This window comes from Daphnia pulicaria, chromosome 1 (assembly GCF_021234035.1).
Source record: "Daphnia pulicaria isolate SC F1-1A chromosome 1, SC_F0-13Bv2, whole genome shotgun sequence".
In the NCBI taxonomy this organism is placed as follows: Eukaryota; Metazoa; Arthropoda; class Branchiopoda; order Diplostraca; family Daphniidae; genus Daphnia; species Daphnia pulicaria.
In genome coordinates this window covers 15,726,430-15,792,642 of record NC_060913.1, presented here as the reverse complement: position 1 = coordinate 15,792,642, position 66,213 = coordinate 15,726,430, and the positions used below count along the sequence as shown (strand labels likewise).

Genomic DNA, 66,213 nt, shown 5'->3' with positions numbered 1-66,213 from the left:
TATTTATTGTAGTAAAATTCGTTGAACATTCGTATTTTTCAACTTGAGATATCTTAATCTAAGAATCCTTTGCAATGCCACAAGTTAAGAAAGTAAAGCCTCTTTTTAAATTGTGTTTACAATTTATTACATTTAACATTAAGTATTGATGCAACTAATTAGAAAAAAAAATAACTTGGTTGATCATCGTGCTGGCACTGCTGATGAGTCCATTGAACGAAAAAAAGAGTGAACCCTTTTGATCAATTGTGTTAGCTATCTTCAATTTTGATTGACATTCTAGAACTAGAAATGTTTTAATTTTTTTCCTCCTATTTTTTTTAGCACAAGCTTCATTTATTTTGGGAATATTAATTTTTTATTAAAGAGAATTTTAATTAGAGGACTAATGAGTTATGACATAACATTAGGCTGACATCTTTTTGATCAGTAATATCAAAATATTTTAGAAATTAATTAAAAAACTTTTATCGCAATTTGATTTTTTTAAATATTTTTGATATTATCGATCAAATAGATGTGTATAGGGTCTATTATAAAATAGTATAATTTGGACCAACTATGTGTGACATTAGATAAGTGTAAGACTGAACGCCATTGATGCTGCTTTTTATAACCATGAAAATAAAAAAAGAGCATGGTGAAGCGTGAAGCCATTGATACGATCCTAACTTTTATAACACATGACTTGATCAATCACTTTAAATTGAAAATTCTATGGTGAAAAAATTGTCTTGAGAAATTTTTTTGAACATTTATTTATTCAAATAAAAGCCCCCTCTGCAAATGCCAATTTTTGGAGGTGGTAAATTTTCGCCTTTTCTTTTAAATTTTACCCTTTCTACGAAAATGAAACAAAGGAGAAATCGCGACAACACTACGGGATGGGATAGAGGGGAGAAAAGGGTCCAAAATGACCAATCTCATTTTCAATTTGAAATTCATTCTATTAAATGAATCTCAAAAAATTTGAAAATGATACACGTCATAGAGCTAACGAAGTTCTTTATTTTGTATTTTTTGGCGTCTTTATTGGGTTATTTTTCCCCAATTTAGAGAGCGGCAAAGTAGCCACTTTTTAATACGCTTCTACAGCGTGTTTCCAAAGTTCTACATCCATTTGTAGCTGCCCTCCCCTTAGATATAAAAATCTGAAAAAAATTCAGGAAGTAGCCAACCATTATGGCTACTTAAAAAAAAATTCAAAATCCTCCGTCAAAAACCCAATTTTTGGAAACGCGGCGAAAATCGGCTTTTTACATAACCTTCTCTCGCGCGTTTCCAAACTTCTGGTAAGTACTGTATATCATGAGTTACAACACCATACAACTGCCGTCGTTGCGACTATTTGTGCTTTTAGTGCATATCCACAGATGACCTCTACAAATAAAAACAGATAAGCAGAAGTTTAATAGGCAGTAACTAGATGAAACCGAGGTATTAATGGGTAACGAAAGAATTTTCGAGATTTGAACCAAAGAACCACCAGATAGTTTCCGAACAATATTTCCACTGCACCACAACTTCTATGTAAACGATACCATTTTTCAAATCATTTTTCGACACCTCTACACATCACGACACGGAGTTTTAACAAAAATACAAACGGTCAGGAAATTATTCCCTTAACGACTCAAATACAAACGTTCAAGTAGGATCTAAAATCACAACTATGTTCTGTAGACTTCTCGCTTTGAAACTTTCAATATTAATATCTTTTTCCAAAAATTCATCCATCTTCTAGAGATAGAATATGATAGAATATGTGAAAAAATAATAAGAGACAAAATAAACCACCATGCAATAGCGAAAGAAAGCAAATTACGGAAATAGCACGACGCAAAGTGTAGTGAAACCAGAGCCATTAACTATGGTCACCCGTCTCTTATGGCGGAATATTCTCTCGGAGACGGCGTCGTCTTGATGAATCCTCTACGGACATGCCTCCTTCAAACTCTATTAACTCTCTATTCCTTCCAAACCTATAAAGACTAAGTAGTAAAGCAATAGTTTCCCAAAACGTATCAGTGTTGTTAGAACTTAGAAATTTCAAATGGTAGTAAGGTGGCGCCTGGCACGTAGTGTTGTTACACACCCACCAGGTGGCAATTGTCGATAGGAATTCAAGATGACACCAGAAGGTAATGGAAGCCTTTAACGTTGAGACGGGTAACCATAATTAATGGCTCTGGTGAAACTAAAACGATAGATAAAGAAGAGTGGTTTCGCATGTGCTATCCTTTTAGCCCTATCCCTACCAACCCCGAGTTCTTGGAGTGCTTGTAGTGCCTCTAGCGGATAAAGTATTGTACTGCACCGAAGCTACGAATGGATTTGCAGACGAAGATTGTTTTCCTTCTGTCTTGGTAAAATTCTTTGCTGGTGTTTATTAGTCTTAGGTAATTTGCCTTAACAATTTTTATTAAGAAGTCATATTATATGTAATTTTGACGTTTGCTAATTGCAAAAGCAGAGAAATCAATTGAATCATTGCAATTGCATAGAATTAAGCAGAGTGTAGAGATGAAACCGTACACTAGAGGACAGGACAAGTAGTCCAAGATTGGAGAAATCAGAAGAATCAAGAATGTTGTCGACAGTTGCCCATGTTAATTCTCTTATGGAGATAATAAACCAGCTAGATGATCTTTATCTGTGCTAAAACAATTATCGATCGGAATCTGTTGTTGACCGTTGTGCCATGGTAGAAGAGGGGATGGTATGTTCACGTACTAGAAATTTCCCAGAAGGCTAGATTCTCGGTTTTTCAGTTTTTTGAAAGTCCTTTGCAACGATGTATGGTTCTGCGACCAAGCGTTGCATTAATGAATCGTGTTTTCTTGAATCGTGCTTCCAAAAACGGCTTATGATTAGCAATTTTTGAAGATCTGCAAGCAATTGATAGACAAGTTTGAAGAGTGAGTATTAAAGATAGCAATAAGCTGATTTTTTTCAGATATTTCTTATCAAGGGGAGGGTAGGTTTAAAATGTATTCCTAAGTTTGGGAACACGCTATAGTGCTCCATGCAAATTAGGGTTCTTTGAAGGGGAATAACTAATGAACGGGTAGAGCTAGGAAGACGCGGAAAACTCTGAAATGAAGAGCTTTGCAAGCTCAAGAGAAGTCTTCATTTTCAGTTGCATCATATTAAATGTAGTCAATTGTGAATTGAAAATGGTTTTTATTTTATTGCCCGTGTGTGTCCCTTTCTTCCCCCCCCCCATTTCCACCCCGCGCGCCGTTTTCTCTGATAAACAGAGAAATCGCGCGCTTATGAGGGGGCGACAACCCGGCTTGCGCGGAATGGGTACGTTCACGTACTTCGAGTAAAAAAATAAGTTTAACGCTTTGGGACCAAAAATTCTTTTACAAAATCTGTACAATAACAAAATGTAAAATTTTTTAAATATTTCTTTGATTATTATGTAAGTATTTTAGTAAAAGAAATGAACGTCCATTAAAAATCCAATAAATATTTAAAATTTTGAACATTTACTTCTTTTACTAAAATACTATCTTCTTGTTATTTAACTTTTCAACAAAATAAATTATTTAAGAATTTCAAAAATATATTAATGAAAATGGGGCCGAAAAGGTAAATAGTGTTGCCGAATCGGTAGGTCGATTTCGGACTGGGACGAAATGGTACGGGGCCGAAATGGTGGGGTCCGCAATGCCATTCATCTCTATTCTTCGCCTGGGCTAGGATTTCGTCCCTGCGCCACGAAAATTAATAGGCATTTTTTCTTTAAAAAATCGGTAAAAATCAGCGTTTCATTCAAATAATTTGAAAATTTGCCCAATTGTAGATCGTCTACCGTTTGTGCAAGTTTCAAATAATAATTCATATATTTGAATTTCTTAGAATTTTTTAAGGAACATACACTTTAGTTTGGAAACATATGGCGAATGCGCCGATGTTTTCAAACTTTATATCTAGAACTTTGGGGCTTAATTAATATTTACAAAAATTAAAAAAAAATCATCGTGAAAGATAATTCTTTCCTCTATAAGAGGATTTTTTAAGATTTGCTTAAAATCACCCTTTTCGTACTGCCTACGGCTGAATACAACCCTCTTTCGCCCATAGGGCCTTAAGGGGGAATACGAAAAGGGTGATTTTGGTGAGCGTCGTCTACAAATTCATCACAAATTAAGCACCGCCCATCAAAAATGGCTGAGACCCCGTTTTGAAATGGGGGGGGGCGCTTATTTGAACTTTGAACTAGAAATACACAAAGTTAGCTTCATTTAAAAAATATTTAAAAAATACCATGAGAATCAACGTAAAAAACTGATTCTAACCAGGTATGTTTAAAACAAATCGAAATTTCATGCAACGACCCTATTCGCCATATATACGAACTTACTCGTAAACAAATTTATAGATTGGCGTTTGGACGTTTGGTTGCCATCGCTACGACTGTCATTATCTTCTGAAGCGGTGGTAAACAGGAACACAGTACACACTTGTAGTGTTATTGTGCCCTTCTTCCCACGACCACTAGATGTCGCGTGGCTCACAAAGCGGTTGGAAGCTGTGGGCCGAAAAGAGAGGGACTGAGACTGACTGACTGCTTGTCTGCTTGAGCAGTCTCCTTTGATCTTAGCTCCGAGTGGTTGCTTTTGTCTTTCAATACAAGTTTAAATATATCGGAGTTTGAATCGTAGACTCGACAATCTAACAACACTTGGCACTTATGATGATGGAAACCAAACGCCAAGATTGTTAAAAAGTCTACCATTTCTCCATCTTTAAAGTTCTCGTTGTATTCCGTAGCGTAACTTACATCAATATTGCTGCTGATGTAAATTGTATTCTGCGATGCAATGCGCAAATCAATCGTGTTCTCGCTTCGATTTGAATTAGAGGTGTTTGTCCATTCCTCCGTGTCGGTACTTGATGGCAAGGAAGTTGATGAGTATATCGACGCCTCTTCCTTCCGTTTCAAAGCCTTTTGCCGGCATCTTGCTTATTTTTTCAAATTTCTTCATTTTTGAAATCTTCGATTTCTTTCAACTTTGCAGCCACTTCTTTACCAGTTTTTTCAGCTCTTTCTGATGTGCCTTCAATTATTTTTCTTCTTCCATTCTTTCTCTTGCTTTTTTCTCTTTATCGCTTTCTGCTGCCTTTTTTTCTGGATTCTTCGCCTATTCCTCGGCTTTTCTTTTACGCCTATGTTCTTCTTCCTCCTTCTCTTCTACGTGGTGGCACACATCCACGTCATTAACTTGAGACATGAGCAAGTCTAACTCTTCTTCTTCTTCAATTACTGTTTCGTTCCCATCAAAATTAGCCATTTTTATTTATTAGATTGGATTTGTGTTCTCGAGTATGTTCTTCAGTTGTACTAATGCAGGTAGACGAATTAAATTAGCCACCGTGGACCCTAAACAGGTGGACAAAGTGATATAAATAGTTTGCGATTACCTGCGTTAGAAGTCCTATTCCGACCAGTCCTATTTCTACTTAGTCCTAAAACGTAGTCCTATTTCTACCAGTCCTATTTCGTTTGGTCCTTATTCACCGCCAATCCAGACAATACGAATCAGTTAAGAAACTTTGTAATACAGAATTTTAGTCATTTCACGTCTGACCATTCAAACGTTCGGTTTTCAAGTTTTAACTTGCTTTATTAGTACTTTTCCAATTGGAATGGATGACGTTGTCGTATCTTTAGTTTTTCAGATATTTTTGTTTCAATTTCTTGAAAATCTATAGCAGCAGCATCGCGGTCCTTTGTCAATGCTTGAAGCAATTTGATTTCGGTTGCTTGAAGTAGTCCCCTTAAGTAAGTGGGGTCCAGGTGGCACTGCCACCATCGACACAGAAATTCCGCATCAACTTCAGCATTTTTGGGGAATACCTCTACGGAGATCATCTCCCAATCGATCAGATCAGATTTATAAACGTCCTTGTTTTTGAAGAACTTTCTTGGGTCCCCACCAACGTTGTTGATTTTCTGTTCAAGTGTTTTAATTTGTTTTGATAACGTTTTGTGGGGCAATCCCACCACGGTTTTCTCAGTCAAAAGCTTCTTGGCATCTCTTAAAATTGTCTCTTAAAATTGTAAAATTTTCCGTGGCGACCCATACCAATTCTCTCAGGGATTAATACAAGGCTATGTGTAAAGATACACAAGATTCCACCTGTCGGGAAAATTGAGGAATATTAAAATTCGTTAATTCTCATGTAATGCTCATTACGGCATAACTCATAATGCAATTTTTATATTACAATAGTTAGAATTTTAAACCCGACTGATCTGGGGTAAAATTTATCTTTTGGGGGGTCGTGGGGGAGAGGGTGGTAGTTCTGGCTGTGTAATCCTCTTTATTTCAGTCCGCAACTGTTGTCGCCGGAAGTGGCCGACAACTTTTCGTTTTTTGAAAAATGAACTAGACGACCCGAAAGTTATCCTAGCGAGTAGTGTCTAAATTTGGCATCAGTAGTGCTACAAAAGAGTGATGGGATGCGGTAGTAATTGAAGTCCATAATCAGACCACTTTATGCTGTGCGATGATATTAATAACCGGTTTGGTTTTTCTAAATTGGATTACATCCAATTGATATCTCATCCACTGATACATTCAGTATTCACTGAGCCAACAACGTATTGGATGTGGTAACACTCCAAACGCTCCTGGTGCTCACATTGAACGAATTAGTCGGACAGTTTATCATCGAGTCGTAGAACGAGCTAAATACTAAATTTACAATCAGAATATAAACTGCTAGGGAGCGGGCTAAATGTGTGGCGTCAGTGCCGTCGCTAAAGGCCTTGGGTAAAGTTACTCAAGATTTTGACTGTCGGGAAAATTGAGAAATCTTCATATTCGTTAACTCGCGGGCAATGCTCATGACTCATAATGAAATGAATAACACGGTAAAGAGACTTTTAAAATCGACGAATCTGGGGCAAAATTGATTTCTGGGGGGGGGGGGGGGGGGGTGCTATAAGAAACAAAGTAAAGGATGATTCAGGCAAAGTATAGATAGCGGTAATTTATGAGGGTAAGAATTCTTACTGTAATCCGCAACTGTTTCTGCCGGAAGTGGCTGAGAATGCCACGTTTTTTCGAAAAAATTAAATTCAAAATTTTAAATAACTAAAAAATTAAATAAATTATTCCATTAATAATTCCATTAATAAGATGTAAAAAATATACAAATTGATTTCCCTGCTTTGGAAGCATTTTCAAGTCGTGGGTAGGTTCAGAATAAATATTGTTGTCAACCAAAAAGTCCTCCGTCTTCCTCTGGTAGTACTGTTCCAATTGAAAAGGATGGCGATGTCGTAGCTTGCGTTTTTTCAATATTTGCGTTGCAATTGCTTTAAAATTTATATTAGCAGGATTGCAGTCATTTGTTAGTGCTTTAAGCAAATTTTGTTCTTTTTTTCTGACAGCGCCCCCCTCAAAAAATTGGGGTTGAGGTGGCACTGCCACCATCGACGAAGAAAATCTCCATCAAAGCCAGCACGGTTGGAGAAAACATCCACAGCGATTTTCTTCCAATTCATCTAACTGATATACATCAGCATTTCTAAACCATTTTTATGGGTTTTCACCAACACTTGCAATTCTTTTTTCGAGAATAGCTACTTTTCCCAATGGAGTCTTGTGTGGTTGACCTAATGCTATCTTCATATTAAAAATCTTCTTAACGATCTCCAATGAATTTCTCAGTTGGTCAGATGCAATTTGTAACAATTCTGCCAAGACTGCTTCTTTTAATTCCTCCTCCTGCTTCGTTGTCTTTTTGATGATGTTTGCCGTTATAGCTTTGGACGAACGACTAACTTTAACATCCTAGACAAAGTAAAAAGAATAATACAAGTGGTACACATTTTTTACATGCTTATTGTCTCTGTATATTCCTCCTCATCTTAACACATTTTGGAGAGTTGAGGCCAGCTCCTTTTTGGCTAATGCCTTATTCCACACAAATCTCTTCAAACTTGCTTGAGCACTGAAAGAAAAACCAATATAGAAAAAATAAACAGTAAATAACTTACTAGCACTTACTATTGTCTGTTGCTCTTCATTTTTTTCATATCAAAGCATATTGGATCGTCTCCTCTCTTCGATCCTCTGACGTTCAGAAATGGTCCAGGAATTTAGAAAGGAAACAGGTAGGGAAGACGGACGAGTAATGAATTCCAAATCCATGGATGCCAAAACCCCGTCAACTTCGTCGTCAGCCAGTGGATTTTCATCAGGGACAACCACTTGAGGAGACAAAGCGACGGAAGGAGAAGCAACAGACAAAGCTGTGCCCATTTCACTTTGTTGTTCAGGCATTTTGTCTCTGGTGACATCATCAAAATACTTCTTTGCGAGACCAAAATCTGTGTGAAATTGATTAAGTTGTGGGTTTGTCAGATCAACTTTATTCGGTTGATTTTTACCGATTATGTGGATCATTTTTTCCTTGTTATTTTCACTCCGGCCGACAAGAAGGTTTCCTGATCTGACATAACAGTGGATGAGATTGTGACTGTGCACCATCTTTACTCTATTGATCTGTTATTTTAAAAAGAGATGACTTTTTCAGTTCGGGACATTGGAACATAAAAGATTTAGATTCTTTTTCAACTGTAAGGCAATCAAAAAGACTGTTTTCAAGGTAAACTTCCGACCACACAAGTCAAAAAGGTCTTCCAAACTGGGGCCCATTAGCTCCTTGGCCATTGCGTTGTTCTTTTTGCCATAAGGCCCAAAATAGTACACTTGAGGTAGGCCAGCTAAGGAAGAAAAGTATAAATTTAAAAATAAAAATTAATTTTTAAGTTAAAAAAGCCGAACTGTTTCAATTTTTGGTTTTACTTGTGTTTTTGTGGAGCCATATCATCCGGTAAAGTTTATGCTCCTTGTTAAGTAGGGGTGCCTCCAGTTCAAGGTTCAGTAGCATCAGAGATGCAGGAAGGCATATTGTATATCTCTTTATTATTTTTAAGTATCTTAGATGTATCTTTTTTTAGTTTGGAAAGGAATTGGTATTAAATTTGTTCTTGATCGTGGAGCTCTTTTGCATCGGGTGTAGTGGCAGAAAGGAGAAACATTTGAACAGATTTTTATTAAGTACTCGTCATATTTATCTATTAACTACCCAGAAGCAACCGTAGTTTTTATGGATATGAAGAACCACAAAAGACGCAACACACACTAGAAGAACACGGATTGAAGGAAAAGAAGTACATTTCACAGAAAAATTGCATTTAACAAGTAAAAAATAAGAATTCTTGTCTAACCAAAAAAACAAACAGAAGTTTATTACTGTTCTGGTTTAATTTTTGGAAAACGGAAATTTCGTTTCCTTAAAGCCAAAAGAGATGCAGATTTACTAATTGTACGAACGGCCATAGACTATTCTACGCATCATGATACCTCTGTTATTGGTGAAGACGCCGATTTATTAATTCTATTACTATTTCATGCACAGTCCCATAAATTTAAATTGCATTTAGTTAACAAAGGAAAAAACAACAAACCGAACAAGTGCTGGAACATTATATCTATCAAAAATTGTTTTGGGGAAAGTGTCTGTGAACGATTGCTGTTTTCCCACGCAATTTCAGGATGCGATACTACTTCTCGTCTACATGTAATCGGTAAAGGTTTTGCACTTAAACAGTTACTCACCAAAAATTCTATGTTCTTGACTGCATCTGATGTGTGTTTTAATCGTGAATCACTGACATCTGAAATAGTTCAAGCTGGTGGACAGGCAATAGTCGTCCAATAATCGGAAAAAATCAGCTTTTCATTAAAAAAATTTAAAACTTTGTCCAAATGTAGACGACTATGTCGTCTACCGTTGGTGCAAGTTTCAAGTAAAAATTGATAAATTTCAATTTTTTATAATTTTTTAACTAGCATACACTTTAGCGTGGAAACATATGGCGAGCGCGCCGATGTTTCCAAACTTTATGTCTAGCACTTTGGGGATAAACTTCAATTTACTAAAATCTGAAAAAAATCATGGTGAAAGGACATTCTTTCCTCACCAAGATGATTTTTTTTTTAAATTTGCTTTGCGATAACTCAAACGTGAGTTATCGCGAAAAAAAGGGAGACACTTTGGCCCGTAAGCCGCCTTGTTAGAAGCGCGGAAACACTCGCCGTGTTTCCAAACTTTGTGAGGGGACTGTAGGTTTCATGAATATTGCAAAACTTCCCCTCTTTTTCTTACGCTAACTAGACTACAGTACCCACCACAAATATTGGCTCACCCCCTGCCAATTGGGGTGTTTTAACCCGCGCGAGATAGGCCCTACGGTGTCTCGCCCGGGAATTTTTTAAAAATACTTATGTTTATCGTAGAGCCATCGGGTTTTTTCATCAGAAAGATAAAGAACTCTTCTTTATTTTTCTGATTTTTATTTGTAATATTATTCACGGGTTTAAGGAGGTATTTGATAGACATCAATTATTGGCTCACCTACGAGAAATGTAGCTCAGCGTGTCCCTACCAGCGGCATACCCCGAGGGTATGGCGGGAAACAAAGAAAGGGGAAATGCTGACAAAAAAAGTTTTTTTTGTCACCATTTACCCTCCGGCTATGCCGCGGGTTTCGGCCGGGGACATTTTTAGTATGTTATTTAGATACATGCCATCTAATTTGGCATGTATCTAAAGCTCATACTAAAAATGTTTTGAATTTTATTAAAATCTTCTATTTTCCCTCCTACTGTCCCTCTTGACCCGGTGTCCCGGCATACTCCAGTCTCCCCTATAGATGTATGGTAGAACCACTACCTGTTAAATTTTCCTCTCGGAAATTTTTCCCAAAGTTGCAGCCAATATCGCGAATCGAAAGTGGAAAAATGAGCTTAAGTATTGATTTATACCTTATTGTCAGCGCCAACAGCGGCCATCTACTGAAACTTTGTTGATTTTGGTACTGGAAAAAAAATTTTGTGTTGAAATTGTGTGTTTCCCAACACACCCGCTGTGGCTCTGCAACTAAGGTATGGCCAAAACACTTCCAGGGGGAAAAGCAATGGAAGGCCTTTCCATATAAGTGGTTCTACCATCATCTATGGCTCTGACATGAAGATATAGATGGCGTTGCTTTTCAGCACCTTTTTCAAAACTTTTTCATAACAAACAAAAATGAGGAAAACTACTCGTTAACTCATGCAAATATTTCCTTTTTATTGTTGTTTTTCTTTATTAAAAAATGAAGGGCACAACGAAACATTTTATTTCTAAGAAAAATAATTCCTTTCGTGGGTTCAAACTTTAACGTTACATTACATTAGACATGTGAAGCCCCCTGAGAGACTGTAACGATCACGTAACCAAATAATAAGCTTCTGCAATCTCTCCATACTGCTCTCCATACCCATGATCAGACATTCAGATGTCCAAAAATGATGTCAGTTTAGCCTGAAATATCAAGAGCCCTAAATTCGACGGTTTTTAACGGCAATGTTGGGCCGCTTATCTGATAGGTAAGTTTGTATTCACGCGGTAATGATATATTTATTGAAACTTGCCATTAATTAAACCGTATCTCCGATCCGTTGAAAGCTCTCAATAACCAGGGTCCAATTTTCTCTTCTTAAAATGAATTCACCGCACATCGTCTATGAACTTCATCGTGAGACAATTTCAAAACCTGATTTGACCAGTAAATTGGGGCAATACCCTTTAATGGGTCACTGCGACATATTAATGACGCAACACGATGACCCAGTAAATACTGATAAGTGCTAGTTCAAAAGATAATATATGCATAAATATGAAATGATAAACGGGAAATATGGTTGCAATATGTCAATATATTGAACATCCAATGAAAATATTGTGTGATACTATTCAAACCTATTGCTAGGGAAAAGTGCAGGTCTGTAACAAAAAGTGGTTTGTAAAAAAAAGTACAGGATCTAGTGGCAGAAAGGGAGAAGGGCAAACAAGTGAGATAGTGTGTCAATAAGGCAACGATACATAAGGTCATGTGATTAATGGCAACACGGGACGTGTGAAAACAGTAAGAAAATCTCGTGGCGGGAAGAAACAAACGCGCCACTTGGGTGGGATGCAAAAACATTTAAAGTAAAGATCGAACTATCTGGTTTGTGTTTAGGGAACAAACAAACGATCACAGTTTGAGAATCACACTAAGACTCAGGATTGCAATTCATCATTCTTTCCAAGAGGATGTGATTAGCATCATCTTGTTGAGGAAACTTGGGGCTCGACCCGTCTTCTTGAATCGGTACAGGCAGCCGCTGCTACCGCGGTTGGCGGTCACTCTTCCGGACTCTTCCGCCACCTTGACCACCAATCGGTTCGTCTGTGAAGGCACGTTCTTAAGCGATAGTTCCAGGACGTTACTCGACAGCTTTTCACGAATCGCTTTGCCCAAATCAAAGGCATCTTCGTTGCTCAATCGCCAGCCATTGAGTGACAACTGAGTCAGGTTGTTCAAAGTCGAAATGAGTACGAGAGCGAATGACATCTCGGCAATTGAAGATGGTTGATCTGATTGGACAGTCAATCCATCTAAACTGATGCAGCTCAATGACATGTTCTTCAAGCTTTTGGCAATACCCTGGAAGGAAAAAAGTGTGCATATTAGACCAGATAACACAAGTGATTTGCTTTAACGATTTTACCTTGAGAACCTTGTCCGGTTTGCTCCATTGGAACCTCCAATTATTCAGCACTAAAGTTCTTAGCTGAGAGCAGGACTGCGATAAAGACTGGAAAAATGCCAGCGAAGCTTTGTCTCTCAAGGGTTCAGTGGCATGGGAGACATCCAGCGCTAGATTGACTTCGCTTAGTCGCTGGAAACCGCTCGTGAAAAAAACTAAGTGGGCGCCACGCAACGTCAATTTGCTATTCAATTCCAGTCGGCAATTATCCAGTTTTAGGAAGGCCAGCCAGTCGGAACGGATTTGATCGAACCCTTCTTGCGACATTAGAGCCACCAATTCGTCAAGCATGACCGGACCAAGTAAAGCAGAAGACAGTCGACTGCGTTTGTCTTGAAACGGGATGCGGATCAGCGATGAGGAAAGAGCCAGTTCTCGCAGGCGACATGTTTGAACGGCATCAGACAGCGTTTTGAAAGTGTCTTCTTCTTCGAGACAGAAAGTCCATCCGCACATTCTCAGCGACTGGAGACTACAATTACGACCCAGGGCGCGGCAAATGAGCTGAAAAGCGGAGTCGTTCACCAGCACATGGTTAGAACTGACGTCGAGAAGCTGGAGAGCCTTGTTTTCGGCCAGCGATAAACAAACGGGAAGAACTTCCTTCAAACTGGAGAGGCCCTCCAGTCGGAGAGAAATCAGGACACGATTTTTCCGCAAACTTTCGCCTATAAAAAAGAGAATAAATTGATAGATTTCTACGATAACTTCAAATCGCCATAAAAATGGAAAATACCTAAACACATGGCGTCGGAAACACTTATGGAAGACTTGCTGAGATTGAGCTGCGTTAGTCGGCACGATGGTTGTCTCAGAGCATCAAACAGCAGGTGGAAACCGCACTGGAGGTGAGACGAACGATCGCAAGCCGGTAATGGAAGCAATACTTTCTGGAAGAGCATTGAATCGGATCGTCGCTTTTCGTCCGTTCGTGACAGATAATTGGACGAGGAAGACAATCCTTGTTGAGTATTTTGCTGGCCTGCTCGAGTGAGACTGCTGTAACTGCGCGATCCACGCGTAGGCCTTCTAGGTAGCGAAAGGAATTGCTGCTGTTGTTGCTGCTGCTTGGTCGGACGGGGCGAGTGGTGATTTAACGGGTCCGGTGTTGGAGTTGCTGCCGGAGACCCGGTCGAGCAGGTGCTGCTACCGGACAAAGTCCCGCAGGCTGTCGGCGAATCAACTACCACCTAGAAGAAAATGATGGAGAAATAAGCAAATGAAAATATGCCAACTTCGCTTGGTAATTTCCTCGTTAGTAACCTGAATAGATTGACTGGTTGAAGACGTGGCCGCCCAGCAGCCGCTTAAATCGAGTCCAGTTACGCTACCGCCAGGGTTGTTAATTAAGGAGGTAAGCGCCTGGAGGCCATTCCAGGCGCACGATAAGTGTAAAAGATGTAAAGAGCGAACACTGCTTGAAGGTATAGCTTCGCCCAGCTGCGTCACTTGTCCGGCACTTAATTCCATATCTAGGACAAGTTTAGAGACGGCCGTGTTGCCGATGGAGGAGCAAAGGGCATCGACGAGAGGTTGGAGTGCGTCGGCAATGGGCACGTCCTCATCAACGGACGAAATGGCCAATTCCAAGGTCTGTAACTTTGGTTTGCTCATCATCGGACCCAGTTGGCGGGCCACTTGGGCCAAATCAGTTGCCTCCAGACCTTGACCGATTACAGCTGAAATTTTGAGCGTGTGAAGCGTCGAGTTGCGTCCGACTACGTCAACCAGCGAGGAAAGGGCGGATCCGTCGACGAGTCCATCGTAGCGAATGGCCATCGAGTGCAGCAGACATTCTGGGTGGTCAACCAGAGCAGACCAACTTTGCAGTTGGCTCTCGGCTGATGTTGTAACTGATGCATGACCCTGGACGAGTTTACAGAGGGCGGCCACGTTAACATTGCTCCGACCGGCTGTTTGCAGAAAACTCAATAAAGTCACACAGGGAAATTCTAATGGCGACAGGATGTTGTACAGCAGATAAGCCTTTTTCGACAGGACGCTGCACAGGAAAAACAACACCTATGAGAAAAGGCAAAACAAAATTAATATTTTCGGTTATGGGGGAACAAAAATGATAATAAATAATACATAAAAAGAACCGTCGTGAAAGTTTTACCTGCAGAGAGCTGCGGTAGATCCCGGCACTTGTTGTCAAACAGGGCTCGGCATCCAGGGGCAAGCTGTAGACTTCTCTTTGAATAATATTGGCGTAATGCGAGACTGAGGCCAGATACAATGCGGCAGCGTATTCACTCCAGGCGGAATGGATTGGCTGATAAAAGATCCGCTTTTGCCCCTTGGCGTTGACGTTGATGCCTTTGATCAAGAATCCCCATCTGTTGTGACACACGCAACCAGAAAAAGTTATCACTGCAATTAATTTGGGGCGGGAGGAACAGAACAGGTTTATAATACGCATCAAAATCAAATATTATTACTTGACAATGTCGAGTGTTTGGCAAGCGGTTTTGATCTCTGCATCCGTATAGAGGTAACGGTTCTCCTTGATTCCTTGCAACGCCAACCGACCAAAGTCCAGGAGAATTTTGCGCTGCTGTGTGGTCATGTGACCTTGTTGAGTCTGTTGGCGCAGGGAGCGCAGCATGACAAAGCGCATGAGAATACCAAAGAGCTCAGCGGCCGATTCCGGCAGTCTGCCACCTTCCTCTTGGAAGACAAGGCAAAGCAGGAAGCACATGAGCGGGTTGGATGCCAATTTCATGAGACGAGGACGCGCCTGGAGAAGATCCATCATTGCGGGCGGTTGGTCACGCTCGAGGTCGTGCGGCGTGGCGAAAAACGAGCGGATAAAACTCTCAACATGGACCAATTCAAAGCCGTGAATGATGATGCGCTTGTGAAAGGCCGGATGGGAAACAGCAGAGGGCACCGGACGGGAAGTGGCTAAGACTGTGCTGGCCGGATAAAGGCGCCCTTCAAGCAAGTCTTTCATCTCTTCAGGCCAATTGTTGAGCTCATCTAATCCATCCAAGAGGAAGAGCGTTTGATTCTCCGTATCGGGTGCTAAACCAGCGGCTAATTCGGCCTCCTCTTTAGTTGGCGAACCAAATAGATTGACACGCTGGCTAGACAAGTCACGACAAGAAAGGAAATAGACTAGCTTGAATCGTGCCAAGTAGCCCAAGGCTGGATCTTGCGTGCTCCAATCGTTCAGTAGCCGGAGCAACAAAGTCGTTTTTCCGTACCCCGTCTCACCCATAATTAGGAGCCTCTGCCCACCAGATTTCGGCCTATCAGATCTCTAGAAAGATATCAAATGAAAAAAAAGGGGGGGGACAAAAAAGAGCATTAACCCTTGTTCAAATAACTTTCGAATGAAACAAATAAAAAAAATATGGGTGGAATTCCCTACGCGGTCCTCAGCAAAGATGCCATGAAGGGGAATCCGGCGTAGATTAGGTCTTTGAGGGGTCGCCGTGCCTTTCTCCCATGAGGAATCACGGGCCAGACTGAATATCATTTGTCGGACGGGTGGATGGAAATCCGGACACCACGACACAGCCGGCAAGCTGTCACAGAGCTGTTGATAGCGTTGTTTCAGTATCATTTGTAGCCGATGACAAGGGTCGACTCCGACTCGATCCAAGGTCGACGATGAAGATGACGACGAGGCTGAAGTCACCGCTGCCGCAACTTTGGAGCCCGTCCGCCGTGATAACGATGTTCGTGCTACTCGGTACGATGAAATATAGTGATGGGGTTGCGTTGATGGACTGGAAACGGTCGAATGAATGGATTTCGACGGGCTCAGCTGACCATTGCAGCCGTAACCGACGCTGCTGTTATAGATGGACTCGTAGTTATCGCTCATCTACAAGAATGGAGAGAAAACGAGTTATCATCTCATAAACACGAGGTATTTTCTCCTCTCTTTTTCTACTTATACAACACTGTCCAAATATGGGAGTGCGTATAGGCTTGGCGCAGTGTTTTCTATTATTTAAAGAATGCTGCACGGTCGGTGGGATGAAGCAAAAAAAAATAAAAGTTACAGCAAAAACGATATTCCCCGTTATGGAAATGAATGCGTGATTACGAGAAAAATCGTGAGGTGTTCGTCATTTTTTTCTTTACTCAAATTGGCCTTAAGCCAACTCCGACATTAAATAGAATGCATGTGGGTATTTGATCGTCTGCGAGACGTTTCGTTGATTAGGGCCAAATGAAAATCAACACACCAAGATCGAAAATAAGCACAATCAAGTGCCTCTGGTTAGACCTGTTTAGATTGTGTTTTTTTTTCCTTCTCTTTAATGCAACTGGTTAATCTTAATTGGCCGATTTCTCTCAAGTGTGCCATGAAACGACTGTGTATTATTTTTTGAGGTAGGATCTCGCACTCAATGAAACCAATTGTGTTTTATTTTTCCTGGAACTAAATCTGGAACAAAGTTCAGCCGGATGTTGGAACGATGAATCAGAGCGTGAATTTCTACACACACATACTTGAGCTGCAGTCGAGAGTGTATATAACTCCCTCCCGGTTAAGTTTGTTTATCAGCTGGGAAACAGCCTGGTCTATCGTGTGTTTGTTAGTGAACGCCGGGGAGGAAGGAATGTGTGATGATCTAACTCGAACGTCTAAAAATGGACAATACTGCCCATTTCCTGTCGGCTGACTGGAGGCTGTTTGAGAAAGAGAAGAAGGGCTCATGAACAAACCGGTTTTATTTTGATTTTAACACCACTCGAAAAAGAAAAGAGACAAGGGCGGATGATTGGCTTGACTGCAAAAGGAAGCGTGTCTCCTACGCAAACAAACACGCCACCCACCCCGTTTTTATTTTGGTTGTATACTACTTGAATCTGTATGCTCGACACACACAAACAACGAGGCGCGTGTCTTGACTGGGAAAATTTTCCACGGCAACCCAATACGACGTTTCTCCCCTTCTATTTTTCAAATGCGCCGAACCGTATAAGGCGGAAACTTTTTCCCCTTGTGTTTATCCTCCAGCAGCTTCTGTGTGTGAAAAGCATGAAACCACAACTTCCTGACAAGATAGATTACTTTTGAGGTTGTATACATAGGCAGATTATATTTACCTGTTCACTCAGGGAGGCATATGCAGATGTCAAAGAAACAAATCCCCCTTTAACGTCCTTCTCCAGGATGAGTGTGCTGGGTCTAGCCAGTTTTGTGACATTTTTGGATGGGGTCTTGCATTCGTCTTGCACTGGTTCATCATCAATGACAGTTTTCTCTAGAAGGGAATCGATCTTGATAGATTCATGGGAGTTGTTCAAGTGTGGCCCATCAAGCTGGTCCACTGAAGAATAATCCAGATCTGTCAGCCTGGTTTGGGATGACGAAACAGTGTCTAGAATATTATTCAAACTGTGATGATCGCCCATTGATGAATCTTGATGGCCCTGATGAAACTTCCAAAGTCTCTCTTGACTTTCATTCTTGTCCAGGTATTCTTCACTGGTGGTGGAGTGTCCCAAAATGCTACCTGTGCCCACACTGCTGATACTTCCATCACACGAACCTTCAGCATCCACAAATGGGATTTGATCCTCCAGCTTCAGCTGGATGGCAAGTGGACAGGAAGCCATCAGGTAGTTTTATAATGAAAAAAGCCAACTCAAAACACCTTCAGAATACACATTTCACAGGAACTGGAACAGGCCTAAACTTGACTGGATTGTCTTCAGAGAACAACAGCACTCGAAGAATTGTTTCGCTAGACTGACACACTCTCTTGGCGAGAAGCTGCTGGCGTCGACTCGTGAGGACTAAAGTAAAATAGCCTCCAGCCATGCCGAGGTGAAAAATGAGAGAGAAGAAAGGTGAAAAATGGGAGGGAGAGGGGGCGATCTCTTTCAAGGAGGATTTACTGCCCCAGGCGATCTCGATTCGTCCGATTGTTTAGCAGTTTTTTTTTTTTTTTTTATGTGTAACAACAGTGCTCTCTTATCAAACAATGGTAAAAGTCGTCTCACAATCACAATCTTTTTGTAAGGAAAAAAACAAAAAATGAAGTAATAAATTCCCGGAGTGGGCGGATCACATTTTTTGAATTGACAAATATAGCTACTCCAACGCCATCTAGCAACCTTTTTACTGACTTGGTAAATTTTAAGTTGGGAAATCTTTTCAATTTTGACTGGCGAGAAAAAAATGAAATTTTGTACAAAATTAAAGGAAACTTTTTTGTCGTCTCTCAATGTGCCAGACACAATAGGACAGCAGCAAAACAGCATTTATTGACTTTAAGGAGGATTGAACTGATTTTACATGTGTTTATTTATTATCAAAGAATGCAGAGCAGTTGGAGAAATTTCGGGCTATGTTTTTAAAACTCACAGGAAGTAGGGCGTCGTTGTGTATGGTGGGATAACACGCTCACTGTCGGGAACAGCGTTGAATAGTTTAGGCTTACGAGACTTGTCTTCGTTCAACGCCAAGATACCAGCCACGTTACCACAGCGGTAGCAGTAGTTTGGCGCTGACCAAACTGTCACCAGCTTGTCGTCGAACATGAATTTGTAGCCTTCATGAACCAATTGGTGAGCACGACAAATCAGCTCTAATCCGTTGAGATGCATAAACTCATGGGTGACTCGAGAGCCGAAAAGCCAGCCGGCACCTCGAGGGCTAATTGTCCAAGTTTCCACATCCTCAGGATCAGACCACACTAGGTCACAAAACGCTCCTTTGTGCGGAATCTCCTGATTTCTTTCGATTGTGCGGATCTGATCAAGCGTCCGAATAGAAGGGGAAAGGCCGCCATGCACGCACAACACTTCACCATCAATTAACTATAATGAAGAAGCCAATAGAAAAAAATAATGATAGAAAAATAAGCCAATTAATATTAATAAAAGATTGCACCAAACTGGGCTATTTACCGCAGCAACAGTGAGTAAATCAAATAACTGGCAACAATATCTCCATGCGTTTGCATTTCCATATTTGTTCTGACATTCATCTAGAGTCAAATGTTAGCAATCAAATAAAGGTGAAATGAGTCTCAAAAATAATTTGTGGTACCATAAAAGCCATAGACTTGAGTGATTTGTCTGGATTCATGGTTTCCTCTCAATAGTGTGATCCTATCCGGGTATTTGGCTTTTAATGTAAGCAACCGTGTGAGGGTTTCCAAACTATAGTATCCCCGGTCAACAAAATCCCCAAGGAAAACATAGTTTGTGTCTGGTACTTGTCCACCAGTTCGGAAGAGCTCTTCCAGGTCATAAAACTACAGAAATAATTACTTACAAAGGATTTATCCATATAAATTGAAACATTTAAAAAAATACCTGGCCATGAATATCTCCACAGACAGTAACTGGAGTTGAAACATAGTGTACATTTGATTCTTCCAGCAACAAGTCACAAACCAATTCACAAAGTTTCTGAAGATAAGAAGAAAAGATGATTAAAGAATAGTTTCTTGACATGAGCCATATTGATAATGACAGCTTAAAGTCCTGGCATTGGAACAACCAAATGTAAGTGAAATCACATTTTAAAGTGTTTCACAAGTTTTATTGCATATAAATGGTTTTGAAATACTGACGACAAAACCATGACAAAATTTCTTATGTAAGGTGTCGATTGGTAGGAGAAAAGACGTAATATAGAAGTTGTGTCACGGATTTCACGTCCTTAATTGAAGTGATTGAAGCACTATTAAAAACTGTCAGCATGTTATCTGTCAACTCACCTTCATTTCATTTTCAGGTAGGTATTTACATTCGCGGGCTATATCTATCCATCTGTCTACATCTGCCACCATTTTTCTTCGTGACAGAACCAATTAATTGGAGAGAACTTTTCTTATAATTTCGAGTCGACTTTCTTCTAGGCCAAACATTTGACGTCCACTAAGAACTGTCGAAACTCGTCGTTAGTTGTCGCTCCTATTTTTCAGTTTCATCATGGCGTCTGCTATTCCCACATTTACAAAAATCGGCAAAGTTATTCGCTTAAATAAACATGGATGCACTAATCGACCTTTTTACCACATCGTCGTTCAAAAGGTAAAACGAAAATGTTACATCTCACATATGAAAATATCCATTACGTTGAAAAAGAAACTATAAATACTATGTAAGAAATCATTGGATGGCACGTCTAAACTGTCGCGGTTTGGTTTCTCTTGAATTTATAGACGAGGGACAATTTTGACGGTCCAGTAATTGAACAGGTTGGCAGTTATGATGCCATGCCCAACAGCCAAAATGAAAAACTAGTCGCTGTTAATTTTGAAAGAGTTCAATACTGGCTTGCTCAAGGAGCGGGGATGAGTAATCCTGTTGCACAGGTGCAATTTTTAAACGCTAGATATATTGATCTTCAATTTAAATACTAATTAAACTATTCTATAGCTCCTTGGTCTCTCTGGATTTTTGCCTAACCATCCTCAAACTCTGATTCAGTCTTGGAAGAACAGACGAGAACCACCTAGAGAAAGAAAATTACAGCCTATCAAAGGAATTGCACCTCCTCTTGACAATCCCAAAATTTAGTTTGCTGTATTTTTCATTATATAGTCAGAATAAATCATTTTGTTAAAGTAATTTGTTTACTGGTATGTAGGAAATCATAAATTTTTTTAAAGCCCTTGCCAACTGGCTTATTTTTTTCCTCTCATTTGTAGTAGACAAAGTAATTCAAACAGGATATTTGGAAATCAATTTTTGAAACTTTTATTTCGCATAGTTTGTACTTTGTAAATTGTGGGGATTAGACATTTTTTGCATTAATCATTTTTGCATTAATCAGTTGAACACTCGAATTTTTTAAATTTCATCCATGACGTAATAAGGATCCTTTGGAGTAGCGTTTACAACTTCGACTAAAAAAAGAAAAAGTGACAAAGGTTGAGACTTGTCTACTGCAATAATAATTTCATTCGCCATTTATTACCTCAACATGGATTGCTAGTACTCCATCTTCTTCAGCATTGCCGATACTGATCAAAGCCTTGCCATCAGAGCCCACTGTAACTGATTTGCCTGTGCACTTTCCGTTGACCAAGTTGCCTGAGATGATGTCGCAGTACGTTCCGGCCGAAAGACATGTCTGTTGATTCGTAGTATATGATTATTTGTTTGTTGAAAATGTTTTGAATTGTTACAAAAATACCTGAAGAGTTTGGGACATGTTGGAGCCTTCGTTGTTGATGGCGATGAAACCTTTGCTACCGCGGCAGAAAGCAATTTCTATGGAATTCAGAAATAAGTAATTCATCTTATTTTTTCATTTTTTAAATTAAATTTTCTTACGGTTGTTTCCGTTATCCCACCAGTCGTTCATTGTAGTTCCTAAATGTAATCAACAAATATTAAATTTGATTAGAATTTCGTCGATTGCGTGCACTCAAATACGCGATGGATCCGGGATCCAATACCTGCAACAATGTTCCGGAACTTGGCCATATTGTAGATTTGACGCCAGCGGTGCTCACAGATCCATCCATTTCCGCAAGAATCATCGGCGTTGATGGTTGGTGAGAGAATATTGAAATCTATGTAAATTTAATTTTTAATTATTTTTTAATAATTTTCATTAGTCTAGATTTAAATTGGTTAATTTAATTATTACTGCTATCATGCGGAGGTCCGACCCAATCGTTTTGATCCTATAAGCATAAGTTAAGTGAGATATATTACGTTGAATTATTTGTTTCCTGATTTCTCCGAGTTTACCTGTCCGTTCACGAGATTTTGATCCCAGTAATAGCTAGACATTACTCGTGCATCGCCGTACGGCCAAGCTAACATGTAGGAAACAGCCATCTATTACAAAATGAATTGCGTTATTAAATTTCCCTGTCAATTGAAACTTTTTCTAGACATCAGCACCTTGTAAAGTTTAGATTCTCGGAAGGTCAATAAGTCACCACCTCCTCCGTGACCACGTTGATTGTCATGATTGTCGATAAACACCAAAGCGTTGCCATCAGGCATCAAACCCCATCCAACACCCCAATTGACCAGCCATTTAAGTTGCGTCTTTTTGTGGAAAACGTCGCTGAGTTTTCTTCCGTATTTGAATTCAGTTACGCGACCGATGTAGAAATACTCGTTGGCCGTAATTGGCTCTCCACCTTATTAAAGCGATAAAACATTTTTGATTTTTGATTGGATGTTGTAACTCCAGCCCAGCGGTATACCTTGATCAATGACCTCCATGTAGATATAAGGTCTAGAACCAGCAGGGAATCCCTTGGCAGTAGGCAAGTTATCAAGCCTGTCAGAAAGAACTTTCAAATCTCCAGGCCACATGTGCTTACTGGCGTCCCAACTAAAGAATCAAATGAATAATATTTAGCAATCATCCAATGAAATGGAAAGTGTAATTGTAAGGAATGAAATAATATTACCGGAAACCCGCAACACCATATGAAGTCAGCTTGTTGAGGAACTCAAGGATCTTCCCACGAACGTATTCAGATCCTTGGTAGAGATCGGGCATTCCACTAAGTTTGCAGTTTCGGACCTGTTGGGCGTTTCCGTAGTTTTCAATATCTCCAGAGCTGCTTGGGCAACTTGATCGAGGAGTGAAGTCATTTGGTCCGTAAGGAACAGCTGGCGAATGGTATATGTTACATTTTTAAATATAATTATACATTAAATGGCTCATAATTTCATTTTTACCTGGGTAGCTCATTGAACCTCCGTTGACTGATGATCCTCCGATGCCTGTTCCGCTTCCGGGTGTCATCTGATTGAATACGCAATCGACGTAGATTCTACGTTTAATAATCAATTTTTAATTGCTTTCTGAAGACAGGTAATTGTTGTTATGCGACATTCTTACCTTACACCAACGGCATTGCAACGATCAACCATGGTCTTGAAAGCATTTTCGTCGCCGGAGCGAGTAACCAGTTTATAGGAGACGGGTTGATAACGCTCCCACCAAGGACGCTGTACAGTGGATTGCATGATAACAATATGCTCATTGGGCGGCGAAACCTGTAAGTAAAATTTTTAAATTTTACTTGCTGTGCTATTTAACTTAATTGGAAGGTTAATAACGACATACCTGAACTCCGGCATATCTGTGGAAAGACGAAAATCAAATAAATTTCATTTAGTGTCAAATGAAAGAATATGATAAATGCTGTCGAATACTTTACCCTTTAGGTCCCAGGAATCTTTCGCACTCAGCGGCGATGTCATCCCATTTCCACTCAAACAAGTGAACCATGGTAGTGCGGCCGGACGCGTAATTGGCGTTCCATTGCCCAGTTGCCTGGTCTGCCACAAAAGCGGCCACCAGCAAAAGCACGATGGTTTTCATTGTGTACGAGCTATTGCAGAGTGAAAAACACAATTAAAAAGTAACTGAAAAAGCTACCTAACATATATACCCATTATTATCATCAACGATCAGACAGTTTGCGCCATAAGTTACTACTGCTAATCACGTAATATTCTATATCAAAGTTCGAACTTTTTTTTTTGTTTACTCTGTCTTACACGTTTTAGTCGGTCAATAAGAACAAACATTCTCAGTTGCCCTTGCACTTTACCCAGATTACGCCTTAACAAAATAGTTTAGTTGTGTTTACCTTGCTGTCGTATCGACTTATATAAGACTTCAGTCCAATATTGGAAGAAACTCTTGACGTATAAAGTTATTTCCAAAGATGGCAAACAAGATAAGTGCGTACTTTTCAAATTATGTCAACAACACAATAACAAGTTTCTGATACGGCTGTTTGTTGAGAGTCTAGAACATTCGCCGCATTGAATTCGTACAGCCCAGCAGCAAGTCCGTGCGATTAATGAGGGAAACACAATTGAAAGGAAGTGTCAGGGTGTGGCGAATAGATTAACGCTGGCGAATGACATCCGCTTGAATCTTCAGTAAGCCGTGAAGGAAATAACCGATGCATAGATTTCATTAATTAGTTAATGGATGCTCCGTGTATTTGAGAAGATGGAATAAGTCTTTCGGAAAACCAACGTAAGAAAAGAAACAACATGCTATTGATTGATTTAATCGATTTGTAAAGAGATGTGCGGTATTTCCCTATTCATTAGCGCACTTAAATACCCGAAGAACGAGTCAGATCTTTCTTTCCTACACACACAAACGAACGCACACTACCAATGAGACAAATACTGAACGTCCTCCGCTCATTATATTAGTGAGATTAATTGGCATATTAAATGGGTGACACTCCACCTGCTCCAGCGGCGGATGCGGGATTATCTTGCTGGAACCACGACGTTTCTTTGTAGAGGAACCAAAGATTAACAGTCCAGAGGAAAAAATTCAAAAATCCAAATATCTGTAAATTATAAAGAAGATGGAGATTGTTTTTCTTCACCTTTAGCTTAGAAATATATCATTTTTATCATACGATTGATATGTTGAGACCAGCAAAATTTCCAGCAAACACCGCGGTACAATCCCCATTTTTCATGCAAATTTCCATAGTCTTAATCCAGGAATTTGGATCAGAGACATATTTTACAGCAGAGACTCCAGAAGCCCACGCAGCACTTCCTGACAGCCAGAAAACAGCAATCACCATTGTTATTAGAAAATCCTAGTAAAAACATCCATTATTTCTGATTTAGGTTTCTTTTCAATTTAGCTAAAATAAAAATTTACCACAAGAGGAAAGGTTTTATTAGTTTGATAGTTGCCACCAAAGAAACAATAAAATCCCAGAGATGCAAGAGAGTAAAGCATAGCCAAGACTCCAGCAGCAACAAAAAACTCAGCATCAGATGAGTAATCACCAAAATAGGAGAAAGTATAGCTGTTGCCACAAGCCTTTTCTTCTACTATTATGTGGTCGAACCTGATGAGAAAATACAAGATGCTAATGTTTCTTATCACAACAGGTGAATTTTGTTATTCGATCAACACCTGAATGGATATTCAATGTTTTGAGTGATTTTAGTAGTTCCCATAGTTTCATTCTTGCATTTAACAAGGAAGCTAAATGAGCTTCCAAAATTTGTCGTCGTAGCGAACGCGCATATTGCAAAGACCTACAAGATAACAAATTAAATTATTAGAATGTTGATGATAAAAATTCAAACGTTTGAAAAACATACAAACTGAAGAACCCTGAGAAAACCTCTCGGCTCCTTCAAAATATTGGTGTCCATATGATCCATTTGTAATTCTGAGATAAGCAACAACCCACGAGTCAAAATCTAGCGGTTTTTGTCTTATCGATGACGTCCAGCTTTCCTTTTTTATTCGACGAGTACTTGACAGCTATCGAGCTTCAACTACCAAAAATGTTGTAGAAAATTGGGCGGTCTGCTTGGACAAGGTGTTGCCAATTTATTTAAATTTTAGCTGTCAGCACATTTTAAAAACAATTGCAGCCGATGCACAAAAAAAATTCGGATATTTTTGAAGCAAAATTTGAGCTTAGTGATTTTAGGAAATCTATTTAAAGAAAGTATTTCTTAATTCTTGTCAAAGTCACAAGGTTTGTTAGCTCACTGTTTTCTTCTATTTCGTATCACACGCGTGAGTGACGTACGTCCGTAATAAGTCTGACTTGACTGTATACATCTAAATTTTTGCTGGTTTTTTGTTCAGGCGTGAAAATTTTCATTGGTTTTGCTGTTCTGTTTGTAAGTCCGCCAATTTGTGTTTTCACAATGACGTTCGATTTCTCCATACTGGCCGCCGGACTTCAGGAAACTGGAATATCTATGTTTCTCGGATCGGCCGTAATAGGGGCAGTAATTGGCTGGGGTTTCAAAAAATTCAATTTGATATATTTGGCCATGCACCAGGTTTGTTTATATCCTATCATACATGGGTGTGATTTTTTTCCTTATCCTTATATGCTTTATGCCGTTTAGGTTGATACTACATCAAAACGAAATGGAGGTGAAATTGTTGCCAAAGTCTTGGAAGCTCACAACATCAAACACATGTTTACATTGGCTGGAGGACATATTTCACCTATTCTAGCTGCTGCAGAAAAAATTGGAATAAAAGTGGTTGATACAAGACATGAGGTAAGTAAAACAATTTTAAATGGATGAATTTATTTTCTATTGATAATGCATATTACTTCTAGGTTTCAGCAGTATTTGCTGCTGATGCTGTAGCTAGAATGACAGGGACAGTTGGGGTTGTTGCAGTAACAGCTGGACCTGGATTAACCAACACCGTGACTGCCATAAAAAATGCTCAGATGGCTGAATCACCCATTCTGTTGCTAGGTAAACCTATATCTTTTTTAATCTATTGTTGTTTCTTTGCTATCGTATTAATTGCCTCTAAAACAATTAACATTCAAGGTGGAGCGGCAGCAACAATATTGAAAGGTCGCGGTGCACTTCAAGATATTGATCAGATGTCTTTATTTAGCCCGCTCTGTAAATATTGTGTTAGTGTTACCTCAATCCGAGATATTGCTCCTATTCTGAGGACCGCATTACAAATTGCTCAGTCGGATACACCTGGTAGGAAGATTTCTTGCTTACTAACTTTGGAAAAATTTTGGTAGGATTAATAGAAATAATTTATTTCGCATTCAATAGGTCCCGTATTCGTAGAAATGCCAATTGATGTTCTTTACAGTTACGAACTTGTAAAACGGGAAGTTGGTGCGAAAAGTGAAGGCAAAGGCATAATGAACAAAATTGTTAATTGGTACTATAACATCCATTAACTCTGTTGCACAAATCTGCTAACGAATTGATATTGAAGGTATTTAAATAACTATGTGGACAATATATTCGCTGGAGCTTGGGAACCAGTAGAAATCAATCCGTTAGCCGTCCATATCCCAATGCCAACCAGTCAGCAAGGTTTGATAAAGTTCCCTAAAAACATGTAATACTCGTATTAACAAGCACATTTTATAGTTTTGAAATGCGTCGAGCTCTTGTCGAAAGCCAAACGACCCCTTATTCTAATGGGAAGCCAATCTACCCTCCCGCCAGTCAAAAGCGAGGAACTAGTCAGAGCAATTAACCGGTTAGGAATTCCTTGCTATTTAGGTGGAATGTCCAGAGGACTTCTTGGAGCTAAAAGTGATTTACAGGTTAGTATAATATCTATTTTGTGTGTATGCGTGTTTGAAACAATTTCTTTTTATTACGGTATGATTCAATGTACAGGCGAGGCAACACAGACGAGAAGCTCTTAAGGAAGCTGATTTGATTATCTTGGCCGGTTCTGTTTGCGATTTCCGACTCTCTTATGGCCGTGTTCTTCCCCGCAAGGCGCCAATCATTGCCGTCAATCGCAACAAAGATCAACTGCACAGAGTAATGATCATACGACACTTTGCAGTCTATCTAATGGAATTAATAATAATATGTTTTTTTTTTCTTCTTTAGAACTCTGACATGTTCTGGAAACCAGCCGTTGCAGTACAGGCAGATGTGGGTACATTTCTTGTCGAACTCTCTGAAGCAGCCGACGGCATGAAATGGGATCCCGACTGGGCAGCTACGCTCCAGCAACGGGACAAGGAGAAAGAAATTGCTACCGAAAAGGTAATTTTTAAAGTATTTCTTCTCCATGCCAAACATTTGATGATTTTTATGTAATGCAGATGGCGACCGAAGAAACGGAAACACATTTGAATCCCTTGGCTGTACTACACTCATTGGAAAAAATTTTACCTGAAAACGCCATTCTTGTGGCCGACGGAGGAGATTTCGTTGGATCGGCAGCTTACATCTTGAGACCACGCCGTCCGTTGAGCTGGCTGGACCCTGGAGCATTTGGAACACTTGGAGTTGGCGGTGGATTTGCTCTTGGTGCCAAACTCGCCCGTCCAGACAGTGAGGTAGGTGACCCTTGTTTAGTGGGAAAACTTCTTGAATCACGAGATTGAACCACAGTTCATTCATTGTTAAGGTCTGGATCGTATGGGGTGACGGCTCGTGCGGATACTCTGTTGCTGAATTCGACACTTTCACTCGCTTTAAATTGCCAGTCATGGCACTAGTAGGCAATGACGCTGCGTGGACACAAATTCTAAGAGAGCAAGTCACTATCCTTGGCACTGATGTTGCTTGCAAATTAACGGTAACATTTTTAACAGAAAACCCAAATTAGGTATTTTATTTTAAAAATTTTTTCGCTTTATTATATAGCACACGGATTACCATGTAGTCGCCCAGGGATACGGGGGCTTAGGTTACGTTCTGAAGAGAGAAAACTCCAGTGAGATCGACAGCATGCTGAACAAAGCGCGAGAAGAAAGCCAACAAACGGGAAAAAGTGTTTTGATCAACGCCTTGATTGGAAAAACAGGATTCCGTGATGGCAGCATTTCCGTCTGATTCCGCTCAACCATGAATGTAGAATCAAATTATATATTCGTTATAAATAAATGAGACACTTATGGGGAACAAACCGATCGTAACTTCCACAAAACAGTTTGTATTTCAACAGCTATAGCTGGTTGAAGGTCGACTCTGTCAGCAACAACCGAAAGAACGGAAGTTTTGAAACGGCTAACCACAATTATTCGTCACGTAAAAAAAAACTAGAAATTAATCAATGCATGTCTTCCGTTCCACCAGATAATCGTACAAGCGAACTCTTTCTACATTAAATCAAGTCATTTTCTATCACTTACTCTCCAAAGAAACAACTCCCATAATGGGCTTGTCGCGATTTTCGGCGAATGGATGGTGTTTTCCGTTGATTTTGACGTTCCAGTTATTTGTTTATACGTCCTGCATGGATGGCTCGACTACTATTCAAACGACCACTCCAATTATGTCTGATGTCAGTGAGTTTCCTGAAGCTCGCAGATCTCCAAGATTTTTGTGCGTTCAAGCCGGTTGTACCTGCGAAGGAGTCAACGAAGAGAATGCCATGGCGAACTGCAACTGTCACGGACAGCTTGACGATGCAGATCCGGTAATAATATTTTAATTCTAGTAATATCGTATGAAGTTAAGAACCCGAAATTAAATAACAATTATATTTATTTGCAGATAAAAAGGACTCAGACATTCCTCAAGTTTGCGGGACTAAGGTTTCCGCCGAACCTCAAAAAAATCCAAATTTCCAACTGCCATTTTCTGGACCTCGGTGTGAATGACGAGTTGTTTCAATTAAACTTGGCTGAAATATCAATCGAAAATTCTATCGGCGTGACCTTACGGTCAAAGGCATTCAAGAAAGTTGCTCGTTTCACTGTTAAGAATGTGGAGATGTTTTCGTTCGAAATTGGCGCCTTTGATCATTTAGATGCTGAATCCCTCCGTTTCGTAAACGTCACCTTTAACAAAAACATCATGGACAATTTCAAAGACGTTGGAGCCATTAGCCCCCAAAGAATCCAATCAACTTTGGAATTTCGGGATTCCAAACTGTCGACCGACATGGAAATTCAAATAAAGCAAACTGATGTAACCAATCTCACAGTTAGCTTTCGCGGTTGTACACTCGAAGGTTTGAAATCGACCATCAGAGCTGATCGCTTTGAATTGATTGGAAACAACTTCCCAAGTCTCTGTACTATTCCTACGGACGTCCCGCTAGTTCCAGAAGGTAGAATACGTGAAAAGCCAGAATGTGAGTTGGAAAATGAAGCACCCAGCACCAGGGTGGAGTTTTACAAATCACTAGAGCTCAGCAACAACACTTTCGATAATGAGTCGATGCCTAACATTCGCTTTAATGTTCAAGATAGGGGCGTCATGGACGTTATCTTCCCTGATGACAAAAAGGCCAACCAAACTATGGCAGAATCAGCTGAAAAGTGGCTAAAGTCTTTCACTTTCGATTTTAAAGGTATCATGGCCCCGAATAAAACAAACAGGGGTGTCAATGAATGCAAAGAGAAATGGGTTTGGGGGACTAGCCCGCAAAAGTATCAAATCTATTGTCCCGACCCGCAGTCAATGAAAGATTTCGTTCGTTCCGGCAAGTTTAAACCTTTATTTCAGCGCCCACCCAGTTCTTCTAGTTCTGCAACTTCGTCTTTGTTTTCCCTTATTTTTGCAACATTTATTTTGGTGGGAATGTGAATAATGTCCATGCATTGTTTTAAAAATTATCCTACAAAATGTAATAGTCCTTCGCCCATAGTTTTCTTTTAATTCAAAAAACGCAATACAATTCATCATGCCTACTTATATTTCAATTGTTGACCGTTGGTTTTCGTAGAATCAGTTTGTGAAACTTGGAGAGTAATAAACATTTATAGTGGCCAACAAATGTCCACTTATAGTAAGTTGGTGAACCAATTCTTAGTTGCGACATTATTATTAAAAATATTATTGTTCATCAGGTTGTATACAGTGAGCTGTAGTTCTAATAGAACACCAGTTATGAAATATGAGTGCTACACTGCCGACCGCATCTTATGTCAATTTAATTGCGCAGCAGCTCGAGATGACGAATTAGTATCCATTACTAACAAGGCCCTTGCCAGGAAGCTGCGTGTAACCAAATTGTTCGGCAATTTCTAGATGAAATCCAACCAGTCGGTGCATCCGATTTTTCAAAATTCCAGATAATCCTGCGGTAACTTGGGTAAGAGAAATAAACAAAACAACGGATGACAGGTTTGTCAACGGTTCCACTGGTTTGATTTTGTTGACATCCGCTCAAATTCATCTAACATAAATCGAAACTGATCGGTTAATTCAGTCATTCACGCGTCCGAATTTACAGCAGCAATGTCAGCCGTAAATCATCGTTCGTTTTGTTTCTTTTGGTTAACATCCCTTCTCGTTAGCGTTTGCTTAGCTGATATCAGCAAAGACATTTCGGTAAACGCTACTGACGAGTTGGTAGATGACGATGAGGATCCCGCCCGCAAAGCTTTTCGTCTAAAAGACACGTTTATTGACCTCTGTCAAAATCTGCCTGGCTGTACTTGCGACGGGAAACACGAGCGAGCCAATTGCAGTTGCATCATTAACGATCAAGTCAAACTCAAAAAGGTATTTATCTTTACCTTTTTTAAAGATTTTTATTTAAAAAAAAATATTTAAAAACATATTCATTCATTTTTCTGTAGATCAATTTGAATCAAGTGAAAATACCGACGACCATTGTGAAATTGAACATCGTTGATTGTCCGTTTGTCGATATCGCCCAAACAAAATTGGCAGATTTACCCATCAAGTCGTTGAATGTTTTTCGCGTCAAACATTTGCACATAGGATCTGGTTCGCTAAAGCAAGTGGATTGTCTAAATTTGGAAAATATCGGCAAACTCGACTACGACAAAGACGCTCTGTCTGAATTAGTAGCCGATACGGCGACATTCGTCAACGTCACATTCCCCGTCGAAGAAGAACTTGTTCCCCTTTCTATCAAATCCGAACTGAAAATCGTTCAGTGTAACTTGACAGATTTTACGATAATAGTAGACTCGCCCCAAACAGACCGGTCCGTCTCCATAAATCATAGCTATTTGAACCGTCTCAGTTTGAAGATTAATGCTGGCTCGTTCACAATGGATAGCAACCAGTTTGTCCAGCTCTCGTCAAAATCAGCCGGACTCATGGATATCATGTATTCCCATTCGATCGATTTGAAAAACAATCAATTTGGAATGAACAGCAACATTTCAATTCTGCCTGACGTGATGTCTTCGAATCAGTCCTTGGTATTTCATGCCACTAACTTTACTGCTGTAAGTCAAGAATGGCTCGGACATTTCGGACTGAAATTCAGCGGAGCAACGCAGAGTGGCGTGACCGGAAAGTCTCTGGGTTCGAGCCGAGGAGGTTGTGACGTACAGAATGCGCCTGACCCTACAAGTAACCGAATCATTACGTGTTCAAACGTTAAGAGCCTTGGCGAATTTCTGAAGACGGAGACAAAAGATGTGACAGCACAGCCCAGAGTTGACCATCAACCGGAAAAGCAAAAACAGATTCAAACACACGATGACGTCAAAGCATTGGGCGTGGCAGTGACACACCATTATCCAGCCCTGGCGCTAGTCATTGCAGGTGGGGTTTTGTTACATTCATTTGTATGAAATCCGAAATGTTATGTAATTTTTCCTAGCATATTTAGAAATACACCAAAATACGGCCAAATTCTATGAACTTCAAATTCAATAATTTTTTTTTTATTGCTTAATTAAGAATTTTGGGTGAACTTCATATGTGTGACAATAGGACATTAGTGTAATTCATTTCAGAACAAGAAAGGATATTGGTAGATGAGGCAAAGCAAAAACAAGAAGGATAAAACAGAAACACATTTCATTCTAATAAGTAGGCACATCATTCACACACAACTACCCAAATGAATTATTATTTTTTTTTTAACTCTAACTTGCAAATAGCAATATGTGCAACGGCTGTCACAGTTGGGTTGCGGTTATTTAAAAGATTCTTTGTGCGGCTTAAACATGTAAATGGATAGCTTGTACCACTGGAAGATTTAGGCAGAAGCAATATTGCAAATAATTAAATTCCAGTGAAAGATAAAAGACTAATAAGTCTCTTTAAAATAATACTACGTCAAACTCGAGGACTGCTTTTGATATAGGGAACGATTTTCACAAAAATTTTATTAATCGTCCCAATCGTCATCTTCATCTGGGTCCTGGCCGCTTTCATCACTGTCGGAATGGATGACACGACATCTTTCCTCCAAGGCCCTGGCCAAGGCACCGGCCATACCTTCCATGACATCGTCGCTGACGGCAACAACAGAAGCCTTTTTCTCCACGGGTTTCAGTTCCTTTCCTGCTCTTATTTGACCCAACAAATCGTTGCGTGAATCGAAGGCTGGCACTTTAGCGCCACTCTTCATCGATTGATCGGCATCACTCGGCACCGATTTGAGTTTGTGTCCCTCTTTAATGGCGTCCATCAGGGCGCCACGGACATCGGGTTGAGCTGGAGTGGGTGGGAGTGACGGAGACGAAACAACAAATGAAGGAACAGGAGGAGCAGGGGGTCCACCAAACGAAGGAGGCGGTGGAGGTGGTGGAGGAGGAGGAGGTGCACCGACAGGAGGTGGTGGGGGTGCAACGTTGTTAATTGGTGCCATTTTCGGTGGTGGGGCCCGTTGAGGAGGTGCTGGAGGAGCAACAGATGGAGGGGAGGCAATCACTCTTGAAGGTGGCGGCGGTGGAGCTGAAACGGGTGGTGCCGGAGGAGCGATCCTTGCCGTCTGAGGTGTAGACGGAGGATTCCTTGCTGGCACCGGAGGTGCTGAAAACAAACTGCCGCCGGATGACTGTAAACTAGAAATCTCACGAATAGCCGCTTCTTTCCCTCCATGTTTGTCGATAAAATCGTAGATGAATTCACGTGTTGCTTTGTCTTTCAAGTGATTCTCCGATATGCCGGCCTTTCATTACAAAAGAAAAAGTTAAACCATAAACACAGAAATGTTGAGCGAAATAGTAGTCTTACTCTGGCGAAGAACTTCAACAGATTTGGATCGACGTTGTCAAGTGCAAATCCTTGATTAGGGTCCCATCCGACGTGACTGATGTGTTTGAAATCTGATGGCCCTCCAATATCCGCCTTGGTAATTTTCTTGTTCTTGTCTTTCTTCCCTTTTTTTGTCACTGTTATACTGTTTGTGATTGTCGCTGATCGTACTGCTGTAGATTTTGGTACCGATCCGTTCGTGGCGACTGGCGTGGGTTTTCCTGGTTGCGGTTGCTGCACTTGCTGCTGTGATAAACGACGGCGTTCTAAAACACAACAACTGAGTTATTAATCAACCATTATTTTTCAACATAAAAATGTACACACCTCGTTTCTCCGATTTCATCCTCAAATATTCTTTGATAGCCATCAGAAAGTATTCTGCCTCGCCTTCATTAGCAAAATTAAACCCAATGCGACATTCCTGCATTCGAAAAATATTAACCCGATTGATATTGTAATTTACTAATATGATCAAATGAATGACAGGACTCACATCTCCCTCAAAAGTGTGAAAGTAAGGTCTTGGTGCACAGTAGTCAAAAGAACTGTACAATTCTTGCTCCCAGATGGCAGATTGCCTGTCGAGGCAAAATACTCTAAGGAAATAGGATCTCTTGATATTATCTTTGATGAAGCAGACTACACCACAATGCCGTTTGTTCCATGTGGATCTATTGGGTGGATCAGCAAAACAGACCTGAACCACAGCTGACGCCATACTCTGAAAAAGAAAAATTACAAAACATTAAATGTTGACTTTTATAAGAATCTAGTACTGGGGGGACTTACTTTGCAGCGCAAGCCAATGAGTTTAAATAATTGATCATTTTCTTCTAGTGAAAGAATAGATGATGGTTTGTTTTCAGGTTGGGGACGCTTGGCAGCAGTCATGGCAATGTTATTACTGGTTCTAGATTTTTAAAAATGTGTCAATTCAACTTTCGATCGAGAACTAGTAAACACATCGACAAATTTGTATTAAATTGTAACTGTCACACAACTGTAAATAAGTATAAGATAGTTCTTATTGTTTGAACGAATTTTTCATGATTATCATTCAATTGAATTATTGTTTATACGCTTATTTCATAAACACTTACGGCAGTCACTCCCTTACCAGTCTCATGAAGATCTACACACGGTGTTTCACAATTTTAAGATACGAGAGTTTTATCTTGAGGAAATAGTCCAATACGGTCCAATGGTTTGGTCCACATCAGACAGGACGAAACAATTCCATCTAGCGGTAAATTCATAAACGCTATGAGAATCACGGGTTGGGATCAGTTGTTTACTTCATGTTCGGAATGTTGATCGCCTTTCATTTCTAAGAACTTCATCTTTTTGTGCTTTTATCTCTTCATTCGATTTGCTTCATATATCATTATTTTTTATCTTGTTGATGAATATATATATTTTTTTCAGTGATTCTTTAAACCAAAATGCATGTGAATGGAAAAGAATTAATAACCACCTCCTTCAAACCTGCGACGTGAGACATTAGATTGTGTATTAGAATAAATACGATGACTATTATACAAAAATTCTTTTTGAAATAGGATTGAAGGAAGAATAAATTACAGAGTTCTTCATCCGGGAAAGTCGAAAGGAAATTTCAAGGAATTCTGGTTTAAATTGACAGGCAATCTTCTTTTTTACTTCGGTTTGAACAATTTTGGAGGAATTAAAGGAAATGTAGGTTTAAAGTACAGAAAATAAGAATTTTGGTCTCATTTTTAAGCTATTAACATTTTATTTGCAGGAGCCTATTGGTGTGATAGTTTTAGAAAATTGCTCCGTAGCATTTGATGAAGATGGATCTGGGGTATTTGCTTTTGTTGTTACTTTCTCTGGTGATCAAGACAGACATGTGTTCTCTTGCTTCAGTGTGAATCAAGCACAGAATTGGGTCATAGCCTTGAGGCAAGCCAGGTAAAATTTTTCATAATAATTCATACATGGACAGTGCTGACATCAAATTAATTTTTATTTAGTTATGAACATTTGAGAATCCAAGTCAAAATTTTAGAGAGTAAACTGGAAAGTCTTGGTGGAAAGGTAAGTTTAACAACAATTTTAAGGGAAAATTATTGTTAAAATGATAAAATCTTTGGTATGTTCAGAGCATTTTTAAATGGAGTACCACAGCAGCATCATCAAGTAGTACTACACCAAGTAGTGTATTTAAACAGCCTTCCAATTCTGCAGTTCCCGCTTTACCTACGCCCCCAGCCAGAAAACGTATCGGGCCTAAAGCAAAAACATTTGTGAGTCACATGTCTGACGAAAATCCCCTGCCGATAAATTCTTTCATAAGTGATAACAAACAGCCTGATCAAGACTTGATCAAATGGTGATTAGTGATGAAAAAAACAACCGTCCGACTTAAAAAAAACGTGCCAATCATAAAGAGATTTAGATAGATTTGTGTAATTAATATTAACATTCCTCTATTAAGCAAATTAAGTTATGTTCGGCTGATTTTCGAAATCTAGTCATTAAATAATGGCTCAAAGAAAAACTGCCTCTCGTTCGTCGCATTGGTTTGCACTTGTTACAATTGGCTATTCCGCTGTATCACATTGACATCGACAGGCAAACTAATGTCGTTTTTAGAAATCTTCTTTCTTTTGAAGCTGCGTGGCCGTGAACGTTGATGGTTATTTTCTTTTGGTGTGCAGTTACTGATTCGGTTGCAAAAGCCGGTCAAGAATGTTTGAATCAATTGGTTATCAACATTGTACAGAATAAATCCTTTTCGTTTATCCCATCCAATGTGACTGATTAAGCGAAAATCTTTTGGGGGACTGACGCTGAAGGTGTCGTCCTTCGTGTTTGCTGTGGAATTAAATATCAGATTTGAATGTCATCTCGGGATCATGTGAAATAGTTTTTGATGTTGTCCTTAATACCTTTATTTTTTAGTAGATAAGCTCTGACAGTTCTAAGAAAGATTGAAGCTTCAGCTTCGTCGGCAAAGTTGAGACCAATTTGAGTATTCTAATTTTTAATAATTCAAATATTTAAAAAAATAGTGAATAGGTGAAAGAGTTTGGCGAATTGACTCACGTTGCTGGAGCTCACGGTGTGAAAATATGGAGCTGGTGCGTGATAGACTACGTTTTCGTGAAGCTTTTGCTGCCAAATAACTTGACGTCGGACCAGACAAAATATTTTTAGCCAGAAATTACAGTTGCTGTCTTCTATCAAACACAAAATCCCGCAGTCTTCCTTCGTCCACTGCGTGTATTCAGGTGGCTCGGGCAAAAAGAGCTGGACAACAGTGGTGGCAGCGCTCTACAAAAGAAACATTTACAATCACCAATAGTAATAAATTTTTAAAAGCGGTAATTCTTACTTTGCATTGTGCTCCAATAATCTCATTCAGTTGCGTGTTTTCTTCGTTGGACAACAGTCGGGAAGGACAATTCCGACGTGACTTGAATGTTTTAGAAGCTCCCATATTTTATTGCATAAAGATTTGATCGAGTTTTCCGCCGGTTTCTCAATGCGTGAATAAATTCGATACAGGAGCCTGTTATTATCGCCTGCGTTCTAGTCGGTTGCTAGCGGCTGTTTAAGGCCACATGAACTGGCTGGCTACTTTTCTAACGTGTGGGTTGCATTATTGTCACTATCACGAGAGATAAGTATAGTCTTGCGTGCTCGACAAATTTCGACTACCTGGATTATTTTGTTGACCTGAACGTTGTTTTGACGATGATGTGTTTGATCACAATGTGATAATGACGCGTTTAAACTTGAATTTCTTCGCTAATCATTATTTTTTTTTTGTTATTTATTATTTGTCTCGTTAGGATACGTGCATCTTGAAAATGTCAGGTGATTTACAGATCAGCGGCTAGAATGTGTAACAAAAGTTTTGGCTTCGTTTTAACGCTTTATTTAATTCCCAGAATTAAGGAAAAAATTGCGAAATTCTTCGTCGGTCTTTCTTTGAGACTTTTAAATTCTTTTCCCTTTTTCCCCCCAGTTTTCCTATTCAGCTCCTGATATTAGCCTAGTTCTTTTTGATAAAAATGATTGCAATAGAAGTCTGACATAATGTAGGTATCGTCATCGGATTCCTTTCTACACTTGACGTGTTTTATTGTTTAACGGGAACGTAACAATGTCGCCATCAAATATTTATGCTTCTGTTCCTGTGCTGCTCGTTTGGTCGTCATGGACTCATGTCATATCAAGAGTAATATTCTACTGGGCCAATAAATATAAAAATTAATATTCTCAAGTGCATATATTAGGTGCAATTGCATTCTCATATTGTAAATCAATAAACAATCAAATAACTGTATAATAGCTATTGTTGTCGTAGCTATTGAAATCGATTTTGGGTCCGTTTATTTTTCAAATCCGGACGAAACGGTTTCTTGCATGTCTGCAACAAATAGATGTATGCATAGATATCTGTTTGATACGCCGTGCAGACTATGAAAGATTGCCCACTTCCTTTAGACTTTCTTTATGATCGGCTTCGGGGCACGATAGTTTGGCGGAGGCCTTATTTTGGCAAGCAGTGCAGAAGGCAAGTTCTTCCAAGGGTATTTCCCGTTTGCTAGAATTTTATGTCTCTTACTAGCTGTTGGCACAACAATGCTGTTATGCAAGCAACGCCTTAACGGTAAATTCAGCACACTAGCCAACCGCGTTTTGTGTAGATATATAAGAATGCTAAAGCAGCTTGTCTTCGCTCATAGCTCGCTCTCCGCTGTTCGTTGATGACGTTGCTACCTGCACCTGTGTTGTCCTCGCTTTGGACATTCACACTTTATTTTTAACTCGAAAATAAGATCAGAATCTGCATCATGTTTTTGGCCATATTTTGTGTAGCCTTGGCCGCGATTTTCTTCTTTTACCTGAAATGGGAATACTCGTCTTACGTGAAAACCATCGATCTGATTCCAGGACCTCCGAAAGTTCCTTTTTTTGGAAACGCACTTTCGATTCCTCTCGATCCTTACGGTCAAATAATTACAATTTTAAAATAGTAGTTTCATTTCACTTTATAAATTATTCGTCGGTTACTAGCCGAATACGGACATAAATTTGAACTTTATTATGCTAACGCGAATTTTTTTAACAGGTGCTCTGCAAACTATTTCGGTGGAGTGGCCCAAAAAGTACGGACATTTTAGACGCGGCTGGTTCGGATTGAACGGTTACATTGACATCTCTTGCCCAATAGCAGCAGAGGTAAGGACATTTCACTCTGATATAATGAACCCAAATTGTGGCAAAAATATATCTTGAATGAATTATACTATTTTTAAAAATAATATTAAGGAAATACTGTCGAGTCCAAAATTCATCGATAAGGGCAAAGAATACTCTTTGCTGATGCCATGGCTAGGTGAAGGACTCCTTACTTCAACAGGTAATAATTCTTTATTTCAGTAATATTTTTTTTTTCCAATGTGGCAAAACATGTCATTACAATTATTTGATTATTTCTCAGGTAATAGGTGGCGGATAAGGAGACGTTTGCTGACTCCGGCCTTCCATTTCCAGATACTCGACAATTTCTTTGACACCTTTAATAAAAATGCCGATATTCTGTGCCAACAATTACATGGTTCGTTATCCAAGAAAGCGGAATTGAATCAAACGGAAGAAATTGAAGTCTTCCCTTACCTCAAACGATGCACCCTTGACATTATTTGCGGTAAAGAATCTTGAACTGAATAAATGTAATTGGGCAGTTTCGGTAATTCCATTATTTATTTTCTCATTTGAAAGATTAGAAGCAGCTATGGGCATCCAGATTAATTCGCAACTTGAAAATTCTGAATATCCCAAGGAACATGAATATCCTAATGCGGTGCATAGGTTGGTCCAATAATGTTAACTTTGACGACGGGGTGATTTGATTGGTCATGCAATTCGTTTAAGGTATACCATGGTATTATTTGAGTATTTCAATTCGATATGGAGTTTTTTCCCTCAACGGATTTACTTTATGACGAAGCACGGCAAAGAGTATCAGAAATGCTTGAAAATTATTCACGACTTCACATCCAAAGTATTATTCAAAATTAAATTCAAATCTTATTTACTTTTATTTAAATTGCTCAAAGTGCCCACAAATTTTGTTGGTAGGTGATTCAAGACAGAAAAAAAGAAATCGATCAAGAAATTACGACGACAGAGATGAAACAAGACGAAACTGAGGAATCGCAGTTTGAACCAAGTACGTGTATGAATTTATCTAAAAAATTCTGTAATATTATTTCGGGCGTTGACCCCAATGTCACTTTTTTTTCACGTAAACGTCTAACCATAGAAAAACGAAGGGCTTTTCTTGATTTGATGCTAATCGCTGCGAAAGAAGGAGCGGATCTGACAGACATGGATATCCGCAATGAAGTCGACACTTTTATGTTTGAGGTAGGGCTAAACTGTTTTCTCAATAACCTAAATTTATACCTGGCATTCCTTTGCTAATTAGGGTCATGATACAACCGCCTGTGCTGCAGTTTGGTTCTTATACTGTATGGGAATTCACCCCGATTGTCAGGTACGAATCTTTAATTTTTTATAATTATCATTCACGTTTTTTTAAATTTGTGATATATCCAGGAATTAGCAAGAGAGGAGCTAAACGACGTGTTTGGAGATTCAGATCGCCCTTGCACCATAGAGGATGCGTCCAAACTGAAATATTTAGAATGCTGCATCAAGGAAACGCTCCGTCTTTATCCGAGTGTTCCATTAATCAAACGATCCAACAATGAGGACTTTGTACTCAGTAACGGATACAAAATCCCAGCTGGCGCAACCTACTCTGTTCATATCTTCGCTCTCCACCGCAACGAAGAAATCTTCCCAGATCCTCTTTCGTTCAAACCCGAAAGATTTTATAGCGACCAATGTAGCGGGAGACATCCGTTCGCCTTTGTCCCTTTTAGTGCCGGCCCAAGGAACTGCATTGGTAAATCAAAACGATTCGAACTGGCCTAATTTAAATTGAATTTTTGTTTTATTCTTTTAGGTCAAAAGTTCGCTCTCTACGAAGAAAAAGTTATCTTTTCGACTTTGCTCAGGCGGTTTCGATTTACTTACAACACTTTCAAACACGGACCGGTCAAACCTTTCATGGATATTTTACTCAAACCCCATAGCGGAATGCCACTGATAATCACACCGCTTCCTACAAAACATTAAAAAAATACATTATATATTTAAAGAACTAAGTAAAAATTGGTAACGAACAACTCTGTGACAGACCATAATCAAACTCGAATATCACATAATTTATTTTTTAAACCTAACCATTTAATCTTGATTAAGAACGCCACTAAGTAATAAATACGCGCAAATGAAAGTTATTCACACAAAGATACCATGGTCTTTCTGGTTTCTTGTTGATTCAATTTTGCTTGTCAAAAAATCACTGCAGTTGTTATTTGTTGCGCAACACAGTTGTAAAAAACTTTTAATGCCACTGGTCGTTTTTAGCCAATAGTTTTTGATTGGTGATGCGGTAACAGCAGTATTTTAGTGTAATTCGATCCTTCATCCGATTTACTTTGATACTTGGATGTTGCCATACTACTTGGAATTATAATTGCCAATAGCAAATAAATACGCTCGATAGACTCTGTTAATACAAGGAAAACTCAGTCTCAGCATTAATCTGGTAGGTTCGGAAATCAGCTGTGCAGCGATAAGATAAAAATACAGGAAAATATTTTATTTTGGCTCCCTTTGATCAATAATGCTGTGTATGTCACCCTCGTTACAAGACTTCTGTAGGGTAGCAACCCTGTTATTTCCTACTTTTTTTTATTGATTTTCGGTCGCATTCACCCCACGTCCTACTCCAACATTTCCACACCACCCAAGTTCATGTGTAAATGCACATTACCGTCAGGGAATCGATAGTGCGCCGCCATTAGTTTGTCTTAATGTTTACCAATTGAGAGGCTTTAGCGCTTGTCCTTTTTACTTGTGTAACTTTCTCTAAGTTCTATTTTTGTCCCGTCTTGGGGTTGTTGGAATTGAATGGGTAAAATCTTCTTTGAATAGAACATTCCCCTTGTTGCTGCTTTGATGATTTCCCTCTATGGAATATTCTCGGCACAGTATAGCAACAAAAGTGCACGTCAGTTGGAAACCAGACGACCGCCAGGGCAGACAAGCCGCTGTAAGTTCAGCGCTATTAGGAATGCCTCTATGGGCGTCCTTGTAGCTACATATAGTTCGTAACAGTCTTTCGGTCGCACCAATAACAGTTCGACCTCTTCCACTGGTGCTCCACAGCGAAAGTTTCGGCTTAATAATTCTGTGCTATCTGTGTATTTGCTTTGGTGACATTACAACATTCAGTTATAAACGTCGCGTCATGTTTTTGGCATTATTCTGTCTGGCCGCTGCCGTGATATTTTTCTTTTACCTGAAGTTTGAATACTCTTCATATGTGAGGACCATCGACTTGATTCCAGGACCTCCGAAAGTTCCTTTTTTCGGAAACGCACTTTCGATTCCACTCGATCCTTATGGTAAACAAAATTTCATTTTCTAAATTTAGTTGATCGCAGTTTATTTTTATTACGTCTTGCGATTTAAATTTTACTCAGAGAAAGTTGAATTGAATCTCTCATTAATATTACTTTTTTGACAATAACACGTTTTTCCTGTTTGAATGGAAACGAGACATTCGCAATATTATTATTTGTGCGCCCTGTAGAAACGGAAAGACAACCCAGAAAAGGGTCAATGAATAGCGTGGATTTGTGGGGATGTTATGAAAGTTGCTAATGTTAAGCTCTCCACCCGAGGCTATTTTGTAAAAAAAGCGGTCTAACCGGTAGATATAAACAATTGCGTGATAGGTTTGATTTCAATCACGAATAAAATAACCCGTCAGAATTTTCAAAACGCTTCGGGCAAATCATTCGTAAACATTTGAATCAGTTGAAAATATTATTTGATTTTAAATATTTATTTAAAACCGGATTTTTGTTGAATGTGGCGGGGAAAAAATATTGGAAAAAATCTTACTTAAGTTTGTTGCGTACTACATAGGTGGTCTTCAAAAAATCTCAGTGGAGTGGCCAAAAAAGTACGGACATTTTAGACGTGGCTGGTTTGGCTTCAGGGGTTACATTGACATCTCTTGCCCATTAGTGACAGAGGTAAATATGATGGGGTACAACAACTGCTTACAAAAATTGTACCTCGAATCTTGTTAAAATTCATAATTAAATGTTATCTTCCAAGGAAATATTGTCGAGTCAAAAATTTATTGACAAAAGCAAGGATTATGACATGCTGATGCCATGGCTTGGTGAAGGACTTCTTACTTCAGCAGGTGATATCTTTCCTGTTTTTCAGTTTGGAAAAGTTGATAATTTCGATGATTTCTCAGGTAACAAATGGCGGAAAAGGAGACGTTTGCTGACTCCGGCCTTCCATTTCCAGATTCTTGACAATTTCTTTGACACTTTTAACAAAAGTGCCGATATTCTGTGCCAACAATTACAACGTTCGCTATCCAAGAAAGCGGAATTGAATCAAACAGAAGAAATTGAAGTCTTCCCTTACCTCAAACGATGCACCCTCGACATTATTTGCGGTAAATATAAATTTTGACCTGTGAAGAAAATAATTTTAAATTCCGAACATTTCGACTCCTTATAATAAACAGAGGCAGCGATGGGCGTCAAAATCAATGCGCAAATAGAAGATTCTGAATACATTTATGCCGTACAAAGGTCGATCCAAAATAAACTGTTTCATTTAACTTATGATACAGGGATTTAAAGTACACTTCCATTTTTAACAGGTATTCCATGGTATTATTGGAGTATTTCACTTCGATATGGAGTTTTCTCCCTCAACGGATTTACTTTATGACGAAGCACGGCAAAGAGTATCAAAAATGCTTGAAAATTATTCACGGCTTTACATCCAAAGTATTATTCGAAAATAATTCACCTCTAGTTATCAAAATTGCTGAAAGGTACCACATTTTTTTTTAGGTGATTCAAGAAAGAAGAAAAGAAATCGACCAAGAATTGGAGACAAAGGAGGTGAAAGAAAAGCAAGATGGGCCTGAGGAATCGCAGTTTAAATCAAGTATACAAGAATTTACAATGAATTTAGGGAATATTATTCCAGGACATGTTTTTTCTATCCAATGTCATCTATTTGCACCCTATTTGTCTATAGAAAAACGAAGGGCTTTTCTCGATTTGATGCTTATCGCTGCGAAAGAAGGAGCGGATCTGACAGACATGGATATCCGCAATGAAGTCGACACTTTTATGTTTGAGGTAGGGCTAAACTGTTTTCTCAATAACCTAAATATCTGACATTTATTTGGTAAATTAGGGTCATGATACAACCGCCTGTGCTGCAGTTTGGTTCTTGTACTGCATGGCAATTCACCCAGATTGTCAGGTAGTAATAATTAATGGTTTTTCTAAAATAATTTAATTTGATTTAATTTTGTAAAATTTGTAATATTTTCAGGAATTAGCAAGGGAAGAGCTAAACGCCGTGTTTGGAGATTCAGATCGCCCTTGCACCATAGAGGATGCGTCCAAATTGAAATATTTAGAATGTTGCATCAAGGAAACGCTTCGTCTTTATCCGAGTGTTCCCCACATCAAGCGATACAACACTGAAGACTTCGTACTAAGCAACGGATTTAAAATCCCAGCTGGCGCTTCCTACTCTATTCATATCTACACTCTCCACCGCAACGAAGAATTCTTCCCAGATCCTCTTTCGTTCAAACCCGAGAGATTTTACAGCGACCAATGTAGCGGGAGACACCCGTTCGCCTTTGTCCCGTTTAGTGCCGGGCCAAGGAACTGCATTGGTAAGCACAATATTTTATCAACCGATTGTAACTAGCCTAATTTATACATACTATACATATTTTTTTTTTATTCTTTAAGGTCAGAGATTCGCTCTCTATGAAGAAAAAGTTATCTTTTCGACTTTGCTCAGGCGGTTTCGATTTACTTACAACACTACCAATCACGGACCGGCCAAAGCATGCGCCGATATGTTACTCAAACCCCATCACGATATGCCCTTAGGAATTACACCACTAAAGACTAAAGAAATCGTTAGAGAATTGTAATGAAATTTGAGCGAACTTTGAGGCTTGCGTTCTTCGGTTTGAAATGTAATTACTGCGTAGTGAAACGCGGAAGGATTCTAAATTGACTTATCGTGTTTAATAAAAAAATAGAATGTTAAACAAAAAAAAAAAAATTTAAACCATACTAACGCCATTATTTCTTGCACCGTTGTTTCACTTGACAAGCCGATCGTGCCACCTTTCATGGAAAATGTAAGGTAATACTAAAATACACCAATTAAGATTTCCATTGATTTTCATTTCAAACATGGACTAATCGGGCCTTTTGCTTTAGGCAGGGGTATGGAGAGATACATTTGGTTTTGGGGTGGGGAAACGGCAGCATTGCATTTGCAATAAGTTCGAAAGCACAAAAATGTTATCGAAATAAATTTTAATTTCAGTTCAGAATTGCGCAATAGGGCTACAGCTTTTGCACTTCTGATCCTTTTGACATGACCTTATTTCACTTTCTTTGTTGTCATCAATGTCAGGGGGAAAACTATGACAACAAATATCATTCTATCAACGGCTCTAGCGCTTACAGAGTTGATCATGGTATAATAGGTTGAGAGGTACAGTACCTTTCATAAAAACGACTCGCGCTTTTCGACAAAGAAAGCAGAAAAGTCAATTTCTAGCGTTAGGGGTCTTTACCCATGGCCTACTCTATGGTTAAGGCCTTAAACTTGGATGTTGCCATATGACGGCGAGAGAAGCTGCAAAATTCCCTATCCTTCTCCCGGGCAAGAGCCAATCAGGCGAAAAATTGAGGGTTGAACTTCGCCATCTGCCGTTCAATACTGCTATCTCATTAGAATGGTTAGGACCAGATATTTGAATGTTTTTAAGTATTTTAACTGACTGATTACAGTATTGGTGGCCGAACGGATAGCGATGTCAGCTAACTTTCCATGGTACGGCGTTCAATTCTCAATCGGGAGGAGTCTTTTTAATTTGCAGTTTATAACAAAGGTTGTGTTTCACGGAATAATTGATTAGACACATTTTGTGGGAATTATGCACATGGAATTTTACCCTATTTAGTCGCTTTCCTAAACAACTGCTGTTGAACTTAGTAAAAAAAACGCATTTAGTGGCTTAACTTGTGGCTTAACAACTTGTTATTTACCATAGCCTCCAACGAGATTTACATCTTAAAACACCAGATGGCGAAGTAAAACCCTCATTCTTTCTTGTGATTGGCTATCAAAGGGCTAGGAAATTTGGCCATGCCCCTCGCCTTCAAGGCAGTAGATACAAGTCTACAGGCCTTAACCATACAGTAGGCCATGCTTTACCTAACGAACAAAAAAAATGAGGTCGGCAGATTCCCGGCCTTTTTTACTTCGTTTTTCTTCGGGATGGGGGTTAAAGTTTTGTAAGAAAGGCTGGGTTTTGAAAACGGGTATATTGCTCTAGGGCTTGTCAATTTTTCCCCTCAATATATCTGGAAAAACTCTTCTATGTAAGGCTTAACAAAGAATTTTGATCCCGCTAGTCTTTAGCGTGTTTGTAATCTCGCCGGACACAGGTAGGGTAGAAAAAACTTCCTTGGGCCGGTCGAGGTCAGCTTTAAACCTAGAGGTTTTTCATTCCTACACCCCCTTATGCAGGATTGCAAATTTGAAAAAAAATATTTATTCTGTCACCCCGTCTGGGTCCGTTTACTTAAACCAAGAAGAAAAGAAAAAAACTGAAAAGGCCAGGAATCTACTGACCTCGCTTTTTTTGTACAAATTAGATAGCCATCTTGCGCTCGAGTTCGACTTTTTTATTTATTTTGTCGTGGGCCCGAGTCGTTTTTATGAAGGGTACTGTACCTCCACTGGGCCCTTCCTGGTTGGGCCCGATTTCAGGACGTATGGTGGCGCTAGTTGAAAGAGCAGCGAGACTTAACATGGGAGAGATAGGAAAGATGATCGTATTTTCAATTCTGTTAAGTAGGAAATGGAATTTTTCCAATAATTTTTTTTTATGTTGGTAATATTTGTAGCAACACATTTCAATTTTACATGTAATGATGTGTTAAATACAGTATATTTGAAAAATTGAAATGTTGCGCTTTGCGGTTTTCCAGTAACAGCTGGTTTACAAGAGTTCGGGGGGGGGGGGTATAAAAAGGATAAAGGGGAAAAATTTTTGTGAACGAGCAGTTTAGGGAACGAGCATGTTTTAATGTTATTGATTCTCGATTCTCTCTTATTTTAAAAAATCTTATTTTATTTTTTTAAGGTCTAACCCTTACTACCACTTGCTACTCCATTGGCCAATCGATCCACAGGAATACACGACCCAAATGATGACCATCTAGTGAACCGTGAAATGGGGGTCGCTATAAAGAATGCGGCATTCGAAATCAAAGCAGCAGCAACTTCTTTGGACAGAGCAATTGCTCGGCAGCCGTTGTCTCTGCCTTCACAACAACAGGATCCCGTGGCCCCTCTCGAGGCCTTAACTACGATGGTTGAGGCCATGTAAGAACCATTGGATCGTGAACCGCAAGTTCGAATAAGGCTAATGTTTTTTTCTTTATTGTTTTTGCTTTTTCAAAAACGAATTCTAACATTTTTTTGTTTTTCTAGATTAAGGAGTATCGTTTTCCCATGATCGAGGAATGCTGCTTGTAATTAAAAAAATGAATTTTTTGTCACAATGTTTCATACTGTTTCTCCTGTTTTCCTGTTCCTTCCCCCTATGTATCATTCAAATATAAAAGGAAAATAAACTGTCATTATACCAATGACAAATGCGGTAGTGAAGTTGGCAAATGCGTAAGTAATTGTAGTCGTGGGCGAGAAGAAGTAAACGTATGGATGTAAAACGTATTCTAACGTTTTTTGGGTTTTTCCCCATAAAGGATGATGGTTATCCCGTCATAGAGGAATGCTGCATTTGAAGAAAACAAAATATTTTTTCTTACAATGTTTGATACTGTTTATCCTATGCTCCTATTCCTTTTCCTATGTATTATTCAAAAATAAAAGAATAGTTGGAAAATAATCTGACCAGACCAAAGAGCCGAGCGCTGGACGAAAACTGATGGGTTTAACACCTTCTAAGTCCTAAGTCTAACACTATCTTCCGCCATCTACCTTCGTGGAGTAGGAGTATCGGCCCTCATACTTTACATTTGGTGTTTGGGCGAAGAACGGAACAGCATTGCATTCGCAAGAAGTTGGAATACACAAAAATGTTATCCTGTTAAATTTTACTATCAACAAGAAGTTGGCAACTCAAAATTAGAGTTGAAAATTCGAGATTCTAGAAGGATTTTAGAGATTCTGTAAAATTCCATGAGAGAGGAGATGCCAGGGCGGGTCAGGGTGTATGAAGATTCTGAAGTTGTCAACCCCTCGATTTTCAGTCTAAAATTGCGCAACGAAGCTTTAGTATTTTCGATCTCTTCCTATACCTTTTTTTCGTTTTCTTTATCGACATTTATGTCAGTGGTAAACGCATAATTACAGATATCATTTCAGCAACGTCTGTCGAGTACTGAGTACTGTGTCTCATGCTTAATTGCGCTAAATAGCAATTAAAATATAAGTTTATGAGATAGGATAATTTTTACAGGTTTCATTATTATACTATTCCAAATTTATTAAGTAAACATTTTTTTCTTTTGTGTGCATAATGCTGGCATAATGTTAATTGTATTTATTTATTTTCAAAATCGAATATGTTGTTTATATAGCCTTGTTTCTTTTTTATAATTTTTTCAGATCCTTTACGCCATGGCTGCCAGACAAGACCTGGAGGACATCCCTCTAGTTAACCCTAAGAGAGCGGGCACTATGATGCAAGCTGCCAACGAAATCGACGGAGTGGCCAACACATCTGTCGATGTGCTCTAGTATCTCATGCTTAATAGCTAGCGCTAAATAGCAATTTTCATATAAATTTATGAGATTATTTAGGGGACGAAATCAAACAAGTGGAAAATTCGATAGTTCCAATCAGACCGATTGCTGGATTGCGACCACCGCATCCACCTGAACAGTCGGATATACAGACCATAGCTAATCTAACTATAACATTGCTGGGAACTAACTGTCGAGAAAAAACGACTCTGTTTCAGTCTTTGTATTGTATAGACGGAATACAGATTTAATTAAGTTTGGGAGAATAAAAATGGGAAATTAAGAGAGAGAAAGTGAGAGACAGCGACCTGTCGATGGGAGAATGGGACGTGTTCTGCAGCCATTTCTAGAACAAAGAAAAGGGGGTGAGAAAGGGTTGCAAAAAATGAGAGGGGGGGGGGGGGTGCAACATCGCAACAAAAATTTGAGAGGGAAATAAAATTTCCGACACTAACCAATGACGACTTCAGCATCGTGAACAACAGTAACCCAGGTAGCAATTTTCATGTCGTTTTGATATGCTGTTTAAGTACAGTATCCTAAAAAAAAGATCCGAATGGATTTTGTTTCAAAAAGCTCCCTATACATATTGCGGGGAACTGCGTTGGGCTTTTAACGGAAATTAAGAGGGTAAGGAACAAAGCGAAAGGTGGGAAGAAAGAACCCTTTCCCTCCTGCCGAAAAATAATAAGGAATAGCCTTAAGCCACCACCTAGTTTAGCCATATTTGTGCTGGCTTTATAATTGCCTTAACTACATGCAGGTTAGACAAACCCCCATAACATGGAAGCAATTTTTTTATGGACACAGGAAGAAGAACGACTGGGGAATGTTGTGTTATTATGCACTTGTGTATTCCACCGCCAGATGTCACGTGGCATATACCGTAGGAAGCAGCGGGCCGAAGCGAGAGGGCAGTCTCCTTTCAGTTTAGCTACGACTCGGAAGTCTACTCTCGTGTTGCTAAATACAATTAGCTAACCCTTCTTAACTACAAAGACTCAACAATGTAACAGGGAATAATCTTCTCCCACCTAATCAGATTTATCTGATACACATTTGAGTCCCTGAACCACTTCTGGGGATCCTCATTTACTTCCTTGATTTTTTTATCGATGGTTTGAAGTTCATTGGAAAACGACTGATGCGGTTAGCCTCTAGCCGACTTCTCCTCCAGAATTTTCTCAAAATTTAGTTTGGAGATCACCAACTGTTCGCGTGCAATGCGAACGAGTTCCTTCAAAACCGCTTCGTTTAATTTCACCTCCTGCTTTGAAGACATTTTTTCGGCTTGGGTTCGTTGTAGAAAGCTGGTTTAAACTTCAGGATTTTGTTCAATACGAGCCAATCATCATAAACTAAGATAAAAAATCGATAAGAAAACAATAAAAAAAAATGAATCTTTCAATACCTGGGAGTGGAGTCCTGTCTTTTTCTTTGAAATATGGAAATCCAAATTAGGAAAAGCTCAGATTAAAAACAGTTTTTTTTCCTGAGTATGTTTGGCTTTAATGTTTTCTTTCAACATTCGTATTTTGGTTTCTACAACCAGTTTTCATTCCATTAATTGTTTCCCTGTTTTCATTGATTACAGCCGGTGATCACCGTGCAAGGCGGGCAAAACAAGAAGGCCAGTCTCCTTTCAGTTTAGCTACGACTCGGAATTCTACTCTCGTGTTGCTAAATACAATTAGCTAACCCTTAGGGTTAACTACAAAGACTCAACAATCTAACAGGGAATATTCTTCTCCCACCTAATCAGATTTATCTGATACACATTTGAGTCCCTGAACCATTTCTGGGGATCCTCATTTACTTCCTTGATTTTTTTATGGTTTGGAATTTTGATTTACCCAGTTTCCATCTTTGGAGCATTCGTGTTTAAAATATGGGAATCTATCCACAATAATTTTACTGTAGATTTTGTACTCGGATTTAGTGCGTTTTTCCGGACTCAACTTCAACAGGTGTCTACCACACGCAAAGTAAAGCGACTCTCATGATCTCGTGCTAGCGTGTTGGTTTCTATTGCCAGTACCAAAATGTCGTTAAATTGTCATAGTAGAGGACCATTACTTGGGATGGTTGGTAGAGGAAAGTGATTGTCTGAAAAAAATAAATATTAATTGAATTTCTAAATGAGTAATTAATGTAATAATTATGATTGAAAATTAAAGAAATACCTAGGCGTTCACCATCACCTTTCGAGTTGTGGCCAGCAGCATCATGTTCGGTTGATGTTGTGATCCCGGATATGACAACATTCTGTTCTTCGTCAGAGCTTTCTTCTCCCGAAGAGTCAAAAATTACTTTTTGGCTGCCTGAGAATGATGTTGATACCTTACAAGTGCTCGCTTTCTTGTTCAAATCGTTCACCAGAAGTACACAATTTCGCTAACTGAGAAGTGTGTAATGGTTGAGAGACACCTAAACGATTTGAATACTCGTAGCAAACCCTCCTCGTAATGGATTGCTTCCAGTTTCACTCAGAACACTAAATTGAGTGACATCTAACTGTCACCGTAAAGTGGTTGTGAATGCACTTGCAGCTAATGCATAGTGGGACAATACATATCCTGACCTATAGACAATGAAAATTTAGTATGGAATTACTGACAATGGAAATTAAAACTACCTATTTTCTAAAAGGTTAGGTGAGCTGGTTTGCAATAGGTTTTCATGTCGTGGCACATGTTGGTGTAAGAGTGACTCTTTCGCAGACATTTTCTGATGTTCTGTGTGGTGATATAATACCAAACTTTGTTCCGTACCTACTTGCAATTCAGTATACTGGGATTTGCCTGAAATGTAAAAAAGAGTTTTAGTAGTTACAATGGAAAGTGATTGGTTTTTAACAACTTACTCTAAAAAAGCTGAAGGTGAACTTATAAAAATTTGGGCTTGATTCATTGATTCAATTGAAGCATTGATTCCCAAGAGACAAATGCGACACAGACATTAGAATTAGCCCCAAAAAGCCGAGGACTATGGCATTCCCTGGGAAAAATTCTTTACTTATTTATATGCTTTAATTATACGCTTAAATATTAAAGCATATCCTTAATTATACTCAATTTGTTTATTTTGTATTAAATTTTTATCAGTTGTAGTCTAAAGTTTAAAGTGAGTTTTTTTGCTAAATTTTTAAGTCGTAAGTATGAATTCGGCGTCTACTACTGTTGTGTCTGTATGTGTGTGTAATATCCAGAAGAGGCTTCGCCCTAGCCCCGTGTTCCCCTAAGAAAGGCTGAGCCTCTTGACGCAGTCTCGTTTACGCTTCTCTTTTTGGACTTCGGTCCCATCGAGTCTCAATACACGCTAAGTAATAGCATACGTAACAACTACCGCCATATATCACAGAATAAACATACTCGAACAGGGTAGTTCACTATTCTGCGGAATCGGGAGAGTCAACGACGTTTATTTCGAACGGATTGTCGGCCGAGGCTTTTTTGCACCTTTTTTCTCTCTCCAAATTTTAACTCTAATGATTTCACCGTCTATGTCAGACCAAATTTCCTCTGACTCTTTTTGTTCAGCTGTGGTGCCGTTCCTTTCGGTTCGCTTTCACCTTTCCTTTCCCATCTTTCCATTCAATTCATTCACTGCGTATTTTGCAATAATTTACTTTTAGCGAGGTAGAAAAAACAAACACTGGTACAGTCTGCTTATTGAAAATTCAATATTCCACGATCGTTAAGGTTCTCGACATGCAAGGGTTTTTTATGCAATCTACTATATAGTCGGTCTATCCAGCGTCTCAGATACGAAGAAAATCTCAACATAACAAGGCGAGAACGGGCGAAAAAGAGCGCTTCCGATGAACATCGTGTCGCAAACCCAACAGACATGGGCTTTCACATCCGATATAAGTATGGTCCAAAAAATCCGATCGCTTTTCGGATTTTTTTTGACCATACTGTATAGTAGAAAATGAAATCCAAACTAGTATAATCTGTAAATGCAATTCATTAAATATGTACAAACAGTGTTAGTACATATTCGGCAAATCGAAATATGTACAAACAGCGTTAGTACATATTCGGCAAAAAGTGACATGGAAAAGCCGTATTGTCTCCGAATTAAGTTACGGTTCGTTAGTTTCTGCGAACTTTCCAATCTCAGTAGCTATTCAGCTCGTGCTTCCGCGACATCCAGCAGAGTAGTGAACAATACTTTAAGGTATTTCCCGGTTCAATTATGCATATTCAGTGATAAGTGGCGGCAGTAGACAACGAATTGAAAGTTAAGACTTAAAAGTTTAGTAATCAACATTTCAAAACTCTCTTTTAACTTTACTCTACAACTTACTTTAAAAATAAGAAGAAGATAAGCGAATTGCGTAGAATTAAGCATATTCTTTAATGTTTAAGCGTATAATAAAAGCATGTAAATTAAAAAAAAGGATTGTCCCCACGGCACGCCATAGAGAACGACGTTGAAACTGTTACTGAAGGCACCAGTAAAAAGCCTATTGATTCAGTTCAAAAGTCTAATGGATATGTCCTTTATGTTCCGCTACAGCTGCAAAAAGATATTGATTGTTTAAATTTAGACCTTTGCATACTGCAAGATCAAAACAAAAAAGGACTGTTGTCTGATATTCAAGAGAAAGAATAACTCAAGTCCAAAAAGAAATAAAATTTATTAGAGAAGACATTTAAGAGGAAGAGAGGTGACGCAGATAGATATAAACAAACGAGAAACAAAAACAAAAAACACGTCATCAAGAAGTAGCAGTAGAAAAAATCCTAGCCTCCGAGATGAATTGCAAGTTAGAACTAGACCCGGGTAGCCAAGAGTCAAATAAAATCAGTCTTAGCTTGAAAACAATTATTGCATTGGCCATGTACGGTTCCGATTTTCATGAAAAAAGACAAAGCGACGTGTACCGCGCTATCAAAACTCTGGTCGAACTTACTGAGAAATTGAAAAAAAGATGGATTCAAGATAAGTAGTAACAGGGTTTATGTTAGACTTTTGCCAAGACGATGTGCATCTATTGAAGGCCGGCGCCATGTTGTTACCGTCCCCGTGAAACTCATAAAGGTTCAAAACTGCTGACTGCCATTCTAAACATGTTGAAGGTCCATTTTGTACAGCCACCATTAGATATCTAGAAGAATTAGTCTCATTTGTTTGTCCCCAAGAAATCTGCTTATTCATAAGTCATGATGAAAAAAGCGCGTCCCGAAGAACTGCGGCAAATAAACAGAGCCTTCTACTCATGCATGTAGAATACAGTGTTAGTCTCTCTGATCATGATTGGGTTGTTGCCGAGAAACACAAGTTAATTCTCTTAGTTTACGCTGGAATCCAAATCCAAACGGTTAGTTAAATATTTAGGAATTTAAAACTTTTTAGGAATTTAAATATTTTTTAAATGGCTAAAAATTAGGATTCGGATATCGAGAATGCGTCAGCTATTTCGGCCAACATACATTGCAATCAGGTAAAGGAAGCACGCCCACGTCCGACAAAAACCCGATGAAAACCCCCGATGTAAAAAAATGGTCGAGATTGCAATCCATCATTGTGTTAATCATAACCTTGATGGTCTATTTGTGGTTACAAATCCCCCCTGCATGAAGTTCTTTCAACCTCGTCAAACGAAAAATGGCTCTGTTGAGCAAGGAACTGAGTGGTCTCATCTTACCCCGCATGACCATTTGAGAACCCACTTCGATAACAGCGACCGAACCATTGATGATAAATTTTGAATACGCTGGTAAAGTGCCCGCCGAAATTTGGTCTTATTTAGAAGTTGATACATTTCCCTGTGTCGTCAAGTACGTGGACCCATTCCAATCGAAAATTCTTCATTAGCCAGTACTTTACTCAAATAGTAAAGTATCAGGGCGAAAGCTGCTGTTCAAAACCTAGGAGCTCCTACTTTTCGGTAGTTCCTCGAAGATTTCTCCCACCACCACTGCATATTTCTCAAAATAGCGAAGGTTTAAAGATTCCGGAAAGAAAAAAAACGGAATCGTACTTTTTTACATGGCTATTTGTCTCGCAGTGTCTCAAATTGGACGATCTTATTCCCCGTTCTGCAAAGGCTCATAAGTTGATTCCCTATGACTCTTCAGTTCAGTCTTCTTTAAAAAGTGATCTCCCACTCAACCGCACCGAAATACCCCCTTTTTTCCGGAGGTTGTTCTGGGATCGTAATCCAGAAAAGGGCTGTAAAGATCCGGACTAGGTCAATTCTGCTCAAAATCGCACGGCGATTCTAACCCTAAAGTCGAGATTTTTATCTTTTTTCGTTCACGAGATAATCACGGTTGACAATCATGAAATATCACGAAAACCCAAAGTCTCCCCCTCCGTCTCCCCCTCTAAAATTAATCTATAGAAAATGTCGCCCGTTCATCCCTCTTTCCGAATCCAAGAGGATTTTTCGAAATATTTTAAGATGTCTAAGATATCACGATTTTCGTGATACCCCCATTTAGACTTATTTTTCAGGCATTTTATTCGGCGTTGCCGATTGCCGTATATGTGACTTCGCCCCCACTCCTTTGCTTTTTCCATTGTTCCCTATGTATCAAGTCCCATCTGTATCGATATACAAGTCCTTGATACATAGGAAACAGGGAAAACGCGAAGAAGTGGACAGAAAAGGGGGCGAAAAGAAAAAAAAACAAAAAAAAATTGTTTCTGAAAGACGAAAGAATTTCCTTTCAGAAACTAATTTTTTATAAATTTTAAGTTAACTAGGGAATTCCACAAAAGAAAAAAGAAAACGAAATGGACGACACTAATTAAAGATAAAACACTATTTAATTTCTTGTTCCAATACTACTTGAACTATTTCAGTAAATTTTTTTAAAAAGATGCGCATTATTAACGAATGTGACTATTAATTTTTTAAATGCAATCCATCGGTTGCAAGAAGACGGAAAATGGTGGGTGCCAAGTTACCCACTACCTCAATTGCCCCGTTCTGCCCTACCAAGGACGGTATACTCGTTCTAACTGCTCCAATTTCTTGTTTAGGAAACTGGAAGTAGCTCTATTCATAGGAATTAGATAAAACCATTTCGACATAGCTTTCGACCCAGAGACAATATTCATTAATTTGGTTAATCGAGGATTACACGAACGAGTTAAAGCATCATAATTCATCTTATCGATGAGTTCTAAATTTACATCTCGCATCCCATGCTTTCTTTTGTAATACCCATGTTTTTTTATAAGATTTATAATATGAGAGGGACTGGCAATTTTATTTCTAAACGGCAAGATATTTGGGGTTTTCAAAAATCGCGTTCGTAGTATCGCGCCAAGGTGAATGGGGTCTTGAAAAGGTATGCAATCTTTATAAAAATCACAAAAAAAACTTCCACCTTTTCCGAAGATATAGCAATCGGTTCCACATCACTTTTATTTCTCTTTAATCTCCATCTGTACAATAATTCAGCAATTGTATTCCCTCTGCAGTTAATTTTCCTTCACACGGTTAAGACGATTTTCCACCATCACCGGCCGTAAACTTGTTGTTGCCAACGAAGACAAAAAGTCGCATTGCAGGGAGGCCGACAACAATTGGCTGAATCATGCACACTAAAGAAAAATATTAATTATAAACAATCCGCCAATAAATGTAGGAAACAATTTCAATACGCTAACCTAGCCCAGTCGTGATCATCAAATTGATTTAAGATATCCTTAGCAGTACGGGCATTTGTGCAGTTGAATCCGAAAAGCTGTAAGGGATTGGAAAATCCAATTAAACAGTTCTTTTTGGCGTAGTAATTGAAACGACCTACTACTCCCATTGCTTCTTCTGAGAAAACAATAGGAGGTGCAACGTTTGAACTAAATACTCCCTTACTGTGGAAAAATTTTATAAATCCGTTTCTAATGTATTGTAGTCGGAGACAGAAATATCCCCGGAAATTTCGCGTAAAAATTTCATAAAGGCGACGACCTCCAAGTATCCAGACGTTAAAGCAGAAATGTTCAAATACAGTATTGTTATGACGGATTCCATTGGGACTCTTCACATACTGAGTTATAGATTGGCGCGCCATTCTTTTTAACAGCAATTGGCCAGGTTGACCTACTTCAAACTATTGTCCTTGGAATGATTGCAGAAGTGAATATGTTATATGGTTTATATGTTTTTTTTATTATCATGGTGGAGATAACCAATTTTTTACAACAGGGAAATTTGGTAATGAATAGCTGACTTCTTAAGTGATTCTGATATTCTAGTGGATGAAGAGGTAACCACAACTGCCAATCAGTTACCATTAGAAGAATATGGCATCTTACGTTGGGGAAACCGAATAAGACTTCAGAACTTGTCTTCTTTGTTTTCAATTAAAGAAGATGTTATCACCTGTTTGATTAAGCAGTCTCACTCTGCCAAATGCAAATTTCACATTAAAGATCAGAGAGATATATTGATGGACACTGGAACATTTCTAATTATACAAAGCATGGCCATCAGATCCATATCAATAAACCAAATAATGTTTCTGCGAAAAGTGCCAGAGATGGGGATCTGCGAAATTTCTTGACTGTTCATAATGCTACTTTTCCCACTGATTATCACCAACGAAACTCTGGTATAAATTCTGACAGACAATCTTCAATATTTGTGCAACACCTTGACGTCTTGCAGTGCAATGGAAACGAAACAAAAATTCCCAGTTCATAGCAGTTTGAACATATAATACTTGAAGTGGATCGTAGCATAGCGACAACAACAAACCATGCAGAGACTGCTGCTGTAAGCATGAATTCATCTGTATCTCCATGTGTGATCGAATCAGGTAACTTTTGTATTCATCATATTATGTTTAAGTTATTATGACATTTTCTACACGAATTGTTAATTTTCCAGCTGAAAATTGGAATTACTAAAATATTTCCGTTTGAGATGTTTCACACCAACAGACTTCTAAAACAACCTCAGGTGAAAATTCAATCAACGCCACATCATATTTTTTTATGCATCTTTCCAGTTTCGATGTAGCCCAGCCACAGACTGCTTCCACAACTTTCACACATCCAGGTATTTCCTTTAGTACAGTAATGTATAAATGAATTACGAACTATCTTCTCTTATTATCTGGATGGAGAAGATACTGATATAAATAACTTTATCATGCAGTAGGATTTCCACAGCGAAAGTCGTTCCCTCCTTCGAATCAGCGATCGAAAGCACCATTTTCATTGACAAGTAAGAATTTTAGAGAGAGAGAGACTTTTTCTTCTTGTATTTTTCCGAAGGTGTACGAGAATTTTTATGAGACGACAGCCCGTGCTCTTCAAGACCTTACAAAACCAAGACTTTTCCATAACCATTGATGAGGTGACAGATAGAAAACAACTAAATCTCTGTCCATGATTGTAAAGTATTACTACCAAGAACGAGGGAAACCAGTGGATGAGTTCTTCTCACTTCCAGTTGTCACCAATGCCACTGCTGAGGGATTGAAAGATCTCGTTTAAGAAGAATTCTGAAAGGCTGACATCCCATTGAAGAACTTTATAATGCTTTGCATCTGAAAACTGTGCCACCATGACTGGACACATTAGATGCGTGGCTGCTCTCTTGAAGCTTGTCATACCTTGCATGTTAGTGATGGGCTGAATCGTTCACTCTTTTTTTGCCCTTCGTTCTACTGCCCTTGCAACAAGCTCTACCCCAGAATTGTATAATTCAGCCACGAACAGCTTTGTTGCCAGCAGTCCGAAAAGATTGCCCGAGTTTCAAGAATATCAAGTTGCCGTTGATGTAGTAAAGCGCAAGATAGATACTATACACGTCAACAACTCGTTGGCTGGTGATGGAAGATGGACAGTAGCCAACTTTAATTCCTGTCTTCAAAACCTACACTGACGCAGGAATAGAATATGCAAATAAAATCTGCCGCGGGTTACTCATCATAAACATAAAGTAACACTATCGCTTCCTTTCCTACGAACATTTTAACTTTTCAACAAGATTGACGTCAAGTTCCAAAGTGAAAATGTTGAGATCCATAAGTATCTGCGTAATATTGAAGCCGGGTTGACCAGCATTCATGACGTGTTTCATCAAGCCTGGCGTGCTGAGCAACGCGAATCCTTTCAATTTGGATCACTGCAATCCAGCCAATTATAAGTATCTCGACAAAATTTATTTTTGAGCCAAAGTGCAGAGTCTCATTAACTAAGTTCTTCAAGTTTAGGATCCAATCAGGATGATAAGTTACAAAAGATGTCGTCAAGAGTTTCCGCCTAGGGCTGGAGTAATTCATTGAGTTCTGCAATCAGATAAAGCAACGAGTTAAGCACAAGGATCCAGTGGTCTCTCGGCTGCATTTCATTGACCTCTTCGTGACTCTCTTCGGTAGTGGACCTTCTATTGGAATCCTGTTCGACCATTATTAAGCCGCTCTTCCTGAATTTGATGTAGAGGATATTTGATGAATTGAGAAATGTTCCACAGGTGAAGGACCTCCGCGAAAAGTTTCAGAAATACCAGAGCGCGCTTCCCCAAGAAAAAAAGAGGAAAACTAAAAGAAGTAGAGTAAGTTACTTCTCCAAGGAGTCAATGGCGTCAAAGAATACTCAAACGACAGGAAATAGTTTCTCGTGCTGAAATAAGTGGTGAATGGGATGGAGTGATTCCGCCAAGTTCTATGTTCCAGAGTCAAGACAGTATGAGGTTTTTTGAAGACATAAAACCTTTTTCTCACTACCTTTTCACACAAAAACATCGCTTGTTGTTGCATTTCTCGTTAATTTCAGCATGTAAAACGTCTTTCGAAGAATTGCTTCTGAGTAATTCTTAGGTGCAACGATTTATGAAGTAGATTCAGATTGTGCAGCCCATTCCTCGCACTTTTTCTTTGGCTGAGAAGCTCTTATTGAACGTCAAAGGGTTGTTGCGGCCGTGCTATCTTCTGCGTTGATGGTGATGTCTACTCAAGGTGATGAGCTAATCCTTTTCTGCAGGTCCCGTCGTAATGCATACTACTGGCAATATCATTTGATATATTCTTAGTCGTACTGTTAAGTTGTCGCGTGTCATTCGTTAATGATGGCACCCATTCAAACTATAGGACTTTTGGGATCCCAAAAACGATATCCTTTTTGTAAGTCGCAATATCCGATAAGAAAGCATCTCAAACTTTTAGGATCAAGTTAGTGACGCTGAGTGTCAGGGATGTGAACAAAAGATTTTTAGCCAGAAGGATGTGGCTAACATCCGGCTTTTAAATATATTCCATACATCGTACGGGGTTTTAGAAGATGTGCTGGATGGGGTGGATTTCTGTTGGGCGGGATTTCTTGTTTACACGGAACAGTCATGATTATTTTTCCGGTTTCACTGATAATCTTACAGAGATATGTTTTTATTAATACTAAATACCTCTGACCTATTTCGCATAAAAAACGACTCGTATTCCGCTTGAATTGTCAATAAAAGTGATGTAGTACATGGCCCCGGAAAAGGAAGGAGTCTGACAGGGTCCGCATATGTCCGTATTATAAACAAGTTCAGCAACGCGAGATGTGTGAGTTTTACTCGTAAAAAAGGAGGGTTATTTTTCCGTAGGCGCATCAACTGCAGATACCAATTGGTTTCTTTTTCTCACCGTGAATTTGTATGCCATATACGAGATAATTGGCTTACATTTACTGAAATATACTGCGGTGTGTTCAATCACATCTAAATTGGAAACTGAAGGCGCTTTGAGCATATAATGGAAAGGCGCCATATAAATACGTACATTACATTTGAAGTATCGTCTTGTAGCTAACGTGCGAGAAACTTTGATGCCAAGTAGGCATATTAGTGTCGACAACCTGAGCAGAAGACCGATTGCTAGCTTCAAACATGAGAAGATATAGTTTAGAGCTATTTCAATGGCTTCTCTATCATCTTTACTTCATTGGCCTTTTTAATGATCACTTGTTAAAAAAAAGACACTGTAACCGCGTTGTGTTACAGCGCATTTGATAGAGAAGAGATTCGTTTTTAAACCTGGAACGTATAAAACGTCGTTAGGTACGTTTTACTGGATTTTCCCTCGTACTCTTATTGTAAAAGGAATGTCTCTGCGTCCGACTACTCGGAGTTTCATTACTCCAATTCCGTCAACTGTGCAGGTGTTCGATTGAATTTTTTATTTGTAGTTGACATGTATTGAAAATATTAGCTTAAAAAATGACAGCGTAAATTTGTATATCCCTTTGCCACACTTCAACACAAATACGTAAATAGTTTTGTAAAGTTTCGTAAATTTTAATGGGATGAAGAGGGGGACTAGTCAAATAAAGTCTAACTACGACGAGTCATGAATAGAAAATTTTGACCCAAATAATGTCGTTTTCATAACGGCAATGGGCCGCCCACGTTTGGATGTCCTATGGAAAAATATTTTGTGAGGTCCAAAGGCTGTGCATTCCGACTTCGTATGGAGTGACATTAGGATGGACAACGTCCGTCCTGTCACCTTCGGCTTAGACGTTTGACTCAGACGAGTTGGATATGTGTCGTCCACCCTATGGATAGAGGTATGCTAACAGGGAATATCTTAATATACTTCTTTCTGTTCTTTTATCGAAAGGATGTGAGTTTTTTTCTGATCGAGCTGTGGATTTTCTAGCTACTTTCTCCCTCCAACAATCATTTGCCAGGATCCCGGTTCTTGTACAGTTAATGTAGAGAGGTCGTGGCGCCCATTTTTCCTTTCTTCTCTTTAAGAGTCCAGCATTCACTTTCCATGTGACCTGATTTTGTGCAAAAAGACCAAATAATTTTTTGTTTTTGTCTACCAAGCGATGACGATTTTTGGTATGTCGATGCGGCTGTTGATGACGATGTGCTTCTTCTGGTTTGTGACGGTTCTTGTTCCTTTCCTTTTGGGCAATCAGCATGGCCGTTAGTGTCGTCATATTCTTGTTGACTTCATTAAGATTGTCCCAGAGCGTTTTGAAGTTGTGGTATCCAACTGGTAATGTCGAGATAATCGTTTGACAAAAACTCAACAGTTGCAAGCATTTTTTTTATTCAAATTTTTTAGAAGACTCCCGTCCCCTTGTTGCCATTGGTTACCGTCTGCCATACAATCCTCTATTTCAGCTAATATATCCAGCAAATTCACAGACACACAACTAGAGAATCATTTCTTACCTTTTTTGGCGTTGCGTTCCCTCCTTCAATTCGTAAACGTATGTAAACCTTCTCTGAGTTGATAAAACGGTTCTGACGCAATAATACGGGACGCCGCAAAATATCCATTAGCTAAATATTCCTTCACGTACCTTAGCTAAATTTCAGTTTTAACAAATTCGCTCTCTTTTTTTCATTTTCTTACTAACTCAACTCAACTCCTGACTAACTCTGCGATCTTTTTAGAGTTTAATGTCATTCATAAACTGGCATGTGGTCATTCGTCTCCCAAGCCACACCAGCCCCCATTATGGGCTGCAAGGACTAGAATACTCTACTGCCGGCTACAGAAGGCACCCATTCAAACTATAGGACTTTTGGGATCCCAAAAACGATATCCTTTTTGTAAGTCGCAATATCTGATAAGAAAGCATCTCAAACTTGTAGGATCAAGTTTGTGACGCTGAGTGTCAGGGATGTGGACAAATGATTTTGCACCAGAAGGACCGTCTACCTCCAACATTGGCGAACCTACCTCCCTCATATGTTTACCTAAATTCATTGCGATAAGGAAATTTGTGGTAGTTTAGGTAAGTTTCAAAATTCAAAGGTTTTTCTCTTTTTCGTTCACTCGTCCATATGTTTCCCTGGCTTCCTTACTGAGGAAACCGATAAGGCCATTGTGGTAGCTTAGGCAAGTTTCAGATTCCTATTGTTTATTTTTTAACTAGATTTACTGTTTAATTAATTTAAACTAGCAGATTGATCTTTGATCTGAAGAGTTTATATGATTTTGCCTACATAGTCTACTCCTTCTTTTTGGCAAGAAGAGTTGAATGAACAGAGTAATAAGGAAAACAAGGACACCATTGAAGTCTATTGGCTGAGCATTGACAGAGGTTTGTAGGGAAAAAATGATGTTCCAACGTGATGCACTGATAAGGTACGGTCAGGAAGTGACTTTCCCAAGAACCACTATAGAAAATTTCCCCGAAAACCATTATAGAAAACCTATTATCATTAAAAAGGCCATTGGGTGTCCGCCTCCGAGATTTTGTGGCCTGCTCAAGGCAAAATGTTACAATTGTGAATGATATCGCCTGGCACCGCCACAAGTTTTCTCATTTTGCAACATTTGCTGTTCACCTATTCAATTTAACGATGGAATTAGTTCTTATGAACGAAAATAATCATCTTTCGTTCTCTTTGTAAAAAGGTGTGGCGGGGCACCACGTTCTCATGTTGCATTCGTCGCAACAATCCAATTAAACTAGTTCGCATAATCTATAAACCAAGTTTATAGAGCATGTGGTTATTGGGATTATAAATAAACCCCTTCCCATGATCACAATTTGTTTTTAAACATCAATTCTTAAATAATCTTCATGTGTAACCCACATCGGTCACATTACAGCTAAGTTCCTGAATTTCCCTGGACTGTGTCATCATAATGTGTCTACCGCCAGTCTAAACCAAACGCGCCAGACGTGCCAGATGCGTAGATGTCAACACGCGAAGAACTCACAATGTACAGAGTTTCACGATTTCACGATTGAACCGTTTACTAGATTTTTCTTGGAATAGTCAGAATTACTTTTGCTGAATCGAATGGACTATAACTTCCATCGAAAAAATGGAAATTAAACACAGGAACTACCCCTTTCACCATTGTGTACCACTATGTACTACACACACAATAAACAGTTTGGGGCCCAATAACCGGCTAATAGGCTGATAGCCGTCTAGCTTTACTAAGGTAAATCTCTCATGGAAAATATGCCAAAGAGATATGTGATTCCTTCCTGTGTGAACAGATTTTCCTTCAGTTAATTGAATGTTTTTCTAATCAATTCGCCGTTTAGTTACGTGGGTTCTGACTGTTTTCCAGGGTAAATTTATTTGATCATATTTATTTGTATTTAAAGACTAATACGTGATGCTTGATTTTCAGTTTACATTACATTCCATTTCCAAATTTTCCCAGCGAAAATTGATAACTAGAACAAAAATATTATTAAAGCCGACACCTGGTGGCGTTTAAAAAAACGTTGCGAAGGATTACTTGAATAAGAATTGTGATATCAATATTAAAGACATTCCATTTGTCATTAAACAAATAACCGTTCGAAAAGAAGTAAACATAAATGAAAAAAAACTGTTGTCATCAAGAATATGGGATAGAGAATTCATGGAGGGGAAGTTTGACTTAAATAGTGAAACGCATTGAAAGAAGACTTTTCTGTTTCGACATACAGTGGGCACCTATAGTGCCCAGACACCCGAGAGAACCTTATGGGAAACCGCTGTTTTCGCAAGGCAGTGGTCAAATTTTCATTCGATTTGAATGAAAATTCTTTCGTAGGTTCTCTCACTTCTCAGGTTTTACCAAACCAAGGGGATCGCCAATGGTTATATCCGTGCTCACCAGGGGTGTTTTCAAAAAAATTTTTTTCGGCGGAAGGTGGGGTATGAAAATCGCGGAAGTTTCAAATAAGTCATGTTTCTAATTTAAATATTTCTCTTAAAGAAGTACAAAGGATCATGAAAATTCTTTACTATCGTATTGTATTGCAAACCGCTCACAGTCTACTAATGGCCGGTGAAAAAAGAAAAGAACTGTCACTTGAACAAAGATGGGAAATCATTAATTGTCATAAATTGAAAAAAATCTATCCGTAAAATTAGTGAAATAACTGGGTTTAAAAAATCGACGGTATCTGACACGATTAATCGTTTTAAAAAGACAAACAGTGCAAAAAATTTACCACGAAGTGGTTGTCAGCCTGTGTTATCTCCATCAGATAATCGTTATTTACGGCTGTGCGCATTACGTGATCGTCGCAAATCTTTAGCAGTTTTAACAGAAGAATTGAATACTTTCCAAAAATTCCATGTTCCACAAACTGTCTGTAGAACAGCATTGCATTCTTGGAGTCTTTTTGGACGGGTTGCCGCCCGAAAACCTTTACTAAGTCTTCGAAACGTGAAAAAAGGCTAGTCTTTTCCAAAAAACATGTTAAGTGGTCAAAAAGAAAGTGGAACAAAGTACTATTCACAGACGAATCAAAGTTTGAATTGTTCGAAAATAAAAGAAGAGTAATTGTTCGAAGGATGCCTGGCGAAAGATTCAAAAAAGAGTGTCTTACGCCAACAGTGAAGCACGGTGGTGGTAGTATTATGGTTTGGGGCGGGATTTGTACAATTGGTGTCACGCGTTTGAAACGAATGGAAGGAATAATGGATAAACAAGTGTATCACAACATCCTAGTTCGTACCACACTTCCAGAGGGTAAACGGCTGATTGGAAAGGAATTTGTATTTCAGGAAGACAATGACCCTAAGCACGCTTCTAAACTATGCAGAAACTATTTGGAGAATAAAGAAAAATCAGGTATAGTTTAAGGGTTATGTTATGATTACTGTATACTGATGCAGCAACTTAGTACTTATTATCATCATCAATATGTTACAGGGGAGGTGGTAAGGATTGTTTGGGCACCACAAAGCCCCGATCTGAACCCTATAGAGGCAATGTGGGACTATGTTGATTCTAAAATCATGAATAGTACCCGAACATCACAAAATCAGATGTGGGAGAAGGTTCAAGAGGCCTGGAATGCCATTCCCAAAAAAGTTCTGCAAAAGTATATTTTTTCTATGAAGAAAAGATGCCAGGCTGTTTTTGCCGCGAAGGTTGGCCATACCCGCTACTGACATCAATCAAAAAAATGTTTCTTCACTAAAACAGCTAAATTTCTTTATTCAAAGACGTCTGTATATGAGCATATCCCATTCAATTGTTAGCATTCGGGATTCTGAGTACGTGAGTACTTTAATAATTCAAAGATAACGCACATAACAATTTTCGAATTCTGAAACAATGCAAGGTAGATTACTTATTATGGATAGGCATCATCCATCGGTATAGCTGCTATATTACGTTTAGAAGACAAGTCACTATAGTTTATCTTTCAAAATGTTTGTATTTCTTTTCTTCCTTAAATTTTGCACATAGACAGCTAATAGCCATTGAGCCAGCTACCACCGTCTTTCACCAATGTCAGTAAACGTTTAGAAATGCTATTTATG

At 39.0% G+C, this 66,213-nt stretch overlaps 13 protein-coding genes across 15 annotated transcripts; 7 read left to right on the top strand and 6 right to left on the bottom strand.

The window, feature by feature from the left end:
- Positions 1-11,772: 11,772 nt before the first annotated feature.
- On the bottom strand, positions 11,773-18,343 carry LOC124329619. Its single transcript, XM_046788656.1, has 8 exons — positions 17,739-18,343; positions 16,045-16,503; positions 15,110-15,933; positions 14,788-15,007; positions 13,932-14,690; positions 13,405-13,858; positions 12,630-13,336; positions 11,773-12,565 (listed from the first exon to the last, which is right to left on the bottom strand). Exons 1-8 carry the CDS (start codon positions 18,249-18,251, stop codon positions 12,155-12,157), a joined length of 4,347 nt encoding a protein of 1,448 aa, XP_046644612.1. The 5' UTR covers positions 18,252-18,343; the 3' UTR covers positions 11,773-12,154.
- Positions 18,344-18,924: 581 nt separating this feature from the next.
- On the bottom strand, positions 18,925-20,547 carry LOC124329693 (serine/threonine-protein phosphatase 6 catalytic subunit-like). Its single transcript, XM_046788661.1, has 5 exons — positions 20,366-20,547; positions 19,959-20,054; positions 19,690-19,897; positions 19,548-19,627; positions 18,925-19,457 (listed from the first exon to the last, which is right to left on the bottom strand). The coding sequence occupies exons 1-5, from the start codon at positions 20,435-20,437 to the stop codon at positions 18,999-19,001; spliced, it is 915 nt and encodes a 304-aa protein (XP_046644617.1). The 5' UTR covers positions 20,438-20,547; the 3' UTR covers positions 18,925-18,998.
- LOC124329725 (probable 28S ribosomal protein S16, mitochondrial) lies at positions 20,495-21,221 on the top strand. The gene is made up of 3 exons (XM_046788663.1): positions 20,495-20,681; positions 20,813-20,965; positions 21,030-21,221. Exons 1-3 carry the CDS (start codon positions 20,580-20,582, stop codon positions 21,168-21,170), a joined length of 396 nt encoding a protein of 131 aa, XP_046644619.1. The 5' UTR covers positions 20,495-20,579; the 3' UTR covers positions 21,171-21,221.
- Positions 21,222-21,446: 225 nt separating this feature from the next.
- On the bottom strand, positions 21,447-23,972 carry LOC124329661 (alpha-amylase 1-like). The gene is made up of 14 exons (XM_046788659.1): positions 23,789-23,972; positions 23,695-23,710; positions 23,467-23,624; positions 23,304-23,398; positions 23,030-23,234; positions 22,820-22,950; positions 22,509-22,753; positions 22,353-22,442; positions 22,249-22,285; positions 22,055-22,171; positions 21,930-21,968; positions 21,790-21,866; positions 21,571-21,726; positions 21,447-21,499 (listed from the first exon to the last, which is right to left on the bottom strand). The coding sequence occupies exons 1-14, from the start codon at positions 23,950-23,952 to the stop codon at positions 21,488-21,490; spliced, it is 1,542 nt and encodes a 513-aa protein (XP_046644615.1). The 5' UTR covers positions 23,953-23,972; the 3' UTR covers positions 21,447-21,487.
- A 590-nt stretch (positions 23,973-24,562) lies between these two features.
- Positions 24,563-25,926, bottom strand: LOC124329709 (synaptophysin-like). Its single transcript, XM_046788662.1, has 5 exons — positions 25,728-25,926; positions 25,537-25,661; positions 25,276-25,468; positions 25,022-25,210; positions 24,563-24,949 (listed from the first exon to the last, which is right to left on the bottom strand). The coding sequence occupies exons 1-5, from the start codon at positions 25,788-25,790 to the stop codon at positions 24,824-24,826; spliced, it is 696 nt and encodes a 231-aa protein (XP_046644618.1). The 5' UTR covers positions 25,791-25,926; the 3' UTR covers positions 24,563-24,823.
- Positions 25,927-25,983: 57 nt separating this feature from the next.
- LOC124329635 (2-hydroxyacyl-CoA lyase 2-like) lies at positions 25,984-29,526 on the top strand. 2 transcript variants are annotated; one of them, XM_046788658.1, is made up of 13 exons: positions 25,984-26,113; positions 26,227-26,426; positions 26,496-26,654; positions 26,717-26,861; positions 26,940-27,104; positions 27,183-27,294; positions 27,352-27,452; positions 27,510-27,688; positions 27,765-27,914; positions 27,987-28,145; positions 28,205-28,441; positions 28,513-28,683; positions 28,752-29,526. In XM_046788658.1, exons 2-13 carry the CDS (start codon positions 26,289-26,291, stop codon positions 28,938-28,940), a joined length of 1,905 nt encoding a protein of 634 aa, XP_046644614.1. In that variant the 5' UTR covers positions 25,984-26,113; positions 26,227-26,288; the 3' UTR covers positions 28,941-29,526. The 2 variants fall into 2 exon arrangements, with proteins under 2 accessions (XP_046644614.1, XP_046644613.1); XM_046788657.1 differs by having other exon boundaries at positions 26,022-26,154.
- On the top strand, positions 29,263-30,751 carry LOC124329677. Its single transcript, XM_046788660.1, has 2 exons — positions 29,263-29,519; positions 29,603-30,751. The coding sequence occupies exons 1-2, from the start codon at positions 29,263-29,265 to the stop codon at positions 30,639-30,641; spliced, it is 1,296 nt and encodes a 431-aa protein (XP_046644616.1). The 3' UTR covers positions 30,642-30,751.
- Positions 30,752-31,257: 506 nt separating this feature from the next.
- Positions 31,258-32,672, top strand: LOC124313304. Its single transcript, XM_046778163.1, has 2 exons — positions 31,258-31,562; positions 31,640-32,672. Exons 1-2 carry the CDS (start codon positions 31,296-31,298, stop codon positions 32,609-32,611), a joined length of 1,239 nt encoding a protein of 412 aa, XP_046634119.1. The 5' UTR covers positions 31,258-31,295; the 3' UTR covers positions 32,612-32,672.
- A 68-nt stretch (positions 32,673-32,740) lies between these two features.
- On the bottom strand, positions 32,741-35,266 carry LOC124313291 (neural Wiskott-Aldrich syndrome protein-like). Of its 2 annotated transcripts, none has more exons than XM_046778145.1 (6): positions 35,146-35,266; positions 34,818-34,938; positions 34,522-34,749; positions 34,353-34,449; positions 34,005-34,291; positions 32,741-33,939 (listed from the first exon to the last, which is right to left on the bottom strand). In XM_046778145.1, the coding sequence occupies exons 2-6, from the start codon at positions 34,917-34,919 to the stop codon at positions 33,154-33,156; spliced, it is 1,500 nt and encodes a 499-aa protein (XP_046634101.1). In that variant the 5' UTR covers positions 34,920-34,938; positions 35,146-35,266; the 3' UTR covers positions 32,741-33,153. The 2 variants fall into 2 exon arrangements, with proteins under 2 accessions (XP_046634101.1, XP_046634108.1); XM_046778152.1 differs by having other exon boundaries at positions 35,129-35,240.
- Positions 35,267-35,333: 67 nt separating this feature from the next.
- Positions 35,334-36,798, top strand: LOC124313318 (pleckstrin homology domain-containing family J member 1-like). The gene is made up of 5 exons (XM_046778190.1): positions 35,334-35,520; positions 35,588-35,723; positions 35,791-35,960; positions 36,023-36,086; positions 36,152-36,798. Exons 1-5 carry the CDS (start codon positions 35,471-35,473, stop codon positions 36,383-36,385), a joined length of 654 nt encoding a protein of 217 aa, XP_046634146.1. The 5' UTR covers positions 35,334-35,470; the 3' UTR covers positions 36,386-36,798.
- LOC124313314 (wiskott-Aldrich syndrome protein-like) lies at positions 35,998-37,789 on the bottom strand. The gene is made up of 4 exons (XM_046778176.1): positions 37,387-37,789; positions 37,098-37,325; positions 36,941-37,028; positions 35,998-36,866 (listed from the first exon to the last, which is right to left on the bottom strand). Exons 1-4 carry the CDS (start codon positions 37,489-37,491, stop codon positions 36,583-36,585), a joined length of 705 nt encoding a protein of 234 aa, XP_046634132.1. The 5' UTR covers positions 37,492-37,789; the 3' UTR covers positions 35,998-36,582.
- Positions 37,790-38,713: 924 nt separating this feature from the next.
- On the top strand, positions 38,714-41,656 carry LOC124313284 (cytochrome P450 4C1-like). The gene is made up of 11 exons (XM_046778134.1): positions 38,714-39,011; positions 39,133-39,242; positions 39,333-39,423; positions 39,505-39,711; positions 39,791-39,875; positions 39,939-40,068; positions 40,146-40,236; positions 40,330-40,433; positions 40,495-40,563; positions 40,626-40,977; positions 41,038-41,656. The coding sequence occupies exons 1-11, from the start codon at positions 38,855-38,857 to the stop codon at positions 41,208-41,210; spliced, it is 1,569 nt and encodes a 522-aa protein (XP_046634090.1). The 5' UTR covers positions 38,714-38,854; the 3' UTR covers positions 41,211-41,656.
- A 591-nt stretch (positions 41,657-42,247) lies between these two features.
- LOC124313277 (cytochrome P450 4c3-like) lies at positions 42,248-45,391 on the top strand. Its single transcript, XM_046778120.1, has 11 exons — positions 42,248-42,547; positions 43,074-43,183; positions 43,269-43,359; positions 43,417-43,623; positions 43,696-43,762; positions 43,834-43,963; positions 44,030-44,126; positions 44,220-44,323; positions 44,382-44,450; positions 44,523-44,874; positions 44,954-45,391. The coding sequence occupies exons 1-11, from the start codon at positions 42,391-42,393 to the stop codon at positions 45,139-45,141; spliced, it is 1,572 nt and encodes a 523-aa protein (XP_046634076.1). The 5' UTR covers positions 42,248-42,390; the 3' UTR covers positions 45,142-45,391.
- Positions 45,392-66,213: the final 20,822 nt, after the last annotated feature.

Bases quoted from the DNA above. Each gene is read 5' to 3' on its own strand.
- LOC124329619 (XM_046788656.1), bottom strand. From the start codon at position 18,251: ATGGCTTCCTGTCCACTTGCCATCCAGCTGAAGCTGGAGGATCAAATC. The intron at 16,504-17,738 runs GTAAATATAATC...CCATTCTTGTAG, and splicing joins ATGCCTCCCTGAGTGAACAG to ATGAGCGATAACTACGAGTC. The intron at 15,008-15,109 runs GTAATAATATTT...GTGTCACAACAG, and splicing joins CAAACACTCGACATTGTCAA to ATGGGGATTCTTGATCAAAG.
- LOC124329693 (XM_046788661.1), bottom strand. From the start codon at position 20,437: ATGGTGGCAGATGTAGACAGATGGATAGATATAGCCCGCGAATGTAAA. The intron at 20,055-20,365 runs GTGAGTTGACAG...TCTTATCTTCAG, and splicing joins TACCTGAAAATGAAATGAAG to AAACTTTGTGAATTGGTTTG. The intron at 19,458-19,547 runs GTAAATAGCCCA...TCTTCATTATAG, and splicing joins ATTTACTCACTGTTGCTGCG to TTAATTGATGGTGAAGTGTT.
- LOC124329725 (XM_046788663.1), top strand. From the start codon at position 20,580: ATGGCGTCTGCTATTCCCACATTTACAAAAATCGGCAAAGTTATTCGC. The intron at 20,682-20,812 runs GTAAAACGAAAA...TTGAATTTATAG, and splicing joins ACCACATCGTCGTTCAAAAG to ACGAGGGACAATTTTGACGG. The intron at 20,966-21,029 runs GTGCAATTTTTA...ACTATTCTATAG, and splicing joins TGAGTAATCCTGTTGCACAG to CTCCTTGGTCTCTCTGGATT.
- LOC124329661 (XM_046788659.1), bottom strand. From the start codon at position 23,952: ATGAAAACCATCGTGCTTTTGCTGGTGGCCGCTTTTGTGGCAGACCAG. The intron at 23,235-23,303 runs GTAAAAATGAAA...ACCATTCGCCAG, and splicing joins AGGTTCAATGAGCTACCCAG to CTGTTCCTTACGGACCAAAT. The intron at 21,727-21,789 runs GTATTTTTGTAA...ACGAATCAACAG, and splicing joins ACATGTCCCAAACTCTTCAG to ACATGTCTTTCGGCCGGAAC.
- LOC124329709 (XM_046788662.1), bottom strand. From the start codon at position 25,790: ATGGATCATATGGACACCAATATTTTGAAGGAGCCGAGAGGTTTTCTC. The intron at 25,211-25,275 runs GTAAATTTTTAT...TGTTTTTACTAG, and splicing joins ATAAAACCTTTCCTCTTGTG to GATTTTCTAATAACAATGGT. The intron at 24,950-25,021 runs GTATGATAAAAA...TATAATTTACAG, and splicing joins CTGGTCTCAACATATCAATC to ATATTTGGATTTTTGAATTT.
- LOC124329635 (XM_046788658.1), top strand. From the start codon at position 26,289: ATGACGTTCGATTTCTCCATACTGGCCGCCGGACTTCAGGAAACTGGA. The intron at 26,427-26,495 runs GTTTGTTTATAT...TATGCCGTTTAG, and splicing joins TATATTTGGCCATGCACCAG to GTTGATACTACATCAAAACG. The intron at 27,105-27,182 runs GTAGGAAGATTT...CGCATTCAATAG, and splicing joins TGCTCAGTCGGATACACCTG to GTCCCGTATTCGTAGAAATG.
- LOC124329677 (XM_046788660.1), top strand. From the start codon at position 29,263: ATGGGCTTGTCGCGATTTTCGGCGAATGGATGGTGTTTTCCGTTGATT. The intron at 29,520-29,602 runs AGATCCGGTAAT...TATTTATTTGCA, and splicing joins CACGGACAGCTTGACGATGC to GATAAAAAGGACTCAGACAT.
- LOC124313304 (XM_046778163.1), top strand. From the start codon at position 31,296: ATGTCAGCCGTAAATCATCGTTCGTTTTGTTTCTTTTGGTTAACATCC. The intron at 31,563-31,639 runs GTATTTATCTTT...ATTTTTCTGTAG, and splicing joins ATCAAGTCAAACTCAAAAAG to ATCAATTTGAATCAAGTGAA.
- LOC124313291 (XM_046778145.1), bottom strand. From the start codon at position 34,919: ATGACTGCTGCCAAGCGTCCCCAACCTGAAAACAAACCATCATCTATT. The intron at 34,450-34,521 runs GTGAGTCCTGTC...TTTCGAATGCAG, and splicing joins TTCACACTTTTGAGGGAGAT to GAATGTCGCATTGGGTTTAA. The intron at 34,292-34,352 runs GTGTGTACATTT...GTTGTGTTTTAG, and splicing joins GATGAAATCGGAGAAACGAG to AACGCCGTCGTTTATCACAG.
- LOC124313318 (XM_046778190.1), top strand. From the start codon at position 35,471: ATGCATGTGAATGGAAAAGAATTAATAACCACCTCCTTCAAACCTGCG. The intron at 35,724-35,790 runs GTAGGTTTAAAG...TTTTATTTGCAG, and splicing joins TTGGAGGAATTAAAGGAAAT to GAGCCTATTGGTGTGATAGT. The intron at 35,961-36,022 runs GTAAAATTTTTC...ATTTTTATTTAG, and splicing joins ATAGCCTTGAGGCAAGCCAG to TTATGAACATTTGAGAATCC.
- LOC124313314 (XM_046778176.1), bottom strand. From the start codon at position 37,491: ATGGGAGCTTCTAAAACATTCAAGTCACGTCGGAATTGTCCTTCCCGA. The intron at 37,326-37,386 runs GTAAGAATTACC...TTTCTTTTGTAG, and splicing joins TTATTGGAGCACAATGCAAA to AGCGCTGCCACCACTGTTGT. The intron at 36,867-36,940 runs GTATTAAGGACA...TTAATTCCACAG, and splicing joins TTATCTACTAAAAAATAAAG to CAAACACGAAGGACGACACC.
- LOC124313284 (XM_046778134.1), top strand. From the start codon at position 38,855: ATGTTTTTGGCCATATTTTGTGTAGCCTTGGCCGCGATTTTCTTCTTT. The intron at 39,243-39,332 runs GTAAGGACATTT...AATAATATTAAG, and splicing joins CTTGCCCAATAGCAGCAGAG to GAAATACTGTCGAGTCCAAA. The intron at 40,978-41,037 runs GTAAATCAAAAC...TTATTCTTTTAG, and splicing joins CGGCCCAAGGAACTGCATTG to GTCAAAAGTTCGCTCTCTAC.
- LOC124313277 (XM_046778120.1), top strand. From the start codon at position 42,391: ATGTTTTTGGCATTATTCTGTCTGGCCGCTGCCGTGATATTTTTCTTT. The intron at 43,763-43,833 runs GTCGATCCAAAA...CATTTTTAACAG, and splicing joins TACATTTATGCCGTACAAAG to GTATTCCATGGTATTATTGG. The intron at 44,875-44,953 runs GTAAGCACAATA...TTATTCTTTAAG, and splicing joins CGGGCCAAGGAACTGCATTG to GTCAGAGATTCGCTCTCTAT.